At 38.7% G+C, this 72,089-nt stretch overlaps 2 protein-coding genes and 1 long non-coding RNA gene across 3 annotated transcripts; 2 read left to right on the plus strand and 1 right to left on the minus strand.

The window, feature by feature from the left end:
- The first annotated feature begins 980 nt into the window (after positions 1 to 980).
- LOC138929406 (uncharacterized) lies at positions 981 to 4,891 on the plus strand. Its single transcript, XM_070288838.1, has 3 exons — positions 981 to 2,577; positions 3,320 to 3,968; positions 4,330 to 4,891. Exons 1-3 carry the CDS (start codon positions 981 to 983, stop codon positions 4,889 to 4,891), a joined length of 2,808 nt encoding a protein of 935 aa, XP_070144939.1.
- A 12,536-nt stretch (positions 4,892 to 17,427) lies between these two features.
- LOC138929402 (uncharacterized) lies at positions 17,428 to 28,042 on the plus strand. The gene is made up of 2 exons (XM_070288836.1): positions 17,428 to 17,495; positions 27,484 to 28,042. Exons 1-2 carry the CDS (start codon positions 17,428 to 17,430, stop codon positions 28,040 to 28,042), a joined length of 627 nt encoding a protein of 208 aa, XP_070144937.1.
- A 9,875-nt stretch (positions 28,043 to 37,917) lies between these two features.
- Positions 37,918 to 38,974, minus strand: LOC138929405 (uncharacterized). Its single transcript, XR_011445773.1, has 3 exons — positions 38,793 to 38,974; positions 38,616 to 38,733; positions 37,918 to 38,556 (listed from the first exon to the last, which is right to left on the minus strand). It is a non-coding gene; the product is annotated as an uncharacterized lncRNA (long non-coding RNA).
- Positions 38,975 to 72,089: the final 33,115 nt, after the last annotated feature.

Raw genomic sequence — 72,089 nt, forward strand, 5'->3', positions numbered from 1 at the left:
AACGACATCGAGCAGCAAGATGTGGAAGAGCAGCAACGAGATGTTCGTAGAGAGTTGGAAGACATGTTTGTGACCATCAAAGTTAGCATCAAGGATCAACTCGGCCCTGATGTTCACAATACATCTGGCAATGATACGACGCTCAGCGTATTCAACACGTCATCTATCAAACTACCCAGACTCGCATTACCTACATTTGATGGCAAGTACTCGGAATATCAAAACTTTATTACGTCATTTAAACAAGTTGTAGATGCTCAAGCTTTATTATCCCAATCGAGAAATTTAATCAGTTGCTAAATTGTCTACGTGGATCAGCTCTTGAAAACGGTTAAGGCATTCCAAGTTACACCTGAAAACTACGCAAAGGCTCTTGAGCGTCTAAAGAGTCGTTATGACAACCCAACCCTAGTTTTTCTGGACAATATATCGTCGCTATTCAATTTGCCAAAGGTTGCGAAATCCAATAGCCAAACGTTGCGCAGCCTTATTGACAATGCAACGGCATTGTTTAACTCGTTGTTATCTCTCGGAAGCGAAACCCAAATTGTTCAGGCGATGCTCATCTCAATTGTTATGAATAAAGTTGATCAGGAGACGAAGAGAAAGTGGAATGAATCTTTAGATTACGGAACTCTGCCGTCCTGGCCCAAATGCGTTGAGGTCGTAGAGCGTCACTGCCAATATCTAGAAGCTCTTAGCAATGCCAACGGTGATGTTAATGCGACTCAACAGATTGCCACTAAACAACGTACTCCACAGCAGCATCCTGGGTTTACCTTTTCTTGCTCCACACCAATATGCCATGTTTGTTCCAGTAGCGAACACAAAACATTTAGATGTTCCCAACTTAGTAACATCATCGATTTCATATCATAAAGAGCTAGGGTCTCTGTATTAATTGTTTCGGCAAGGGTCACCACGTGGCCAAATGCCCGTCGACACAGAAGTGCCGAATCTGTTCCCAATCCCATCACACTATGTTGCATCGAGAAGTCGTTCGAGCCACTCCTTCGCCACCGTTGCCTTCTCAACCTCAGTCAAATGCTCCTCAGATATCGAATGCAGTTGTTCACACTCACAGGGAATCGCAAGTAGATCGTGTAATATTGGCCACGGCATTGGTTCTGGTCAAGGATGCCTCAGGTTGTTACAAGATAGGTCGCGCTCTGCTAGACTCGTGCTCACAAGTTAACTTTATGTCTGATGAGTTTGCTCAAGCGCTTCGCATACCACGTATCAAGCGCCACATGGAAATACGCAGCATTGGAGAATCTCAAACGCAGATAAAGCATCGCGCATCTACCACAATCAAATCACGCTTTAACGCATTAGAATTGTCGCTAGATTTTTGCATTACATCACATATCGCATACAACCCAGATTCAGATATAGACATATCATCATGGCAGTTACCTCAAAACACGCCCCTCGCTGACGATAAATTCAATAAGTCTCGTCGAATTGATTTGCTACTTGGAACAGAAACATTCTTCGAAATCTTATCGGTTGGTCAAATTAAGCTCGGTCCCCACCTGCCAATTCTCCAAAAAACGTTGTTAGGATGGATAATCTCTGGTCGTTGCCAAACCAAGCCCACTATAGTTCACAGCTACTCATTAACTCTGGAGGATGCTATTAACCGAAACGTCGAGCGATTGTGGAAGATTGAAGATGTTAGCAAGTCGGCTGACATATACACACCAGAGCAGCGGAAATGTGAGGAGAAATTCGTCGACTCTGTTCGCCGTGACGATGATGGCCGCATAGTGGTTCGGCTGCCATTTAAAACGGATCCCAGCTTGCTTGGCAATTCGTATGAAACTGCACGAAGAAGATTTCAAGCGCTTGAACGCCGACTCAGTCGCTCAGCGGATATGAGGTCGAAATACATAGACTTCATGCAGGAATTTGAAGCTCTGGGACATATGAGTTTAGTAGAGATGCCACGACTCAATGTACCACATTTTTATATACCCCATCATTGTGCGCTCAAGCCAACGAGTACGTCAACCAAACTAAGAGTTGTCTTCGACGCATCCTGTCAGACAACGAGTCAGAAATCGCTAAATGATTTGCTCATGGTCGGACCAACAATTCAACCCGATCTATATACACTGCTTTTACGCTTCCGCACATATCGCTACGTGATCACGGCTGACGTGGTTAAGATGTTTAGACAAGTCCTCGTTGACGCGGATGACCGTAAGTTTCAGTACATTCTCTGGAGGAGCAACCCCGTAGAACCAGTACGCACCTTCGAACTCAACACTGTAACTTATGGGACCGCAACGGCACCATACCTAGCCATACGAAGCATGATATATCTGGCGGATCAATATTCGAACCAGTTCAAGGTCGGTGCTGATGCCATTAAAACCTCGTTTTATGTTGATGATTTCCTTTGCGGAGCGGACACAGTGGACGGCCTCGCTCGAATCAAGGCAGAGGTTTCCGAAATTCTTAGTACTGGCGGATTTGAGCTTGCAAAATGGCACTCAAATTACACTAAGTTCGTCGACGATCGCACTATTAAGGATTTGAATTTAGAAGAAGATTCAGTGACCAGCACGTTAGGTTTGAAATGGGATCAACGATACGATATATTTAAATTCGCATTTGTACCAAAACACACATCGGAAACAGTCTCAAAAACGGGCAATACTATCGATAGCCTCATCATTATTTGACCCATTGGGCTTAGTCACGCCAATAATAATAGTTGCTAAAATCATTCTGCAGGAACTATGGCTGCTCAAGTTAGACTGGGATGAATCGGTGCCGCAAAATCTTCATGCAGCATGGACATCGTTTCTCTCATCACTTTCGTCGTTGGAATCGCTGTCAATACCACGCCTTTGCTTACAGCCGAGTCTCCGGAGTCTACAGTTACATGGATTCTGCGACGCCTCGATCAGAGCCTATGGTTGCTGTATATATGCACGTACAGTTGGGACAGATGGCAGCATTAAGATACGACTCATAACATCGAAATCCAGAGTCGCTCCCACTAGGAAATTGTCGCTACCAAGGTTGGAGTTATGTGGAGCGCACTTGTTATCAAACCTATTGCGCAAGATACAGAAGATATTTGCAGACTACCAACCAACGGTATTCTTATGGAGTGATTCTCAGATTGTTCTTCACTGGATTCAACAACATTCGGCTACACTTTCTACGTTTGTCGGAAACCGTATTTTCGAAATCCAGAATCCAGCAGATCTACTCTCCAGGGGGTGCAACGCAGCTGAATTACAGCAGTCGATATGGTTCGACGGTCCTGCATATTTACTACGAGATCAGCTACACTGGCCAGCAGATTATTCTGGCAATATTGATCCGGATGTGGTCCTGCTGGAAAAACGCAAATCGGCCTTTACTATAGTCACCATCAACAATCGTCTTCTGGAAGCTGTATATACTATTAGTTCTCACAATCGTTGCATACTAGTTGTCGCCTGGGTACTTCGTTTTGTTCACTTCGCCAGAAAGCTGCAGCCGTTCGCAACATTATCGCCATCACCACAAGAATTGTCTCGCGCATTGCACTGCATTTGTTGGAACTTGCAGGCCAAGCATTTCTCTGAGGATATAGGACTGCTGCAAAAGGGCAAGCCGACTCGCACTAACTTACGAAATCTGAATCCCTTCCTACAGGTTACTGATGGGTTTGAGTTGCTCAAGGTCGGAGGTCGTCTGGAACTAGCTAATTTTCCTGACAGCCATAGGCATCCCATTCTTCTCCCAAGCAAGGATTTCTTTGTGCACCAATACGTACAGCACATCCATTTGAAGAACTTCCACGCCGGCCCAAAGGCTCTAGTCGCACTCTTACGCCTACGATTTTGGATCGTCAATGCACGGGACTTGGCACGCCGCGTCGTAAGGTCCTGCGTACACTGCGTACGCTATCGACCAACTCTGGAGAAACAAGTCATGGGTCAACTGCCCGTCGAACGCCTGAAGCAGTCAAGGACCATTCTCTAGATGCGGTGTTGACTTTTGCGGTCCGATTAACATATACGCGCGTATTCGAGGCAAGGCACCTTCCAAGGGATACATTGCAGTCTTCATATGCTTCGCTACCAAGGCAGTACACGTCGAAGTAGTGTCAGACCTGTCAACTGACGCATTCATTGCCGCACTGAAACGCCTAATAGCAAGGCGCGGATTGCCCTCTGACATATTTTGCGACAACGCTACAAACTTCGTCGGAGCCAACAACAAGTTAGAAGCACTAAAGGTGTTTCTGTTTAAAGATGAAACAACTCGCATTATCTCGAATTTTTGTCGAAATGAATTTATAAGTTTTCATTTTATACCTCCCAGGGCACCCCACTTTGGTGGCTTATGGGAAGCAGCCGTCAAGAGCGTCAAGGGACTGCTGAACCGCACGCTGGCCAACACTCGTCTGACGTTCGAAGAGCTTACCACCGTCACTGCTGAAGTGGAGGCTATACTCAACTCTCGGCCTCTTTCACCACTATCGACGGACCCGAACGATCTGGCTGCCCTCACACCAGGTCACTTCCTTGTGGGTGATTCCCTGCGATCACTCCCTGAGCCTTCAGTCGAGGATTCAAAGGTGGACCACCTGGAGCGCTGGCAAAGAGTCAGCGCGATCAAGCAATATCTTTGGCGTCGCTGGTCGCACGAGTACATCAACGAGCTTCAAATGCGGACCAACTGGACCCAGGCATCCCCGAATCTCTCCGTGGGAGACATGGTTCTCATACACGAAGATAACCTGCCGCCGCAACGCTGGCTGTTGGGGCGCATCGAAGCAGCCATACCAGACAAGGATCAACGCGTGCGCATCGCTGACGTGCGCACCGCTAAGGGAGTCTACCGACGCCCCACACATAAACTCGCTCTGCTGCCTGTCTCTTGAAAGTTGGCTTCAGACTTTCAATGGGGCCGGGATATTGGGTCAAGCCCAATTGGATTAAACAGCCAAGACACAACCCAGCTTATCTTACGTTTAGGCACATTTGCGAGCGAATGCAGCTGATCTCTCTGGCTCCGCTGGAGAGGCTTTTTTTATGATTAGATGTTTATCTTGGCTCTGGCCACTCTTGTAATTGCACTCTTGTAATTGCACTTTTGTAATTAACTCTTGTAAAAATAGCTGAACTGAACTGAACTGATTAATGAAGTATAAATTAATGTCACCTCCTAATAAGAATGAATAAATGTTCAAGAACAAGCTTTTTGAATCAAACATAGATATTGGGGAAGCTAAAGCTGTAAAACAACGATATTATCCCGTAAGCCCCGCGGTAGAAAAGTTAATGTCGATGAAGTAGATCGTATGTTAAGTTTAGGAGTTATGAACCCGCAGAAAGTGACTGGAGTTCGCCCATGAGATTGGTTGTGAAGCCCAACAAAGTTCGACTCTGTCCTGGACGCACGCAGATTAAACTGTGTCACTAAAAAGGATGCTTATCCTTTACAGAGTATTGAAAGGAATTTTTGCTCGACTCCCCAAAGCGAATATAATATCCAAATTAGACCTAAAGGACGCTTATTGGCAAATCGCGTTACCACAAGAACTAAACCGTTAACTGCCTTTACCGTTCCTGGCAGACCACTATACCAGTTTACGGTTATGCCATTTGGTCTTTGCAATGCCCCGTCGACAATGTGTAGGCTAATGGATTCTCTTATTCCTGCAGATTTACGAAATTGTGTTTTTGGTTATTTGGACGACATGTGTATAGTCTCCGAAAACTTTTCTGAGCATTTAGCCATCCTCGTTCGTATTGCGGAACAGTTCAGGAAAGCAAATTTAACTCTGAATATCGACAAAAGCAATTTCTGCGTAACTCGAATTAATTACTTAGGATATATTATTGGAATCGGAGGTATTTCAACCGATCCGTCGAAAATATCGTGTATCTTAAACTGGCCCAGTCCCAAAAACCTAAAGCAAGTTCGAGGTTTCTTAGGAGTCTGTGGATGGTATCGTAGGTTTATAATAGCTGAATTATAAAAAAAAAATAGCTATATTAAAATCTGGCATCGCTGACAAAAAAATGGCTTATCTTAAGCTTGCTCTCTTAATGCAGGTGCATTGATAAGCGCAGCCAACTTTGGTCCAGATAAAGCTTTCTGAGCTTATCTATATAAACCACCCACGCGGCTTTATTCGATCTTTTCCGGCCAATATAATAAAACTTCGCAGACATCGATCATGTGTTTTGTGTAGTGAAAAAATAAAAATTCAGTTTAAATCCGTTTGCGCACATTTTTTTTAAACAATTATTATTGCACCCAAGCGCGTAATAAATTGCACCCAAGCGCTTTATTTAATAAATTGTGCCAACGGTTGGAAAAAAAAAAAAAAGTGATTTAAGTTTTCGGGAGAAATATTTTCTTCTTGGCTTCAACTTCGAGTTGGCCAAAGAAAACTCCCTGGACCGTTCGCCAGGAAAACTGCAAATAATCTTTGCAGCCTTTTTTTGAAAGGTATGTGTTTTTTTTAAACGGCAGAATTAAATTGCGTTTTCTAACGCCAAATTTATTTCATATTAGTGTTGCCTTTGGAAGCTGAAAAACCTCCCGACTACGGGAAATAGAGAGAACTACATTGGAAAAATGTAAAGTGAGGAAAACCGTCCATTTGGATCCCGGCTTGAGGAAAATTCAACCCGAAATCCGCACCTGGCCAGCCCTAAATCCGCACCTGTACCAGCAGCAAAAAGCACAGGCAGCGGGGTAGCGCTTGTCCAGCGACGTCGGCAGAGGCAGAGCAGAGGAATGATAAGGCGGAGGCAGCGATCGCACACACGCGTTTTAGGAAAAGGGTTTTGTTGTAAAAAGTGGTTGTTGTTTTTCTAAGCTTGTTTTGCATTTGATTTTCTTTTGTTCTCTTTGCTCGGCAAATGCATAAAGTAAAGAGAGTGTTGCGACGTAGAAATGACCTACAATTAAATTAAATTAAAATGCCAAATTAAATTCGATAGAAATTTTTTTCCATTCTTACGCTAACTTAAAGTTTTAGTAATTAAAAAAAAAATATTACATCTGAGAAGTTAGTATGTAGATATCCTCAGAAGCGGGCCAGCTTTGATCTTTAATCGTTAATTAGGGTCATTAATTAAATAGATAGGGGTGATCTGACCCCTGTCACCTTAAAAGGGTAGGGCAATAAAAATTGATTAGGGCGTGATTGAATGGATTGAGGACACGTGAGAAACGTGTGCGGAAGCGGTACCGCCCCGAAGACGCAGTCGATACGGGAGCGAGGGGCGAGGAGCGATAACGCACACGATACGCCTTCGAGTGCNTATGCGAGGGAGCGATATCGTTCGACCCGCGCGCGAGCGGGTGCGTTACCGCCTCGAAGACGCACTCGAAACGGCTTCGAGAGGGAGCGATAACGTTCGATCCGCGCGGGAGCGGGAACGTTACCGCCTCGAAGGCGCACACGAAACGGCTTCGAGAGGGAGCGATAACGTTCGATCCGCGCGGGAGCGGGAACGTTACCGCCCCGAAGGCGCACTCGAAACGGCTTCGACTCGAAACGGCTTCGTGTGCGTATGCGATGGAGCGATATCGCTCGACCCGCGCGCGTTGGAGGGTGAAAAGGTCACATACCACTGCACCTGTGTTAAAGAAATTGGAAGGACGAACGAGTGCGATCCTTAAGGGATGAAGATGTTACGAAAAGCCGGTGTACACCTGCGAATGCACAATGCAATTAAGAGAGATGAGAAGGTCACAGTCACCCGAGATCTTTAGGAGTGATAGAGAACTTGTGTGTGCTACCTTTCCACCAAAGGACGGTCACTGAAGATGCAAACGAAAAAGGGATGGAGGGTGAAAAGGTGATAAACTGCATTCATCCATTCAATTCCCCCATATCATTCGCAACGTGCTGTGATATGCATGTAGGCTCATGTCTTCATCTTAGAAGAGCCGACTTTAGCATAAGGGTGGGGCGGTATGGGAAAAGGTTCAGTCTCATACCCATTTCTCTGATAAAAAAGTCTGAACATCGAAAAAGGAAAGTAACTCCTCCATACATTCTAACTCGCAATGGTATGAGGCGCCACACAAGAAAAAGGATCTTTTTTTTCCAGTCAATCGTGACGAATGCAAAACTGGATCAATATGTTGGAAACTCAGGTGAATGAGACCATAGAGCATTAACGCAGAGCTCTAGACTTTCACTTTTAGTTAGTGTTCCAAGCGACTTCATCACGCCGGTCTTCCCTTCAACTTGAAGAAAATCAAAANTGCTAGTGAAAATTGAACGAAAATTAAATTTAAACATTTTAAACAAAACAAAAAATATAAACATTGAAAATCAAAAGCAAAAACTTTTTGTTATCCTTCCAGTGATTTCAACACGCCGGTCTTCCCTTGTCTTAAAGAAAAGACAAAAGTGCAAAAAACAAAAAACAAAACAAAATAAAAAAAAAAAAAAAAAAAAAAAAAATAATAATAAATAAAATAATAAATAAATAAATTTATTTTATTTCAACAAACAAAATCAAAATAACAGCAAGATGAATTCGACAAACAACAACAACAGCAACATCATCAGCACCAGCTCCACCTCCACTAGTAATGCTGGTTCCATTCCCCCTCTTGCGACAACCAGTGGAATTTACTGCAAATATTGCAAAATATATTTGCCGATGGGAGTGCAATGGAAAAATCATATCCGCACTGAAGCCCATAAAGTCTTCGCCACACAACATATAACTGAAGTGTGAAGCAGATTCTGGATGGATTCAAGGGACGAATTCTGCAATACATGTTTGTCAATGAGGGGCCTGCAATCAGGAATCCCATTGAATTCTTCAATGAAGCGGGTGTAGCATTTCTCCCCCATTTACAAAAAGCGCTGACCACCCACCTTTGCTCCAAATTAATTTTGAGTTCTTTGGAGAGTATATGCTAGTAAAGGAGCATGATACTCGTGTTGAGATAAAGTCATTCCAAACTAAAATGACATTTATTACTTCAGCATCAAATTTACCAGCCTACATGAATTTTCATAAAGAGGAACTGGAAATAAAAATGGGAGAATTCCAAGAAAGGGACAGTGGTTGGACCCTAATTCGAATCATCAGAATGGAAATGAATATGATGAAATGTGATCCAATGAAAGGATCAGCTCATTTCAAGCTCCCTGAAATACTACAACGCAAAAACGCCGTAATAAATGTGAATAACAACGATGAATTTTGTTTTAAGTGGGCAATTCTTTCGAGCTTTTCAACAAATGATAAGCCACAGCGATGCTCTACATATAGGGTGAACATATTATCAGATGTAATATACGCTGAAGGAGGCGTAAAACTAGATTTTACTGGATTAAATTTCCCAGTGGTGGTGGATGATGTGAAAAAGTTCACTGCACAAAATCCACACATAAGCATAAATGTGCTTGGATGGGATACGGATATAAATAAAGTTATTGGACCACTTTATTCAGATGGAGTGGAAAAAAATACGCACATAAATTTGATGTTTGTCAAAGGACCAACGGCCAACGTTCCCGGACATTTCGTCTACATAAAAAATATGTCACGGTAAGTAAGAATAAAGTTAAAAATAAAAATAAAAAAAAAAAAAAATAAAATAAAAAGAAAATATATAAATAATAAAAAAAAATAAATAAATAAAATTATAAATAATATAATTAATATGCTAATTAAACTCAAAAAATTACTTTTGCAGACTACTCTCAGCCCAAATGGGTAAGCAACAGAAGGCGCGACTTTTCTGCAACAAATGTTTATCTTATTCAACGAATGACGCAAGAGCTGCAAAACATGCGGAAATATGCAGCAATGTCGTCACTGAAGTACCACATCCCAATAAATCAGAGCTGAAATATTCGAATTATCATCGACAACTGGAGGTGCCTTTTGTGGTTTATGCGGACTTTGAATGCATACTGGAACCGATGTCAGTAGCAGTAAGTGAGAAAACAAAGTTAATTAATAAGCATGTTCCAATATCATTTGCATACTACATAAAGTGTGTATATAATTCTAATTTAGATAAGTTAGTTTTAAAAACAGGTGGAAATGTTAGTCGCACTTTCATTGAAAATTTAACGTCCGATTAGTCCGAGATATATCAAAATCATATGTCAAAAATAATTCCACTTCAAATGTCTCAACAAGACAATCTAAATTTTAATACAGCTCTTAATTGTCATATTTGTGAGGGAAAATTAGGGAATGACAGAGTGAGAGATCACTGTCACTTTACAGGCAGATTTCGAGGTGCAGCTCATAATGATTGCAATCTCAAATTTAAAACAGGTAATTTTATTCCCGTTTTCTTCCACAACTTTTCCAAATATGACGCCCATTTATTTGTGAAAGATCTCGGTGAAACAGAAGGAGAAATTCGTGTAATTCCTACGAACAAGGAATTATATATAGCCATTTCAAAATATGTTCCAGTAGGAAAAAATACATTGGAAATTAGATTCTTAGACTCATTCAGATTCATGTCCTCTAGTCTAGAAACTCTTGCGAATAATTTAAATGATGAAGATTTAAATGTTTTAAGCCATCAATATCCAAATAGGAAGATTTTTCCCTTCTTCGTAGGAAAGGTGTTTTCCCATACGAATATTTAGATTCGTCTCAAAAACTTGAAGATATTTCTCTTCCACCAAGGGAAAAGTTTTATAGCAATTTGACAGAGACAGAATGTTCTGAGGATGATTACGCACACGCATGTAAAGTATGGAGTCATTTCAAGTGTCAATCACTTAAAGACTACTTAGAATTATATTTAAAAACTGATGTTTTGTTGTTGACCGACATTTTTCAAAATTTTAGAGGAATTTGTTTACAAGTTCATGAGCTTGATCCTGCTCATTATTTTACAATCCCGAGTTTGTCTTGGGATGCTATGCTGAAAACTACTCAAATTACCCTCGAATTACTCACGGATATCGACATGATTCGATTTATACAGTGTGGGATTCGAGGGGGCTTAGTACAATGTAGTCATAGGTATACCAAGGCAAACCATAAATATCTTAAAGATTTTGATCCTACCAAGGAGTCAGAATACTTAATGTATGTGGATGCTAATAATTTGTATGGTTGGGCCATGTCTGAGCCCCTACCTTATGGAAAGTTTAAGTGGTTAGAAGTAGAAGAAGTAGAAAAATTTAATGTAGAAAATATTAGTGATGACGCCGAGTATGGATATATATTAGAGGTTGACTTAGAATATCCATACTCGCTTCACGATTCACATAATGATCTCCCTTTCTGTCCAGCCAACAAGCTCCCCACAGTAAATTCAAAAACAAAAAAGTTAATAGCAGATCTCCAAGACAAGGAGAGTTATATTATTCATATCAAAACCCTAAAGCAGTGTATGAAGAATGGATTGAAGCTTAAAAAGATTCACTCTATCCTTGAATTTAAACAGAAGCCCTGGTTAAAAATTTATATTGATATAAATACTGAGCATAGAACCCGGGCAGACACTGCTTTTAAAAAAGCCTTTTACAAGCTCTTAAATAATTCAATTTATGGAAAATGTCTTGAGTCAAGTGAAAAGCATGTAGATGTCCGTCTAGTCACTGAATGGGAAGCTCCACCCAGTGGTCCACAAGGAGGACGTCCACGACTATGCGCCAGGGAGTTAATAAGTCGACCCAATTTCCATAGCGCAACAAGGTTTACAGACAAACTGTATGCGATTCAGTTAAAGAAATTACGAAACGTTTGTGATAAACCACTTTATTTAGGTTTCATAATTTTAGAATTATCAAAATGGAAAATGTATGATTTTCATTATTCGTATATGAAACCAAAATTTGAAAATAAATTACAACTTAATTATATGGATACCGATTCATTCGTTTACTCAATAAAAACTGATGATTTATATGCTGACATCAGAAATGATATCGAGTATAAATTTGATACATCCGAGTATTCAGATGAACTGGCTAAGCAATATAATTTTAAACAATGTAATAAAAAGCGCTTAGGTTTCTTTAAGGATGAATTGAACGGTAGGGCAATGACAGAGTTTGTAGGCTTGAGGTCAAAGATGTATGCCTATAAATCAGAAAGTGTCGGTAATCAGCCTGAAAAGTGTGTGAAAAAGAACAAGGGTATAAAATATAGCAGCTTAAAAAAATAACATTTGATGGATATAAAACATGTCTATTTACTGGTCAGCAAGAATATGATTCTATGTGTATGTTTAGATCTAGAGGACATGAAATAAGCACGATAAAAATAACGAAAATAACATTAGACAATAAAGATGACAAGCGAATTATTTGTGATGATAGAGTTTCAACTTTAGCAATAGGACACTATTCAACAGTGGAAAATAGAATTAGGGGTGAAATGGCGATTTTAGAAGCTCAGTCACAGGATTTGGAGTCTCAAATTCAGAGACAAACTGATAGTCTTGTTCGTACAGAAAGACTAAAAAGAAAGTTGAAGGAAAATGAAAGTGCGACTATCAACCAAATGACACATTTAATAAAGCATTTCGCTTCCGATTATTATGCTAAGAAATTAAAAGAATGTTAAGAAAGACTAAAAAAAAAAAAAAAAATAAAAAAAAAAGAAAAGAAAGAAAAAAAATTTGTAAAATATATTAATAAATAAATACAACTATTAATTTAAGTTTGAAACAATATACTTTATTTAAAAATGTTTAAATATAAGATATTAAAATAAATCTAATGTATATAATATAATCAACACATAATTATAATCAATACAAAACAAAAAACAATTATAATAAAAATAGAATAAAATATTTCTCCATGTGTTTGAATTATTACAAAATTTCAGATGTTTCAATCCAACTATCAGCACTTTTTGGAAAATTGAGCCAGCGGACAAGCGCTCTGTTACCCTTTCTTTTCAAGACTTTTTCAACTAGGTATTCATCTGGGAAACTAGTTTTTTTCAGTTCTTCTTTATAAAAACCGCCCTTAATTGGATTAGAATTTAAATCCTCCAGTAAGTATGTCACAGGATTAGTATTTTGTACTTTAATAATTTTAAAGATTTCAGTGCTCCAATTTTGCGTATAGGCCTTTTCAAAAACTCCTTTATATTTAGAAATTCGAACATTATCACCAATTTTTAGTTTGCTACCTGTAAACATTTTTATGTTATTGTATACAGTTTTTAAAAATATGATTTTCATTCTCGCTGTTTACATCTATGGGAGCCATTTTTATTGTTCTATGTGTTGTATTATTATAATTATTTATTAACTCTTTGTACATGTCAATCCACTTATATGTACCATTGAAAGAAAACTCTTTCCACATGAGTTCTTTTAATGTTCTATTAAAACGTTCAACAATTGAAGCCTTTAGTGTACTAAAAGTTGAATAATGATTAATTTTATATCGTTTCATTAATGCTTTAAAGTGTGAGTTAAAGAACTCTTTCCCATCATCCGATTGAAGATTCTTAGGTACTCTTCCACCAGTTTTAAATACTTTTTCCATGGCCTCAGTTACATCTTTACCAGTTTTTGATTTAATTGCTTCACCCCATGCAAATTTTGAGAATGCATCTACAACAGTAAGAAGGTAGCGATACCCTTTATTAGTGGATGAATACTTCCCCATCTCGACTAAGTCCACTTGAAATAAATCATCAATCCCCTTCATAATAACCCTACGACGTAAAAAATGTTTACGTGATGGAGCGTGTAATTCATTAATAATACCCCGCCTACTCATTTTCACACAAGTTACTTAGAATATCCTTTTTTTTCAATAATACTTGAAATAATAACCTCAAGTCTGTCTAAACGATCCTCAATATCGGTGGCCCTCACATCAGGAATACTAATAATTAACTCCTCTTGATGTGACATTAGCGATGTCCTTATATCGTTCACAGCTTTATCAACGTACTCCTTGATAACTATGTCACCATTCTCTTTTGGAAAGCCTCCATTTTTTATACGTCTGCGTTGAATATTAAAGTTTCCATCTGTGTCTATGAAAAATCTTGTTGGTGTTTTCTCATATCGTTTTAAATGGTTAGAGCTCTGCTTATCATGAATATAGCGTCCAAACTTGTCAACAGACATTATGCAAATAACCTTATTTGAATACTGTTGTATTAATATATATACTTCATTAGTATATTATTTGAGCCTCTCTCAGTTCTTCAATTATGGATGTAATTTCATTCTCATGACTTGAATTTCCTGCAGATTTCGATGCTATTAATAGCTGTAATCGCTCAACTAATTCGTTTGGATTATCCCAAAATACATACTTTGGTTTATTCATGTCAAGTCTCATGAAACCAGTCCCAGTCATTAGTGGATTAGCATGTTTCGGGTAGATTCAGCAATAGGAGATTTAGCTAAAAGTGGTTTAATAATGCGAGAATATTTAAATGCTCTCGTTCCTTTCACCTGTCCATTTGGAAGAAAATTTCTTCGATAGACATTGGTTTGTAATAAAATTGATCTATAAATTTCCAATTCATCTGCATTATAATTTTCTGGATGATTATGAAAAATTAGGGAATATAATCCATTAGTAAGTCGCCACTTTTGATTATCATCAAATAAAATGTAATTGTGGGAAACAGTAATGCGACTGCTTCCAAGCATTAATTGACCATTTTCATTTTTTCTTGGGCCATATGTTTTATCCAAAATTCGGTCTCGTGCCAGTTCACTAATGTTTAAATTTTTTGAACTGTCTTCGTCTTCCAATGCACATTGGGATGAAATGCCTTTATTTTGGCCACAACCGTAATTTTAAAGCTAGAAAGTTGAAACTTGGAGAATTTGCTGCTTATATTATTTGTGAATTTCGGTTTTTTTTTTTTTAAACTGCCACCTTTCCTTCCCTGCCGCCCACATAATAGAACTGCAGTATATTAATATAAAATTCATATTAATGTTGTTATATTTTTTTTTTGTTGAATTTTTTTATCCATAATTGTTAGAAAATTTTTTATTTTAATATTTTTGCATATTATAACTTAAAACTTAAAAATAAGTACATAAACTTGTATTAATATAAACGTTCTTCTTCTAAATCAAAATCTAAATATGGTATACTTGTAAGGTTGTCTTTAATATTATATACTTGGGATGCATCTTCTGGATTTGGAGAAGCTAAAAGTGCAATAACTTCACTGGCAATGAGTGTGATTTTGAACTCTTTTTTTAAGCGATGCTTGATAAGTAAGGATCAGAAGAATCCAAAGCTCGATGAAATACGTCAGTTAAATTGTTCACTCGGCTATTTTTCCTCGCATGCAAATCAAAAAGTCGCGATGACATTGCGATTATTATACAGCCAAACTTCCTGTAAGTCACCTCGACGAATTCCACCCTGGCTCGCATCTGTTGAAATATCAAACCCCCCCGCAAGTTCCCGCAAATTATTTAATTGCTATCTGAATATACACATACTAACACATACTACCACATAAGCTGTTATTTGAATCCTGTTGTATCTTGCTAGATATGCTCCACGAAACACAAATATTTTAAGGTTAGAATCAACAAAACTAGTGTTTACGTATTTCATTAAAAGCATGACAAAACAAAAGCACAAATAATTAAACACTTATACAGATATTTTCTACATACAATGTGAAACATTTTCCATTTTAAGGTATTTTAATTGGTCAAACTGTTTAAGAATACGAGAACGTCAAAGTTAAGGAACTTGTCTAATCATCAAACTTGCACGCACTACGTGGCAAGAACAGTTGACTTTCAAGGGCTGGTGGAAGACAACGGCTGGACAATAAAATACCAATTAAATATTTTTGATGTCTAGGGACATTTCTTAGCTTAAAATAATTGTAACAATATTGATATATTAACACGAATTTTTTAGGTTTTGGCCAAAATAAAGGCATTTCATCTCAATGTGCAATGCTTGTTCCAATATCGAAGACGATACGTCATTAGGTAGTTGACTTGTTAACGCAGGTGATGTGGTAGGAGAGATAACATCATCCTCCTCTATAGCTGGTTGAGAAAAGAAATGGTCATCATCATCATCATCTTCACCATCAGCATCAGCATCATTATTGCCTTTTATTTTCCAATCACTTGAGTTGAAATCATCATTATGTTTAGGTGGTGATTTTTGTTTATTTGCAGTGTAAAATATGAGTTTTCTCTTTTTATGTGGGGGGGTATCAATGTCTAATGTTGAATTGTTTTGTTTAGTTTTTATTTCTGTATTATCATTTGAAAAATCCTTTGGAAATATATGTTGTAATTTTTTATTATTATTATTATTAACAAGTTCATGTAATGGGTCAGTTATAGGTTTAAATGCTTCTTCCAAACCCATAGTATTTAGAGATTGATATTGTTTTAATTCTGAAAATTTTTTCTTAAGAGCATTTCGACTTTTTGTCAATTGACTTAAAATATTTTCATTTATCATCATAAATAATGAAAATTAAAAGTTTATGAAGTGAAGTGGATATTACGTCTTCGCAGTTGAAATATGAACTGATGTATAAATCATGTTTCGATATCATTTATAGCGAAATCATAAAACCTTATTAGACCTATCAGCTGATCAGATAATCAGACCTGGTAGCTGATCAGATAAACAGACCTGGTACCTGATCAGATAATCAGACCTGGTAGCTGATCAGATAATCAGACCTGGTAGCTGATCAGATAAACAGACCTGGTAGCTGATCAGATAATCAGACCTGGTAGCTGATCAGATAAACAGACCTGGTACCTGATCAGATAATTAGACCTGCTAATATGTTTTTTTGCATTCTGAAAAAAGAAAGCTGAAATTGAAAACCAAATTCCCAATATCAAATTTATAAAAATTTATTTTATTTTATTTAATGAAATATTTATTTATTTTTATTATTATTATCATTTATTTAACAATATTTATTTTTATTTTCTTCTCATAATATTTATTTATTTATTTAATAATATTTATTTTTTATTTTTTAACTTTTTAAGCTGAAAAGAAAATGCTGGAAAAAATGATTCCCATACCCCAAATAAAAATGTTTTAATTTATTTAATAATATTTATTTTTTATTTTTTAACTTTTTAAGCTGAAAAGAAATTGCTGAAAAAAAAAAAATGATTCCCATACCGCAAATAAAAAAAGATTTAATTTACTTCTCAATATTTTTTTTTTATTTATTTTTTTTTTTTTTAACTTTTTAAGCTGAAAAGAAAATGCTGGAAAAAAAATGATTCCCCTTCCCCAAATAAAAAATGATTTTATTTACTTCTAATATTTTTTTATTCTTTTATTTATTTAATGTTTACAATTTTGGAAACACATCTGCGTTCCCATCCTCATATTTCATTAACAAATACGTTCTATTTTTAAACTTTTCAATCTCTATGTCCTTAATTATATTAAACCAACCGATTTGGTTGTTGATGATATCATTGTTCTCATTGTTATTCATCATGCTTGTGGTGGAGCTGGTGGTGGTGGTGCTGGTGGTGCTGGTGGTGGTGATGGTGGTGGTGGTGGTGTTGGAGCTGGTGGTGGTGGTGCTGGTGGTGGTGCTGGAGCTGGTGGTGCTGGAGCTGGTGGTGCTGGAGCTGGTGGTGCTGGAGCTGATGGTGCTGGAGCTGGTGGTGCTGGTGGTGCTGGAGCTGATGGTGCTGAAGCTGGTGGTGCTGGTGGTGTTGGAGCTGGTGGTGCTGATGCTGTGCCGATGTCGATGCTGATGCCGTTGTCGATGCTGATGCTGTTGCTGGTAGTCACTGAATGATATTTTCCTTCAGGATCTGGCCGAATTTATACCCAACCAAGGACCACAGTTTTGTGTGTGTGTGTGTGTGTGTGATTGGTTAAAAAGGGATAGATTTGCCAGTACCTGTTCAGCGTAGGGCAATAAAAAATGGAGGTAGCGATACACCAAAGCATCATTAGCGAGACGAAGAGCAGTCTAGCAAGAATTTTAGAGATAAGTGTCCACAGTTGACGGTTCCAAATTTTTGTACCCGCTGATAATTAAACATGAGATTTTTCCCAAATATAAAACTACTTCCAAAGGTGGTTGTAAATTTCCAAAACTGTCGAAATAATATGAATCTTTTCCTTTTTTAAAATAAGCCACCCAATGCGTTCCAATTGATGAAGAGTCTGCTAAATTAATTACTCCACACTCATGAAGATTTGGGAATTTCGGTAATTCATCCTTCATGTATACTCCACGAAAATGTGGAATATATTTAAAGCCGAACCTCATTATATCAAAGTTGGATAATGCCCTTTTGGGTAGCTCACTTAGTAGTTTTTTTGAATACGTTTTCGTTTTTGTTTATTTTTTGTAAATGAAATCCCATATCCTTTCCTATATGGCTGTAAATATAGGCCCTCACCCAACGCAACTGATTCCATCTTTCTATTATGCCTCTCGTTTTCTTGCAGCTGTGCTTTTGCTAGTCTTGCATTATTAATAGTCTTTGCAATTGCTGCACTTCCTGAAGCCAAACTTCCTACAGCACTTAGAGCTGTTAAAATTGGAACAAGTGGTAAGAAGCCACCCATTTTGGGTACATTGATTACCCTTGGTACAATTACATTTTTCCTACATCCAATTGTGCTTGATACTGCTTTGCGTGCTACTTTAATAGCATTCAATATGTCTAGCGGCTTTTTCTTTTTCAATTCCTTGGTAGCATGGTTTATTATTGAAGCAAGTGATTTTTTTACGACCCTTTTTTTACTGGCTTTGTTCCCATCCCAAACTTTTTCTTAGCCTTTATCATGTTTGTCACAAAATACGCAGCAGCTTTCTCACCAAGACTACTATCTTTCGCTTTTACACGTTCCCAAGCCCTATCAATTAAAACAGAGTCTGCTTTATGTCTATCACCCAGGTCTTTACTATTTGAATATTCTATATCGTGAATTCTGCAGGCTTCGTCTAATCCATTGATACCTCGATCCCCACGAGCTAATCTTTTATCTAGCTTTGTACCAGGACCACAGAAATTATAACCAGGTAGATGGGCCTCAAAGGGAAGAGCATTAATTATATTATTTACGAGACCTGCACCCTGTTTGACATTTGTTTTATGACTGTTTATATTATAAAAATGTTTACCCATTTTATAACAACCTTAATTATATATAAAGTTTGTCATTGAATGAAGTACATATCTCAATAACATGCGTTTATTAAGACAAAATAAAAGCATCATAGTTAGAAACATTGAATGTGGAGGACATGGAGAGAACAGAGCTCCACGCCATAGTACTTTGTTGCCGAATTCGATTAGAGCTTTGGTTATCGGTCCATCCAATTGTGGAAAAACTAACGTGATGATAAGCTTACTCGAGGATCCAAACGGTCTTAAATTCCAAAATATTTATGTGTTTTCAAAAAGCTTATACCAACCGAAATATCAATACTTGGAAAAACTAATAAAACCAATACAAGGAATGGGATATTACACATTTTCGGATAATGAAATAGTTTTGTCGCCACAGGAAGCTAAAAGTAATTCAATATTTATCTTTGATGACGTCGCTTGTGAAAAGCAAGAAAACATTCGGAACTATTTTTGCATGGGACGTCATAGAAATATTGATTCATTCTACTTATCACAAACTTATACACATATACCAAAACATTTGATACGTGATAATGCAAATTTTATTATAATGTTTAAGCAGGATGAATTGAACTTACGAAACATTTATCGAGACCATGTTGTTACTGACATGAATTATGAGACTTTTATGAAAATTGCACGAGAGTGTTGGATGGATAAATATGGCTTTCTCATAATTTCAAAGGATGATGAAATAAATACTGGTCGATATAGAAAAGGCTTTGATCAATTTATTATTCTATAATATTTAAAAATCATATATCTCTATCAAAATGATGATAAATAAGACAGTTCAGAAACAAGCGTCATAATGTCTACATCGCTAACAATTGCCTTAACTGGAAATACATCAATTATAAGCGAAAACTTTTTTCCACAAATTGAATTAAAACGTAATTATGAATGTGCTCTCATTGATTTTTATACATTCAATTCTATTCCGAATGTTGATAAGAGGAATAATCTATTTCATATTGGTGATAAAGTAATAGAAATACCGGAGGGTTCATATGAATTTGATGACATTATAAAATATATTTTTAATAATCTTAAAGAACATCAACTTCATGAGAGCGTTAAAATTGAATGTAATAATAATACATTTCAAGTTCAAGTTCTAACAAAAAATGAAACTATATATTTTAATCATGAACGATCGATTGGTCAGCTATTTGGATTCAATAAACGGAAATTAAGGCCTCATAATGATGAAATTCACAACTCGGATAATCCAATAAATATTTTAAAAGTAAATTCCATTAGATTGCAATGTAATATTATTAGCGGATCGTATGTTGGAAATAAACCAAATCATGTGCTTCACGAATTTGGGATTAATGTACCCCCTGGCTATAAAATGAACATTACCCCACGAAACTTAATTTATTTACCTGTCAACTGTAGAGAAATAAGCACGCTTGAAGTACGGGTAACTGATCAGAACGGAGATTTAATTAATCTGCGAGGAGAAACTGTATCAATTCGTTTACACTTGCGAGCAGCAGAATGATCATCTATAATAAAAAGCCCATTCCTCGCGCCCCTATCAACATTACTAAGTCGAAAGCTGAAGTGAAAACATCAACATCATCTCAAGGAGCTTCACATAAACGAGCTGCTCTATCATTAAAAAATAAATTGATTTTAAAATCACTTGGATTTAATATTAAATAAAGTTTTATAACTAGTTTTCAAATGAATGAAATTTTTCATGTTCAAGAAAAGCCTATCAATGATCAAAGTATCATTAAAAAGGAGTACCATACGCATCATCCATATCAACAAAACTTCAAAACAAATGATGAAGTCCGGATCTGTGTACAGAACTCTGACATCAATCTGTTGCCATGTGAAAGCTTTCTCCACTTTGAAGGCACACTTAGCAAAATTATTGATGCAAATACAGGAACAAGCAGTACAAATGGTGTTGATGGTCTACTTAAAAATAATTGCATGGCTTATTTTTTGGATGAAATAAGATACGAACTAAATGGAACTGAGCTTGATAGGACACGGTTCACTGGTATTACATCAACCCTCAAGAACTTTCTATCCATCAGTCATGAGGAAAAACATCTTTATCGCAATGCTGGATGGAGCGGAGGAGATGATATCAGATCTGGGGGTCATTTCTCCTTTTCTGTTCCGCTTCGGATGCTGTTGGGTTTTACAGAGGATTTTAGGAGAGTCATGTTAAATTGTAAACATGAAATAATCCTCCTACTAGCTAAAAATACAGATGAAATGTATCATAAAACTGTGGATGGGAAAACACATAATATTGCTATACACAGTATTAGTTGGAAAGTACCCCATATTGTTCCAAGCGATAGTACAAAAATTAAAATGTATAATATAGTGAAAAGTGGAGCTAGTCTTCCACTTTCATTTCGCAGCTGGGATTGTTATATAAATCCAACATTGGTACAGGGAACGCATCATGTATGGAATGTTAAGCTGGCTGCAAATAGAGAGAGACCACGATTTGCTATTATTGCATTCACCTTAAATGGAGAACTAATTTCAAACAATTTGAGAAATGCAAAGGTATATCTTAATTCCGATGTGTACCCTTATGAGGATTTGAATATTAAATACAATGAAAATCGTTTCGCTGTCTTGTATGATATGTATGCCAGATTTCAAGAGAGCTATTACAATAGAGAGTCCCATCCACTTCTATCTCCAACGGAATTTATGAGCAGGGCTCCCATTGTAGTTGTCGATCTCTCATATCAAAATGAGAGTGTAACATCAGGACCCATTGATATAAAAATTTCAACAGAACTAACTAAAGCGAGTGAGATGAATACGAAGGTATATTGCCTTCTCATTCATGATCGGTTAGTCGAATACACACCACTAACTGGATTGGTTCAACGTATTGTATAAAAATTGAATAACATTTCTTCAATCAATTTCTGGAAATCGTTGGAAGTGGACGTCTACGGAACAAAACATAAAAAAATAAATTCAACAAAATAATTAAATAAAAAATACTATAAAATGTTTATAAACAAAAGTGAAATGAAAAATGTATCCAAAATGGGGATCTATGAACTTATATGCAGAATAAACAATTTCTTGAAATATTGGAACAAAGACAATAAAATTTTCGGCGAGCACAAGAAATATCTGGAAGATTCAATAAAATATTTCAATAGAAGGATGGCCGATACTCCACTGGTTTCTAATGAACACGGACAACACTTCTCATCATGTTGCTGGGCTAAAAATGATGTCAACCATGGGGTTGATACATGCGCATGTCATTTCTTTACTGTACGCTCAACCAAATGTTTAAAAATTATAAATTCGTATTGTAATTTAGAACATCGATTTAGTTATTGAGAAAATAAAATTATACAATATTCAGAAAAAATAAACTATATTCAATACTTTTCATTGGGAAATGGGAAAATGGTTATTCTTTTCAGTTTTTTCATTTTCAGGTATGGGAAATTTACCTATAATAAAGGGGTGAGAGGACGAATCCTTTTCACCCTTAATTGAAAATAAATGAGAGACGTCTCGCCAGTTAATTGCAGAAAATATGTTGGTCTCGGTGACTTTTTATCAATTTGAAATGACTTTTGAGAACTGGTGGTATACGAAGCCATGGTCCTTTGTTTATCACATTAAGCAAATGAGATTGCCTCTAAAGTGGACGGCGTTCGGCGCCAGCCTTCGTTGACTTTTCCCTTCCTTTTCTTTGTTTTGAAATTAGTTTTTTAAACGGGTTGTATATCAATGCATGTTCCCTTCACCCACCCATTAATAAATGAGCTATAACCTTCTTGAGAAGTCTTCAATTAGTCAACATCGTAAACAACCTTTTTTTTTATGACTCTTTGACTCCGAAAGGGTATGTGGCATGGGTTTAAACCTCATCCCTTGAGTCCCGGTCGCATACATTATTTTACCTGTCTATGAGCGCCCTCCCCTCTCTTTATGAAATGGTTGATCGCTGACCAGCTTGTCCTTTCGTGTACACACAAGTCTCCATATGTATCACGAGCAAAAATCTCGACTGACCTTTTCATCCCTCCCTCTTCATTGCATTGTGCGTTTGCAGGTGTACCCGGTGTCATCTTCATCCCTTTAAGGATCGCACTGACCTTTTCACCCTCCATCCCCTTTTGGTGTGGGATTTGATTGTGGGAAACGAATGCGTGCGGGTCGAACGCTATCGCTCCCTCTCGAAGCCGTTTCGAGTGCGCCATCGGGGCGGTAACGTACCCGCTCCCGCGCGGATCGAACGTTATCGCTCCCTCTCGAAGCCGTTTCGTGTGCGCCTTCGAGGCGGTATCGTTCCCGCTCCCGCGCGGATCGAACGTTATCGCTCCCTCTCGAAGCCGTTTCGAGTGCGTCTTCGAGGCGGTAACGCACCCGCTCGCGCGCGGGTTGAACGATATCGCTCCCTCGCATACGCACTCGAAGGCGTATCGTGTGCGTTATCGCTCCCTCGCCCCCTCGCTCCCGTATCGACTGCGTCTTCGGGGCGGTACCGCTTCCGCACACGTTTCTCACGTGTCCTCAATCCATTCAATCACACCCTAATCAATTTTTATTACCCTACCCTTTTAAGGTGACAGGGGTCAGATCACCCCTATCTATTTAATTAATGACCCTAATTAACGATTAAAGATCAAAGCTGGCCCGCTTCTGAGGATATCCTACTACTGAAGTTAAATTCAATTTTTAAAAGCTTTTGCCCCCCTTAAGCCTTATGATCATCCCCCGCTGGAAGGCCTTTCAACGATGGAAAAGTAAACGTGTGAGTAATGCCTTAAACAAAAAAAATGGATATCTATTATATAGCAAGAAAGGAAGCTAACTTCGGCACACCGAAGTTTGTATACCCTTGCAGATTGGTTTTGATGTGTATATATTTTAAATTTAAATGCTGAACACACTCACAAAACAGAGTTTCATTACATTTTACCTATACTTATTATGTTTACAGTTTGACAGTTACAGTTTTACATTCCCAGCTTTACATTTTCTCCACATTTACCGATCGTTTATATGGCAGCTATATGATGTAGTTCTCCGATTTTCATAAAATTTTTAACAAAATTCTGAAATATTAAAAGAAGCTCATTTCTAAAAGTAGATAAGAATATGTTGAAAAACAACGAAGTTATAATTTTTTTCCTATTCATTTTCCGATCGTTCCTATGGCAGCTATAAGATATAGTCGTCCGATTTTCATAAAATTTTTACCAAAATTCTGGAATAATATAAAATGGCTATATCTCAAAAAGCCAAGTTATAATTTTTTTTCTAAAAATTTATCGAACATTTGTATGGGAGCTATATGATACAGTCGTCCGATCCGGCCCGTTCCGACATATATAGCAGTGAGAGTATATAGAAGACTTTATGCAAAGTTTCATTCAGATAGCTTTAAAACTGAGGGACTAGTTTGCGTAGAAACGGACAGACGGACGGACGGACGGACGGGCGGACGGACGGACAGACGGACAGACGGACAGACGGACAGACGGACAGACGGACAGACGGACATGGCTAGATCGACTCGGCTGTTGATGCTGATCAAGAATATATATACTTTATAGGGTCGGAAACGTCTTCTTCACTGCGTTGCAAACTTCTGACTGAAATTATAATACCCTGCAAGGGTATAAAAATAAGTCGAGTTTTCTGCGGGGATCAATTAACTCCAGAACGCACGAACCGATTTCGACGGTTTTGCATTCGTTGGAAAGGTCTCGGAATTTGTGATTTTATGCAGTAAAGAAAATTCAGGAAAAATTGCAACAGAAAGCGGGAAAATCATTTTTGCATAAAGCGCCAACACTCCCACATAGCATGCCATAATTCGTTACTCAGTTGATTTTATGACAAATCGAAATTGTGTTTCATTTGGAGTAAAATAAGTTATTCGTTTCATATCAGCATTTGTATTTAGGGTGGTAAGTTGAACTGTGTAAATTATGTGGATTAGAGGTTAAATTAACCGCTCTGCCTATGTTCCAAAATGCCTAGAGCACGACGTGTGAACATCGTTCTCCGCAGAAGGCATGCAATCCAGCAACAAGGGTATTCACAGAACTTAAGCGAGGAAAGACGAAATGCAAGAAGAGAATATGACCGATTAAGACGACGCGTGAGCACATGAATATCATTGGCATTATACAATCGCTTGGCATTTCAATATGATCCCTCTAAGAACTACAGAGATGATAGAAAATTAGATANTGGACCTATGACGATTATATGCCGATATTGCAATGCGTTAAAGTTTAAAAGAGAAACTGCTGGATTGTGCTGCGCAAGTGGAAAAGTCAAACTGGATCCATTACTTACACCACCACAGCCAATAAAAGCATTGTTTGATGGAAGTGATCCAGATTCCAGCCATTTTCTTCAACACATCCTTGAATACAATAACTGCTTTCGCATGACTTCCTTTGCAGCTAATATCATCCGAGAAGGCGGCTTCATGCCGACTTGCAAGGTAAAAGTTACAATCACTTACACAAAACACAAAGAATTGTAACATAATAACAACATATACTCTACGGACTACACCATCACACGATTCTTCAACAAATGATTGTTTGCAATTACAGATACAGGGACAAATATATCATTTGCATGGTTCATTGGTGCCAACAACAGAGGAACCGCATCAATTTCTGCAAATATATTTCATTTCGTCGATGGTGGATCAGCTGAATGTGCGGTGCAACATTCAGGGAACACGACGTATGAACCGATTTCCACGGTTTTGCATTCGTTGGAAAGGTCTTGGAATTCGTTATATAAGCAGTAAAGAAAATTCAGGAAAAATTGCAACAGAAAATCGGGAAAGTCATTTTTGCATAAAGGCCATCACTGATACATAGCATGCCGTAATTCTCTACTCAGTTTATTTTATGAAACAAAACAAAACTAATTTTGTGAAATTGTGAAGAATCAGTAAAAAAATAAGTTATTCATTCTCAGCTATTGCCGGACTGTCTTCGTCCCCGATTTTAATAAATTTAATATTGGGCACTTTCGAATGGCTTACTAATACAAATTGTGCATCTGAGCCTTGGGAATTTGGTGCTTTTCAGGGAAGCTTAGTGTCCACTTCTTCTTCCTCATATATTTCAGCGTCTTTTTCAAGAATAATTGCAACAGAAAAGGTGGTGAGTGTAATGTATAAATTATGTGGATTAGAGGTTAAATTAACCGCTCTGCCTATAGTCCTTGATCAAGACCAGCGGTGGAAATATTCTCAGCTATTGCCGGCCTGTCTTTGTCCCCGATTTTAATTAACTTATTGGGCACTTTCGAATGGTTTAGTAAAACAAATGGTGCATCTGAGCCTTGGGAATTTGTAGCATTTGAGGCAAGCTTAGTGTCCTCTTCTTCGGAATTTTTCAAGAATAATTGCAACAGAAAAGGTGGTGAGTTGAACTATGTAAATTATGCGGATTTGAGGTTAAATTAACCACTCTGCCTATAGGCCCATATCATATACATAACTCCAGAACCCACCAACCGATTTCCATGGTTTTGCAAAAAAAAAAAAGTTATTCGTTTCCTAACATTTCAATTGGAAACCAGCATTTGTCTTTAAGCTGGTAAGTTGACCTGTGAAAATTTTGTGGATTTGAGGTTAAATTAACCACTTTGCATATAGTTCAAAATGCCTAGAGCACGACGTTTGAACATCGGTCTCCTCACAAGGCATGCATGCCAGCAACAAGTGTGTTCACAGAACTTAAGCGAGGAGAGACGAAATGTAGTAAGGGAAAATGCCCGATTCAGACAACGCGTGAGCACACGAAGATCAACTGGTGTGCAGCATCTAAGAGGATCCCAACCAGCGTGGCAGGCTCCTAACACTTCCTCGACATAGCCATCGACCTCAGGACAAATTTCAAGAATCCTGAGATAGAGTGCTAGAAAATATTCGTTATCCGAAGGTGTCGCGGGTGAGACCGTGCCCCCGGTGTTGCCCATATCCGTTTTGTCCACTGGAGGGTCTCAACAGTTGTCCTCTCAGAGCCCCAGCTCCCTACCAGGGTGTCAGGCCCGGACTACCGTCCGAAATTGGTAAGGCGGATAATCAGCTTACCTTGAAAAAACCCCTTATGGCAATACCACCAACGAGACAGTTTCATCTTTCCTCCAGGCAGTACACGTCGAAGTAGTGTCAGACCTGTCAACTGACGCATTCATTGCCGCACTGAAACGCCTAATAGCAAGGCGCGGATTGCCCTCTGACATATTTTGCGACAACGCTACAAACTTCGTCGGAGCCAACAACAAGTTAGAAGCACTAAAGGTGTTTCTGTTTAAAGATGAAACAACTCGCATTATCTCGAATTTTTGTCGAAATGAATTTATAAGTTTTCATTTTATACCTCCCAGGGCACCCCACTTTGGTGGCTTATGGGAAGCAGCCGTCAAGAGCGTCAAGGGACTGCTGAACCGCACGCTGGCCAACACTCGTCTGACGTTCGAAGAGCTTACCACCGTCACTGAAGTGGAGTCTATACTCAACTCTCGGCCTCTTTCACCACTATCGACGGACCCGAACGATCTGGCTGCCCTCACACCAGGTCACTTCCTTGTGGGTGATTCCCTGCGATCACTCCCTGAGCCTTCAGTCGAGGATTCAAAGGTGGACCACCTGGAGCGCTGGCAAAGAGTCAGCGCGATCAAGCAATATCTTTGGCGTCGCTGGTCGCACGAGTACATCAACGAGCTTCAAATGCGGACCAACTGGACCCAGGCATCCCCGAATCTCTCCGTGGGAGACATGGTTCTCATACACGAAGACAACCTGCCGCCGCAACGCTGGCTGTTGGGGCGCATCGAAGCAGCCATACCAGGCAAGGATCAACGCGTGCGCGTCGCTGACGTGCGCACCGCTAAGGGAGTCTACCGACGCCCCACACATAAACTCGCTCTGCTGCCTGTCTCTTGAAAGTTGGCTTCAGACTTTCAATGGGGCCGGGATATTGGGTCAAGCCCAATTGGATTAAACAGCCAAGACACAACCCAGCTTATCTTACGTTTAGGCACATTTGCGAGCGAATGCAGCTGATCTCTCTGGCTCCGCTGGAGAGGCTTTTTTTATGATTAGATGTTTATCTTGGCTCTGGCCACTCTTGTAATTGCACTCTTGTAATTGCACTTTTGTAATTAACTCTTGTAAAAATAGCTGAACTGAACTGAACTGATTAATGAAGTATAAATTAATGTCACCTCCTAATAATAATAAATAAATGTTCAAGAACAAGCTTTTGAATCAAACATAGATATTGGGGAAGCTAAAGCTGTAAAACAACGATATTATCCCGTAAGCCCCGCGGTAGAAAAGTTAATGTTCGATGAAGTAGATCGTATGTTAAGTTTAGGAGTTATAGAACCCGCAGAAAGTGACTGGAGTTCGCCCATGAGATTGGTTGTGAAGCCCAACAAAGTTCGACTCTGTCTGGACGCACGCAGATTAAACTGTGTCACTAAAAAGGATGCTTATCCTTTACAGAGTATTGAAGGAATTTTTGCTCGACTCCCAAAAGCGAATATAATATCCAAATTAGACCTAAAGGACGCTTATTGGCAAATCGCGTTAACACAAGAAGCTAAACCGTTAACTGCCTTTACCGTTCCTGGCAGACCACTATACCAGTTTACGGTTATGCCATTTGGTCTTTGCAATGCCCCGTCGACAATGTGTAGGCTAATGGATTCTCTTATTCCTGCAGATTTACGAAATTGTGTTTTTGGTTATTTGGACGACATGTGTATAGTCTCCGAAAACTTTTCTGAGCATTTAGCCATCCTCGTTCGTATTGCGGAACAGTTCAGGAAAGCAAATTTAACTCTGAATATCGACAAAAGCAATTTCTGCGTAACTCGAATTAATTACTTAGGATATATTATTGGAATCGGAGGTATTTCAACCGATCCGTCGAAAATATCGTGTATCATAAACTGGCCCAGTCCCAATAACCTAAAGCAACTTCGAGGTTTCTTAGGAGTCTGTGGATGGTATCGTAGGTTTATACATTGTAACGGCCAGGAGTTCGAATTTTTAAAAACGAATATTTAAAAGCTTCAAAAGTTTTTTTATAATAGCTGAATTATAAAAAAAAAAAAAATAGCTATATTAAAATCTGGCATCGCTGACAAAAAAATGGCTTATCTTAAGCTTGCTCTCTTAATGCAGGTGCATTGATAAGCGCAGCCAACTTTGGTCCAGATAAAGCTTTCTGAGCTTATCTATATAAACCACCCACGCGGCTTTATTCGATCTTTTCCGGCCAATATAATAAAACTTCGCAGACATCGATCTTGTGTTTTGTGCAGTGAAAAAATAAAAATTCAGGTTAAATCCGTTTGCGCACATTTTTTTTAAACAATTATTATTGCACCCAAGCGCGTAAATAAATTGCGCCCAAGCGCTTTATTTAATAAATTGTGCCAACGGTTGGAAAAAAAAAGTGATTTAAGTTTTCGGGAGAAAAATTTTCTTCTTGGCTTCAACTTCGAGTTGGCCAAAGAAAACTCCCTGGACCGTTCGCCAGGAAAACTGCAAATAATCTTTGCAGCCTTTTTTGAAAGGTATGTGTTTTTTTTAAACGGCAGAATTAAATTGCGTTTTCTAACGCCAAATTTATTTCATATTAGTGTTGCCTTTGGAAGCTGAAAAACCCTCCCGACTACGGGAAATAGAGAGAACTACATTGGAAAAATCTAAAGTGAGGAAAACCGTCCATTTGGATCCCGGCTTGAGGAAAATTCAACCCGAAATCCGCACCTGGCCAGCCCCTAAATCCGCACCTGTACCCAGCAGCAAAAAGCACAGGGCAGCGGTAGCGCTTGGTCCAGCGACGTCGGCAGAGGCAGAGCAGAGGAATGATAAGGCGGAGGCAGCGATCGCACCACGCGTTTTAGGAAAAGGGTTTTGTTGTAAAAAAATGGTTGTTGTTTTTCTAAGCTTGTTTTGCATTTGATTTTCTTTTGTTCTCTTTTGCTCGGCAAATGCATAAAAAGTAAAGAGAGTGTTGCGACGTAGAAATGACCTACAATTAAATTAAATTAAAATGCCGAATTAAATTCGATAGAAATTTTTTTCCATTCTTACGCTAACTTAAAGTTTTAGTAATTAAAAAAAAAATATTACATATGAGAAGTTAAGTTCAATTTTTAAAAGCTTTTGCCCCCCTTAAGCCTTATGATCATCCCCCGCTGGAAGGCCTTTCAACGATGGAAAAGTAAACGTGTGAGTAATGCCTTAAACAAAAAAATATATATCTATTATATAAAAATAAGTCGAGTTTTCTGCGGGGATCAATTACCTCCAGAACGCACGAACCGATTTCCACGGTTTTGCATTCGTTGGAAAGGTCTCGGAATTTGTGATTTTATGCAGTAAAGAAAATTCAGGAAAAATTGCAACAGAAAGCGGGAAAATCATTTTTGCATAAAGCGCCAACACTCCCACATAGCATGCCATAATTCGTTACTCAGTTGATTTTATGACAAATCGAAATTGTGTTTCATTTGGAGTAAAATAAGTTATTCGTTTCATATCAGCATTTGTATTTAGGGTGGTAAGTTGAACTGTGTAAATTATGTGGATTAGAGGTTAAATTAACCGCTCTGCCTATGTTCCAAAATGCCTAGAGCACGACGTGTGAACATCGTTCTCCGCAGAAGGCATGCAATCCAGCAACAAGGGTATTCACAGAACTTAAGCGAGGAAAGACGAAATGCAAGAAGAGAATATGACCGATTAAGACGACGCGTGAGCACACGAAGATCATTGGCATTATACAATCGCTTGGCATTTCAATATGATCCCTCTAAGAACTACAGAGATAGAAAATTAGATATTGGACCTATGACGATTATATGCCGATATTGCAATGCGTTAAAGTTTAAAAGAGAAACTGCTGGATTGTGCTGCGCAAGTGGAAAAGTCAAACTGGATCCATTACTTACACCACCACAGCCAATAAAAGCATTGTTTGATGGAAGTGATCCAGATTCCAGCCATTTTCTTCAACACATCCTTGAATACAATAACTGCTTTCGCATGACTTCCTTTGCAGCTAATATCATCCGAGAAGGCGGCTTCATGCCGACTTGCAAGGTAAAAGTTACAATCACTTACACAAAACACAAAGAATTGTAACATAATAACAACATATACTCTACGGACTACACCATCACACGATTCTTCAACAAATGATTGTTTGCAATTACAGATACAAGGACAAATATATCATTTGCATGGTTCATTGGTGCCAACAACAGAGGAACCGCATCAATTTCTGCAAATATATTTCATTTCGTCGATGGTGGATCAGCTGAATGTGCGGTGCAACATTCAGGGAACACGACGCATGAACCGATTTCCACGGTTTTGCATTCGTTGGAAAGGTCTTGGAATTCGTTATATAAGCAGTAAAGAAAATTCAGGAAAAATTGCAACAGAAAATCGGGAAAGTCATTTTTGCATAAAGGCCATCACTGATACATAGCATGCCGTAATTCTCTACTCAGTTTATTTTATGAAACAAAACAAAACTAATTTTGTGAAATTGTGAAGAATCAGTAAAAAAATAAGTTATTCATTCTCAGCTATTGCCGGACTGTCTTCGTCCCCGATTTTAATAAATTTAATATTGGGCACTTTCGAATGGCTTACTAATACAAATTGTGCATCTGAGCCTTGGGAATTTGGTGCTTTTCAGGGAAGCTTAGTGTCCACTTCTTCTTCCTCATATATTTCAGCGTCTTTTTCAAGAATAATTGCAACAGAAAAGGTGGTGAGTGTAATGTATAAATTATGTGGATTAGAGGTTAAATTAACCGCTCTGCCTATAGTCCTTGATCAAGACCAGCGGTGGAAATATTCTCAGCTATTGCCGGCCTGTCTTTGTCCCCGATTTTAATTAACTTATTGGGCACTTTCGAATGGTTTAGTAAAACAAATGGTGCATCTGAGCCTTGGGAATTTGTAGCATTTGAGGCAAGCTTAGTGTCCTCTTCTTCGGAATTTTTCAAGAATAATTGCAACAGAAAAGGTGGTGAGTTGAACTATGTAAATTATGCGGATTTGAGGTTAAATTAACCACTCTGCCTATAGGCCCATATCATATACATAACTCCCGAACCCCCCCACCGATTACCCTGGTTTTGCAAAAAAAAAAAAGTTATTCGTTTCCTAACATTTCAATTGGAAACCAGCATTTGTCTTTAAGCTGGTAAGTTGAACTGTGAAAATTTTGTGGATTTGAGGTTAAATTAACCACTTTGCATATAGTTCAAAATGCCTAGAGCACGACGTTTGAACATCGGTCTCTCCACAAGGCATGCATGCCAGCAACAAGTGTGTTCACAGAACTTAAGCGAGGAGAGACGAAATGTAGTAAGGGAAAATGCCCGATTCAGACAACGCGTGAGCACACGAAGATCAACTGGTGTGCAGCATCTAAGAGGATCCCAACCAGCGTGGCAGGCTCCTAACACTTCCTCGACATAGCCATCGACCTCAGGACAAATTTCAAGAATCCTGAGATAGAGTGCTAGAAAATATTCGTTATCCGAAGGTGTCGCGGGTGAGACCGTGCCCCCGGTGTTGCCCATATCCGTTTTGTCCACTGGAGGGTCTCAACAGTTGTCCTCTCAGAGCCCCAGCTCCCTACCAGGGTGTCAGGCCCGGACTACCGTCCGAAATTGGTAAGGCGGATAATCAGCTTACCTTGAAAAAACCCCTTATGGCAATACCACCAACGAGACAGTTTCATCTTTCCTCCATTGTCGGAACTTCCTATTTATTGAAACCATCTTTCCGCTATTCAGTTAATCTATAAAAGACTTTCGGATAGGGACCACTTAGTTAGTAGTTCTTGGTGATTTTAACATCCCAGAGGCTATTTGGTCCCTAGATAATTCCATTAACCACAATACATCACAAAAAATGTTGTTTACCAAAGAACACTTCAATTAAACGGATAATTTGCCGAAAGTGGCGTAACGGAGTTCGCCTGGCTTACTAGTACATATATATATATGCTAGCTTTAAGTTGAAATTATCTTCTCCAAAATATTGCGTGAATTAAGTATTAATAATAAATAATGAAATAATTGTTTTGATACACAGAAAAAAAAAGAACCGCAATGAATTTATGCAATTAAATTTATAATTGATAATTGATCTACACTGGAAAAAAAAAATTTAAATTAATTAATTAAAATGTAGTCTATAAAAAAAATATATATAAATATATATATAACAAAATTATTAGAGATACATATTGAAGCAATTAAAGTAAGGAAATAAAATAATAGTAATATAGTAAACCAATTTAAAATGCCATAGATAATTTTTTTTAATTAAAATTATTATTAATTTTTTTAAATGTAGCCTTTAAAATTGTTCTACTTTATCTCGCACCTTTCGCTTATACCCAGCTGTCTTTTTATAAACAATAATGAGCCTACAATGAAGAAAAATAGACAGAAGAAAACACCTATATATATAAATTAAACAAATAACAAAATAAAATCCCAATCAATATGCAAAGCTAAAGCAACAATTATTATAGGTAAATAAATAATTTAACAACAACCTTTAAAAATGTAAAATACGCTAAAAGAAAAAGAATTTTCGTAAATTAAAAATTCCCTTTAATTTCAATAATCTTATACAACAAAACAACATGAATTAAAATTTATAATGTATTAACAATTTTTCGTTTAGGTTTAATTTAGTAGCTTTAGGGACTACACTGTAAGAATAAAAGGGATAAAACTTTAGAACTCTATCATTTTTGTAATTATTTCCGGATAATGGATTTGTTCATTTATTCAGAGTTGAGTTTTGTTGTGTTTAGGAAATGGAATATATTGTTAACGATTACGAATTAAAGTATTGAGAATTGAAATCATGACGTGCTAATTTTTATTATTTTCTGGATTGACATGGCAACTTAAAACTCGTCGGAGGAATGTTTTGGGATCTTCCGTAATTTTTTTTTCGCTTTGAAGATCATGGTTGGGTAGGATACAGACAGCGAGAGTCAAATATCACAGCAGTCCGATTCTAGTTTTTTTTCAATGTGTTTGCTTTTAGTATTGGTTGATTTGGTTTAATTCATGGAGTTGAGCTCCTGTTTATAGTATCAGTAGGAATCCTAAAAATTAAAGGTTATGTGAATGTGGAATGGAAATGGCAAAAACCCACCCCAAACGCCCAAGAGCTAAGGCACAAGAGGATTCCGCCCGTCATTCTTCCGGACCCGAAGAGAGTGAGAAAGAGAGAGAAGCCGCGAAGAACAGTAATATATTTTCTTCCTTTGTCACACCTCACCCGCACGTTACATATACTTTTTGGCGCCCGAACGTGGGGCGGGAAAGAACGTTATAAAGATTTTTTTTTTGCCCCGAATGTGAGGCAGGAAAAACGGTACATATACTTTTTGGCCCCCCCCAAAAATATTTTTGTTGAGTATATTTTGTTCGAGTTTCTAGTAGTACTACAGCTGAAGTAAGTTAGATCTGATAGGTCTTAATACCGCTAAATAGTATTCTAGGAGAGAAGTCTGTTCACTGGCCTACGAATATGTTTATTCAGATGGGATAACGTACGAGAACCAGGGAAAGAGCGTATCGTTGAAGAAAATGTAGAATTCCAATGGGTCTTATACAGTTAAGAATTTGGGTTCATGCTCATCAAGAAAAATTGCTCGTGTTACTTCGTGATTTGGAGTTCAGTTAGTTAATTTCGGAAGATGTGAAGTCGTTATTTGACGAAGATAGTTTTGGAGAATATTGCGCATTCGGCTGAGATCAGATGCCAGTACTCGATTATCGCGTTACGTTGAACCAAAGACAATAGAGCTATAAGATAAGTAACGCCATACGATTTTTTTGCACACGATTTTTTCGTGCTGGCTTTTGAACTGGCTCCAGGCTCTCTTAAATTTTGTTCAAAAGCCAGCGAAGAGAGCGCTCTAGAGCCAGCCGTTCTCTTGTACGCATTCAGCGACGCCGCCGGGTGTTTGTGTGCAAACGGGCCTCAGAAGGCCAATTTCGCTAATAAATTTATTTTTTATTTAAACATCTCTTTAATGTTATATACTTATTGATTTATAAATGAATTCTTTATATTGTATGAATCATTATAATATATTGTTAATTTATTAGTCAATTGAATTAGATAATTGTAAATACATATGTAATTATATATGTATTTAAATCAATTATTTGTATTATTTTGCATATTTATTTAATAATAAAATTATAAAATATACATACAGATGAAAATAAAATTTAGTTTACTGATTTTCTGGATTGAACTTGTATACAATTACAATCCATATTCGAGATCAGCTGTTTTTGCTGCCGCTACTATCGCACAGTGGCGCCTTTTCTCATTTAGCGTAGCAAAAATGATATATTTTGAACCAAATACGATAACCTAATAATTTGAACGGACAGATAATTGTTGTAAAATATATATATGTACTGCATAATAATAAAAAAAATATGCTAACTGTAGCGCTCACGGTTTTGTGGCGGTTACACTTAGAATTTAAAAAAAACTTTAATTGATTTTATTACAGATTCTCAATCCTTGAGAAATGTTCTGTCGAATAAGTATGGTTAAAATCGTTTTTGCGAAAACGACTTTTTCGATTTTTGCAACGCTAATTGTTCGAGAGGCGCTACTGTGCATCGCCCTTAACAAGCGGTCGCTAGCACAAAACACATTTTTACATTTTTTGGTGCTTGCGCGCTGGCGCACACATATTCTCGCACACATACGCGCTTGCGTGTTCTTGTGTTTACTCATACAAGCAAACGCATTCTATTTTTAGAACGCGATTGTCGTTGCTATCAAAAATGAAGCCCCATATTGCAAAACGAATGTATGGGCGTGAGGCATCTTGTTAATTGTATTGTCTTTGGTTGAACCCTTTCTTCATGATGAAAATTTAACGATCCTGAGACCCCAAAGACACCTCTGAGATGGATTTCGAGATACAATTTGTTTATTTTTGCACTTAGGTAACTGTTGTCTGGAACTCGTTTAAATGCTACATCGCTTTACGTGCCGAATGGAAACCGCTAGTAAGATTGTAAATCAAGTATTTAGTCCCATTTCAGTTTAGTTTCAATAGCCCAGAAAAACGTAAATTCCTTATCGGATACTGCAAGCTAGGTTATTCACTCCGAGTTTTTTTTGTTGCCAAATTAAGTCAAATCCAGAAGTTAGAAAATTGAAAATGCCAGTTGTAAATACTCCGCCACGCGCCTCATCAGCGTTGAGGGAAAATAACTGTTTATTATGCGCCACAATAATGGATAACACCAATCCGTGTTATTTACTCACGTGTGGACATGTGTTTCATAAAAATTGTGTAGAAGCTTGGTTGACAGAAAATACAGTATGCAGTATTTGTAGTGTCGCCATTATTCGAGAAGAACTTAGGGTCGTGGTAGGCAATTGTTCGCCACCCAGACCTCAGCAACCTGCACCTTCCGCGGTACGAGATACGCGAGGTGTTATGACGCGAAGCGCTAGAGCTCTAGCTTTAGCAGAAAATCCGAATGTCAATTCAATTCAAAACCCTCCAGTTGAAAACGTAGGAGAGGTTAGTCCTCAAGCCTTAGATGGTAGTAACAGCACCAATCAGGGAGAGGTCATTGCTGAAAGACCTTCTAGAGGTAGGCCTCGTAGCAATAGGCAAAACCGTCCCCCTAATAATCGTCGCAGTCAACCTGTAGACTACAATACCATTCAAGAGATGATAGAACAGACGATCAGTAGAGTTATGGCTTCTTTGAATGTTAATTTTCCTTCCTGCATAGGAAAGGAAAGGACCACGTCGTCCCTGATGCTTTATCCAGACTCTGTGAACAAGATATTGCAGAAGTAGAGATGAGCCCAGTAATCGACCTTCAAGCAAACGCGTTTAGAGGATTTTTACGTAGCCTTGAAAAACAATTACAGTGAAAACCAATCTACCAAATCGAGAATTTACAAGGAAGAGAAATAGGAACCTTCCATGCGAAGGACATCCGAAACTAATTCCCGCTAATATTACATCTAAAAGAAGGAATATTATCGGGTGGTGTAACGGCCAGGAGTTCGAATTTTTAAAAACGAATATTTAAAAGCTTCAAAAGTTTTTTTATAGCTGAATTAAAAAAAAAATTAGCTATATTAAAATCTGGCATCGCTGAAAAAAAATGGCTTATCTTAAGCTTGCTCTCTTAATGCAGGTGCATTGATAAGCGCAGCCAACTTTGGTCCAGATAAAGCTTTCTGAGCTTATCTATATAAACCACCCACGCGGCTTTATTCGATCTTTTCCGATCAATATAATAAAACTTCGCAGACATCGATCTTGTGTTTTGTGCAGTGAAAAAATAAAAATTCAGGTTAAATCCGTTTGCGCACATTTTTTTTAAACAATTATTATTGCACCCAAGCGCGTAAATAAATTGCGCCCAAGCGCTTTATTTAATAAATTGTGCCAACGGTTGGAAAAAAAAAAGTGATTTAAGTTTTCGGGAGAAAAATTTTCTTCTTGGCTTCATTTTCGAGTTGGCCAAAGAAAACTCCCTGGACCGTTCGCCAGGAAAACTGCAAATAATCTTTGCAGCCTTTTTTGAAAGGTATGTGTTTTTTTTAAACGGCAGAATTAAATTGCGTTTTCTAACGCCAAATTTATTTCATACTAGTAAGCCAGGCGAACTCCGTTACGCCACTTTCGGCAAATTATCCGTTTAATTGAAGTGTTCTTTGGTAAACAACATTTTTTGTGATGTATTGTGGTTAATGGAATTATCTAGGGACCAAATAGCCTCTGGGATGTTAAAATCACCAAGAACTACTAACTAAGTGGTCCCTATCCGAAAGTCTTTTATAGATTAACTGAATAGCGGAAAGATGGTTTCAATAAATAGGAAGTTCCGACAATGGAGGAAAGATGAAACTGTCTCGTTGGTGGTATTGCCATAAGGGGTTTTTTCAAGGTAAGCTGATTATCCGCCTTACCAATTTCGGACGGTAGTCCGGGCCTGACACCCTGGTAGGGAGCTGGGGCTCTGAGAGGACAACTGTTGAGACCCTCCAGTGGACAAAACGGATATGGGCAACACCGGGGGCACGGTCTCACCCGCGACACCTTCGGATAACGAATATTTTCTAGCACTCTATCTCAGGATTCTTGAAATTTGTCCTGAGGTCGATGGCTATGTCGAGGAAGTGTTAGGAGCCTGCCACGCTGGTTGGGATCCTCTTAGATGCTGCACACCAGTTGATCTTCGTGTGCTCACGCGTTGTCTGAATCGGGCATTTTCCCTTACTACATTTCGTCTCTCCTCGCTTAAGTTCTGTGAACACACTTGTTGCTGGCATGCATGCCTTGTGAGGAGACCGATGTTCAAACGTCGTGCTCTAGGCATTTTGAACTATATGCAAAGTGGTTAATTTAACCTCAAATCCACAAAATTTTCACAGTTCAACTTACCAGCTTAAAGACAAATGCTGGTTTCCAATTGAAATGTTAGGAAACGAATAACTTTTTTTTTTTTGCAAAACCATGGAAATCGGTTGGTGGGTTCTGGAGTTATGTATATGATATGGGCCTATAGGCAGAGTGGTTAATTTAACCTCAAATCCGCATAATTTACATAGTTCAACTCACCACCTTTTCTGTTGCAATTATTCTTGAAAAATTCCGAAGAAGAGGACACTAAGCTTGCCTCAAATGCTACAAATTCCCAAGGCTCAGATGCACCATTTGTTTTACTAAACCATTCGAAAGTGCCCAATAAGTTAATTAAAATCGGGGACAAAGACAGGCCGGCAATAGCTGAGAATATTTCCACCGCTGGTCTTGATCAAGGACTATAGGCAGAGCGGTTAATTTAACCTCTAATCCACATAATTTATACATTACACTCACCACCTTTTCTGTTGCAATTATTCTTGAAAAAGACGCTGAAATATATGAGGAAGAAGAAGTGGACACTAAGCTTCCCTGAAAAGCACCAAATTCCCAAGGCTCAGATGCACAATTTGTATTAGTAAGCCATTCGAAAGTGCCCAATATTAAATTTATTAAAATCGGGGACGAAGACAGTCCGGCAATAGCTGAGAATGAATAACTTATTTTTTTACTGATTCTTCACAATTTCACAAAATTAGTTTTGTTTTGTTTCATAAAATAAACTGAGTAGAGAATTACGGCATGCTATGTATCAGTGATGGCCTTTATGCAAAAATGACTTTCCCGATTTTCTGTTGCAATTTTTCCTGAATTTTCTTTACTGCTTATATAACGAATTCCAAGACCTTTCCAACGAATGCAAAACCGTGGAAATCGGTTCATGCGTCGTGTTCCCTGAATGTTGCACCGCACATTCAGCTGATCCACCATCGACGAAATGAAATATATTTGCAGAAATTGATGCGGTTCCTCTGTTGTTGGCACCAATGAACCATGCAAATGATATATTTGTCCTTGTATCTGTAATTGCAAACAATCATTTGTTGAAGAATCGTGTGATGGTGTAGTCCGTAGAGTATATGTTGTTATTATGTTACAATTCTTTGTGTTTTGTGTAAGTGATGGTAACTTTTACCTTGCAAGTCGGCATGAAGCCGCCTTCTCGGATGATATTAGCTGCAAAGGAAGTCATGCGAAAGCAGTTATTGTATTCAAGGATGTGTTGAAGAAAATGGCTGGAATCTGGATCACTTCCATCAAACAATGCTTTTATTGGCTGTGGTGGTGTAAGTAATGGATCCAGTTTGACTTTTCCACTTGCGCAGCACAATCCAGCAGTTTCTCTTTTAAACTTTAACGCATTGCAATATCGGCATATAATCGTCATAGGTCCAATATCTAATTTTCTATCTCTGTAGTTCTTAGAGGGATCATATTGAAATGCCAAGCGATTGTATAATGCCAATGATCTTCGTGTGCTCACGCGTCGTCTTAATCGGTCATATTCTCTTCTTGCATTTCGTCTTTCCTCGCTTAAGTTCTGTGAATACCCTTGTTGCTGGATTGCATGCCTTCTGCGGAGAACGATGTTCACACGTCGTGCTCTAGGCATTTTGGAACATAGGCAGAGCGGTTAATTTAACCTCTAATCCACATAATTTACACAGTTCAACTTACCACCCTAAATACAAATGCTGATATGAAACGAATAACTTATTTTACTCCAAATGAAACACAATTTCGATTTGTCATAAAATCAACTGAGTAACGAATTATGGCATGCTATGTGGGAGTGTTGGCGCTTTATGCAAAAATGATTTTCCCGCTTTCTGTTGCAATTTTTCCTGAATTTTCTTTACTGCATAAAATCACAAATTCCGAGACCTTTCCAACGAATGCAAAACCGTGGAAATCGGTTCGTGCGTTCTGGAGTTAATTGATCCCCGCAGAAAACTCGACTTATTTTTATATAATAGATTAGTGTTGCCTTTGGAAGCTGAAAAACCCTCCCGACTACGGGAAATAGAGAGAACTACATTGGAAAAATCTAAAGTGAGGAAAACCGTCCATTTGGATCCCGGCTTGAGGAAAATTCAACCCGAAATCCGCACCTGGCCAGCCCCTAAATCCGCACCTGTACCCAGCAGCAAAAAGCACAGCGGTAGCGCTTGGTCCAGCGACGTCGGCAGAGGCAGAGCAGAGGAATGATAAGGCGGAGGCAGCGATCGCACCACGCGTTTTAGGAAAAGGGTTTTGTTGTAAAAAAGTGGTTGTTGTTTTTCTAAGCTTGTTTTGCATTTGATTTTCTTTTGTTCTCTTTTGCTCGGCAAATGCATAAAAAGTAAAGAGAGTGTTGCGACGTAGAAATGACCTACAATTAAATTAAATTAAAATGCCAAATTAAATTCGATAGAAATTTTTTTCCATTCTTACGCTAACTTAAAGTTTTAGTAATTAAAAAAAAAATATTACATATGAGAAGTTAAATTCAATTTTTAAAAGCTTTTGCCCCCCTTAAGCCTTATGATCATCCCCCGCTGGAAGGCCTTTCAACGATGGAAAAGTAAACGTGTGAGTAATGCCTTAAACAAAAAAATATATATCTATATATATAAAAATGGAGACAAAAAATGTTTGCGATTAAATCACAAGAGAACGGCTGGGCCGATTTGGCTCAAATTTTTTTCAGTTGTTTGTAATTGCCAGAAGAAGGTTATTAAATAAGAAAATTTTGGGAAGTCCTTCCGGAAAGGTCGCTAGCGGCTCAACAGATGGACACACTGTTGTATGTAAAATTCTGAAACACCCTACAAAGATCATAGCTGCGTTGAAATTGTGTATCAATGAACTCGGTAAAAAAATATTTAAACAAAAAAATGGAGCTAACGAAGCATTACCAATTGGAAGTAATGCCTGCTGTTAGACGATCAAGACTTGGACGGCGTTCACGCAATGCAATAAGTATTCAGAATTCCCGTAATAGTCGGACGCAAGAGGAACGTACAGAAATTAATGCATCGATACGTGCCCAAATGGCACAGCTTCGCGATCCACAAAGACCACCTCAAGCCCGACAAAATAATAGAGGGAGACGAGCCGACTAAATACCTCCCTCCTACTTTCCTATCAGAATACTAGAGGCTTACACAGCAAGCTCTCTAAATTGTATTCTGATAGTCTTTCGTTTGCATCCTAGGTGATTGTGTTTACCGAAACCTGGTTAAAGCCGGAGATTTTCAGCTCCGAAATTTTCCCAGGTAAGTACACAACTTATAGAGTAGACCGTCTTTCCCAGCGAGGAGGTGGAGTTTTGATCGCCGTTGACTCCACCCTTAGTTCCGAACTGGTTCAAATAGATGATCTCACAGGTATTGAATTTATCTGTGTAAAACTATCATTTCCAGGTAGTTTTATCTATATAACCTGTTCTTACGTTCCTCCATCTGCTGAAGAGCCCATTTATTGGAAACACCTTTCGGCAATTCAGGCTGTTGCCAACAGGCTTTCAGATAGAGACCAACTAATAACTCTAGGAGACTTCAATATACCTGGAGCTCGTTGGTCATCAGATGGTACGTCAAATGTCCTCCAAACTGCGGTACAGCATGACCTCATAGATGGTTTGCTTGACATTTCGTTGTCCCAAGTTAACCATGTCGTAAATTCTTTAAATCGCCTACTAGATCTGTGTTTCGTCTCTGATCCTGTAGGTGTAAACTTAACAAGAGTCGATCCATTGACGCTTCCCGAAGACCCTTACCATCCTACTTTCGAAGTGACCATCGATTTGGGGACTGTCGTAAAGACTAAACCTGATTTGAGTTGCTCAGCAACTAAAGTTCGCTGCTTCCGTAAAGCAAATTTTCAAAGGCTAGATATCTTGATTTCCCAATTTAATTGGTCTGAACTTTACAGATGTACTGACATGGCGTCCGCCGTGGATATTTTTTACAGTGCCATGAATTCGTTCTTTGCATTGTGTGTTCCTTTAGCCTATCCGTCGGTTTCTAGTAAACCACCTTGGTTCACCAAAGAGCTGACACGCCTAAAAAACGTTAAGTCTAGGCTTTATAATCGCTATAAACGCACCGGATCTCCCACTGTTCATTCAAGATATCTTAGTGCTCGGTCGAATTTCACCGTGCTAAATGCGCAATGTTATAAAAGTTATTTAACTCGCTGTAGGGTTCAGTTCACGCAGGACCCGAAACAGTTTTATAACTTTGTTAACACTAAGCGAAAACCCAATTTACATCCTTCATCGCTTTCGTTCAGAAACGCTACAGCAAACTCTGATCAGGCCATCGCCGATCTCTTTGCCGAGTTTTTCAAAACTACGTATTGTTCCTCGAATAGCTCAGATCAGACTTACTCTTTTGATTTGCCCAAGTCGAACCTAATTTTCAGTCCCATTTTAACCGAAAGCTCCCTTAGTTCGGATCTTCATCGTGTAAAACCAGTTTACTCACCGGGTCCCGATGGAATACCAGGCTGCGTGCTCAAGTATTGTGCCGGAGCTCTGTGCAATCCCCTTTTGAAATTGTTTACCTTATCTTTAGAAACCTCAGAATTTCCCCTTATTTGGAAGGAATCATTTATCATTCCTCTCCACAAAAAAGGTAGCAAATCGGACGCCAGCAACTATAGAGGAATCTCTAAGTTGTCGGCAATTCCAAAACTTTTCGAGAATGTAATTACTCCCCACTTGCAGCATTTATGCAGATCCGTAATTTCACCATGTCAGCATGGTTTTATGAGGCGAAGATCGACCACTACAAATCTTCTGGAACTCACCTCTTTCGTTATTAGAGGTTTCCAACGTAACTTTCAAACCGACGTGATTTACACAGACTTCAGTAAAGCCTTTGACTCGGTTAATCACTCTCTTCTTGTAAGGAAGCTTGACTTAATCGGGTTTCCTGTCGATCTACTTAAATGGATTTTGAGCTATTTGAGTGACAGAACTCAAAAGGTTCTGTTTAAAAATGCTCTATCCAAATTCCTCAGAGTCACTTCTGGCGTCCCGCAGGGTAGCCACCTCGGCCCGCTGCTATTTACATTGTTTATCAATGACCTCCCGCTGGTTCTAACGAATTCTAGAGTACTTATGTACGCTGATGACGTTAAGCTATGCTTGCAGTATAAGGACAGCTCTTGCCAGTCAGACCTGCAATCGGATCTTAATAACTTTCAAGCATGGTGTCGTGCTAATATATTACATCTCAACAGCTCTAAATGCAAGCTGATGACATTTTCACGTGTCACTCCCCAGTTTGCCACTTATATGCTAAATGATTGTGCTCTTGAAAGAATATCTCTTGTTGATGATTTAGGCGTTCGCTTAGACCCTAAACTTTCGTTCTCTGAACATATTTCGTGCACGGTTAATAAGGCCAGAGGCATGCTAGGTTTTATCGAAGGAATTCGATTCCCCTTATATAACGAAGACCCTTTTTACTTCATCAGTTCGCCCTATATTGGAGTATGGTTCATGCGTCTGGAGTCCTCAATTCGGAATCCATATTAACCGTATTGAATCTGTACAAAAGAACTTTTTACTTTTCGCCCTCCGTGGCCTACCTTGGGATGCTGATGAGAGGCTACCGTCCTATACAAGTAGACTCCTATTAATTAACTTACCCTCCCTAGCTAACCGTAGAACAATGCTTGGTGTCGTATTCCTTCATAACCTTATAAATGGTGTGGTTGAGAGCCCCTTTCTTTTAGGGCAGCTTAACTTCCACGTTCCCCGACTAACATCTAGAACCCTTATCCCTTTAGTAGTAAATCACTGTAGGCGGGAGTTTGAAGTACATGAACCCTTTAGGGTTTTATGTACGGATTACAACCGCCTCTCTGATATTATAAATCGTAGCGATAACCCTTCTATATTAAAAACCTTAATACTTGTAGAGTTAGCTCGTAGTGTAGCACCGTAGTCTAATTTTGCATGCGTTTCTTTTTATTTTACCTATTTATTTATTCTTGCATGACTTGTAGTAGTTATCTCGTAGAGTACCACTTATTTTGCATGCGTTTTTCTTTTTTATTTTTTTTTTTTTTATTTTTTATATTTTGTTTATTTATCAAATTATGGTTATGGTTATCTATTTTTATTATTAGATCATTATTTTGCATGTGTTTTTATTTATTTATATATTTATAGTTTATTATATTATCTCCTAATGTTTCGTCCTCCTCGTACATTTCGTCTGTCCTTCTAACGCGTCTATCTAGTTCGCGATTCGTGCCGTACGTCACACGGCTGCGCCCCTCGGTCGGTTGGGCGGGAGGTGGAAGCGGGACCCCGCGCGAGAAAAAAAAAAAAATGAAAACTTGAATCGCGCTGCATTCGCATACAATCCTGAAACATCCTACAAGGATCTTACGTGCGTTGTTATTGGTTCATTATCTGTTGTATGTCAGCATTGTAATGCATTGAAGTTTCGGTTGGAAACCCCGGCTTATGCTGTGCAGGTGGCAAAATTAAATTGCCCGTTTTGGCTCATCCACCAGAGCCTTTGTACTCGCTACTATATGGAAACTCAGCCCAATCAAACAGTTTCCTGAAGCTTGCACAAAAATATAACGAATGCTTTCAAATGACGTCTTTTGGAGCCGAGGTTGTTCAACAATCAGGCTACAATCCAAGTTATAAGGTAATGGCGTCTCTTTATTATCACATTTTTTCAAAATTGCATCCCAACATTCAGATTCAAGGGCAAATTCACCACCGAGCGGGCGCTTTGTTACGACCACAAAACAAAGATCATAAATTCCTTCAGATCTATTTCATTGGTGATTCGGAAGTTGAACTAAATCACCGCTGTGCAATTTTTACTGCAACTAAACGTGAAATTATTCAACAATTGCAAAACCTTCTCCATGAGCATAATGAATTGGTCAGATTGTTTAAAACCGCATTAGATATAATGCATTATGACGAACATAAAATCATTATCAGCGCTGACAAAAGACCCACTGGTAGCCATGCAAGACAATTTAATGCTCCCACTATCAATGAAGTCGCAGTGGTGATTGTTGGCGAGAATGTTGAATCACGCGATATTGTTCTTAAGCGTCGGGATAATGGCCAATTGCAGCGAGTTTATGAGACTCATCGGTCTTATGATGCTCTTCAATACCCGTTGATGTTCTGTCGTGGAGAAGATGGGTATCACTTCAACATAAAGATGGTCAATCCAACTTCAGGTTTGTTTACAAGTCATAACTTCTTTTTGATTCTACAACTAAGTTTGAATTCAAATTCTATGAGAAGAAACGAATAAGAAGGTCAACTCTATGAATTTTTATGCGTATCGATTGATGATTCGACTAGATGTTGACAATCATCTGTTAAGATACCGCCGTTTGTTTCAACAGTACTGTGTCGACATGTACGTCAAAGTAAAAACGGAACGTCTCAATTTCATTCGTTTTAATCAGTCAAAGTTGCGGTCAGACGAGTACATTCACTTGCGTGACGCCATCGCTACTGAAGGACACGCGGCCAACATCGGTTGTTTGACCAATCTCCCAGAAACTTCTGTTGGAAGTCCGCGCCATATGCAAGGGCAAATTTAAAGGAGAGGTAGTTCTTATCCCACGAATTCCTATTATTCCAACAGATCTTCAATTCCAATTCAAGACGATTCCGTTCCCAGTTCGATTGGCATTTGCGATGACCATCAATAAATCGCAAGGCCAATCGTTGGAAGTCTGCGGGATAAATCTAGAATATCCATGTTTTTCACATGGCCAGCTATACGTAGCCTGTTCGCGTGTGGGAAAGCCGTCATCATTATTTATTTTTACACCGGATAACAAAACAAAAAATATTGTTCGCTCTCCACAGATTTCAAGTCAAAAAAATTTGTCAATCCAACGACAGGTTTGTTTAAAAGTCAACATTTCTTCTCCCAACTAATTTTGAATTCAAATTTTAGCCTAAACTTTTTAGGAGAAGATAGGAATAAGGTCAGCTCTATGAATTTTTATGCGTATCGATTGATGATGTTTCAACAGTACTGTTTCGACATGTACGTCAAAGTAGAAACGGAACGTCTCAATTTAATTTGTTTTAATCAGTCGAAGTTGGGGCGAGATAAAGTTCGCCGGGTCCGCTAGTACATATATATATATTGCTAGCTTTAAGTTGAAATTATCTTCTCCAAAATATTGCGTGAATTAAGTATTAATAATAAATAATGAAATAATTGTTTTGATACACAGAAAAAAAAAGAACCGCAATGAATTTGTTCAGGTCAGGAGCTTTAGCTTCCCCCCCGCGCGCCTCCGAAGCGCTCCCGCTTCTGAAAAGCTCCTCAGCGCGCTCTCGCTCTCAGCTTGCGCTCTTGCGCAGCTTGCTCTCTCGCTCTTCTAGCGGAGGCTCTCGCCTCTGGGCGATCGGCGGTTCGGATATCTCACTCCAACTTGTAAGTTAGTTTCTTTTACGACATCAAATAAAGAAGACCACGTCCACGGTCGTTTAACACTGAGAATAACCACGCCCCCGGGCCTCCTACTTTTTCGTATTTCTCTTCATTTTGGTGGTGATTTCTTTGGTGTTTCCGACTGCGGCGCGGGAGTGATTTGTTTGACTAATAATTCTTGTGCTTATCTGGAAACTGAAAGAAGTTTTCCCCCCTCCAGCCGAACATTTTGGTCCTACAGAGCCGGATCTTGGATTTTTGGATTTCCGGATTTTTTGGATTTTGGATTTTCCAACTCCGCTTCACCAGCAGTTCTCGGCATTTCATATTTCCAAAGATAAATACGAATTATTCCGTCGCCCCCTCACTGCCGGTCTTCAGCAGAGTCCGAACAATTAATTTCGGTCCCTCTGCTGCAAGATTAATTTCCGTCGACTCCAAGAGCGAGTTTTCCTGACAACGGCAGTTGAGGAATTTTCCATTGCTTTTTTCCATTTCCTACATTTTGCAATTTTCAATCCGTCTCCGTTTTAAACGTCGCCATATTCTTTTTCGTCCGCTTTCCCCTACATATTGGCATTTATCCGTACATCAATGTACAAAACGGTTCCGACACAAAATTGAAATTCATACATACATATGTCCATACATCTGTCTACATGAAGACATTGATTTTATTTCACACAATATAAAAAGAAAAAATTATTAAGATTCCGATAATAAAAAATTACAAATAATAAAGAATACAGTCCGCTGCTAACATCCACATCCATATATACACATATATTATTATATTATTCCATATTATATTTTCTCCAGGTCAATAATATATATATTACACATTATATTTTCATCCCCATACACATATGTACATACATTCCACATACATTTACATACAACATTTAAAAAAAAAAGAGAAAAAAAACCAAGAAAATAAATTAAAATAAATAAAGAATAAAATATTAAAACAAATTTTCTAAGCAGTGTCCGTCTTTTTTCTGCATTTTATTGGCGCGCCTTACATACATAGTTCCGCTGCCGTCGCGACATCTGCATACTTACATGCATACATAACTAAGAGCTTTACATTCTTTACAACGAACATTGAATTGAGAAAAAAAAGTGCCAGGTGTTCCGATCCCACCATTCCGATCGAATTACGTTTTTTCATACAATTAATAATTTTTGTTAATAATTAACGAATTAATTGCTCATTTAATACTTTTTAAAGTTTTTTTTTGCACGCGATTAAATATCCACAATTGTCATGGGTACTCCATATCTATTTTCTTTGCATTTATTTGGTTATTATTAAGTACGAAAATAATAAACAACTCGGCAATTCCATTCCGCAATTATTTATACATATAAATAAAATTTCGATTCTCGTCGCATTTGCTCCAATTAATATTGGCTCCATTATAAATAAATTTCGATTCTCGTCGCATTTGCTCCAATTAATATTGGCTCCACTACACATATTTACGATTATCGTCGCTTCTACGTCAAGTAAATTTTTTCCAGTTTTATTCTTGCAATTCTGAGATTGGTTAATTCCACCATCCAACATCTACCATCCGAGGTCTACGGCATATTCTTGCCATCCATATTCGTTTCGTTTTGACCGTCTCACATTTCTACTTCTTCGATTTTGTTGACGGTATTGGGAGCAAATAATTCTACGATTTGAATTTTATTGGTTAATTCTGAGATTGATTAATTCTACCATCTACCATCCTAGTTCTGCGGCATATTCTTGCCATCCATATTCGCTTCGTCTTTACCGTCTCACATTTCTACTTCGGCGATTTTTAGTTGACGGTAGTGACCACAACTAAGTCTAACATTCGAATTCTACGGCATATTCTTGCCAATCCAATCCATAGAGTCCGAAGCAACCATGGAAACACTTCTCACAAAATTTTGGGAGGTGGAGGACCTTCCATGTAGACTGGTAAAGGAGACGGACAAGTTGTGTGAAGACTTTTTCGTCCGGCCAGTACTGCAGTCCGATCTCACTCTTCAAATCCTGAAGTGGCGGACGTTTTAAATTCATTTTCAATGCCGACATCACCAAGATGTATCGGCAAATTCTCCTAAACCAAGAGCACACTCCGTTGCAGAGGATTCTCTTTCGAAATGGCCAAGGGGATATATCCGACTTCGAGCTTCAGACGGTCACGTTTGGAGTGAATTGTGCCCCTTTCCTGGCCCTACGAACACTGCAACAATTGTCTGACGATGTCAACGCCCAATATCCACGGGCGTCGCATATAATCTCAAATTATATGTATGTCGACGATGTGCTAGCAGGAGCCCATACAGAAGCTGAAGCTATTTTAGCCATTCGGGAGCTGCAAGCAGCTCTGGACTCAGCTGGATTCCCTCTCCGCAAGTGGACATCGAATGAACGTGCACTCCTTAAAGCACTTCCTAAAGAGCATCTACTTTCGACTGATTTTCTTGATCTCGAAGAGGTCAGCACCACCAAGACATTGGGAGTACGGTGGAACGCTACGACGGATGAGTTCTATTTTGTTCCAACAGAGGTCACCATTCAGGCCAACTATTCGAAACGCGACGTCTTATCCCAGATCGCGAAATTGTTCGACCCAGCTGGGTGGCTCTCCCCATTTGTGGTTCAGGCCAAAATCCTGATGCAGGATATCTGGTTAGCCAGCGTCGAATGGGATGAGTTTCTTCCTGCAGAACTACTACATCGCTGGCATGATTTCCTTCGGAGCTACAGTTTCCTCCACCAAGTTCGCATCCCGCGTTGGGTACATTTTCAACCAGGTGTACAAGTCCAAATCCATGGTTTCTGCGATGCCTCCCAAAAGGCTTATGGCGCAGCGATTTACGTGCGCATCCAGCGTGATGGAATCATTTCATCAAATCTTCTAACGTCAAATACCAAATTCGCTCCGGCAAAAACCTTCTCGCTCCCGCGTCTAGAACTGTGTGGAGCCGTCCTTCTGTCAGACTTGTGGACTGCAATTCTGCCTCAGATTCCTTTCGGTCGTATAGAATCTTTTCTATGGACTGATTTCACTATTGTGACATCGGGAAGCGACCCATACGTTGCCATTTAGCATGCCCGGAGCAGGACATGCTTGAGCGGTTCTCCAAGCTCGATAAGGCACTACGAGTTTTCGCCTATGGTCAGCGCTTCATCCAGCGCTCGCAAAAACGACCTATTCCAGGCGAGCTGCAGCTATCCAACACAGAGATTTCCACAGCTGAGCGACTCCTAATTTTCATAACACAGCGCAGATACTTTGCGCTTGAATATGCCTGCCTGAGCCAAAAGCGGCCAATTCCAGCATCCAGTTCTATTAAGAACATGAATCCTTTCCTTGATCCTCACGGCCTCATCAGGGCGTGTGGTCGGGTGACGACCTCCGAAAAATCTCAATAACTAGCCGTATCCTCACTCCGTAGTTTGCTGCTGTCGCTAGTTCTAAGTCATATTTTCGACTCCATACTAATTCGTTTTTTTTGTATCCTACTCCAGATTATAAACAATGTTCCCACGTCTACGTAGCGCCGTCGAAATGGAGAGCAGACGTACACGAGGTACAAATTCCTACCGTTGCCGAGTCTGCCACGGAGTCCACCGCAACGGAGAGCACCACACACTGCTGCATATGCAGGAGCAGCCGCTGTATTTACGCCGTTCGCGTCAGTTGACGCCGCCCTCTCGTCGCGCTCGAGCTTCTGCTCACCAAGCTTCGACCTCTCCTCAACTCTCTTCGGCCTCTCCACGGCATTCGTCAGCCTCTCCACGGCATTCGTCGGCCTCTCCACGAACCGCGGCATTCGCCACGCAGAGAGTTCCGACAGGGCCTTCACTGGCCACTTTGCTTCAGCGACACAGCGTGAACCTCCTCCCGACCGCTCTGGTGCGGATTGCCACCGGGACGCGAGTGTTCGACACAGCAGCGCTCATCGACCCATGCACGCCTATGAGCTGCATTGACGCGTCGCTGGCAACTTCTTTGCGACTTGCGACGACAGCTGTGGTTGCTGAACAGATCTGTTCAGCCACCGTCGGCTCGAAAACGAACGCCCATGTCCGGCTCGATCTCGTTTTCAAAGTGGAGCCTCACGTGCGCGTCCGCACTCCGATCCGACAGTTGGATGAGACTGTGCGGTCCTATTTCAAGGACATCACCTTGGCTGATGAACGATTCTACCTTCCGGCTACGATCTCCGTCATCCTGGGCGCGGATGTGTACCCCAAAGTTATGCAGCCTGGGTTCCTGAAAGTGCAGGATGGATTGCCGGTGGCCCAAAGCACCGTATTTGGATGGGTCCGGTCCGGGGCCTGTCACACGCCGTAATGAGGAGCAGACTTTATTGCAACCCATAGTGATTGCAAGGGGGGCGGAATGTTCAGGTCAGGAGCTTTCGCTTCCCCCCCGCGCGCCTCCGAAGCGCTCCCGCTTCTGCAAAGCTCCTCAGCGCGCTCTCGCTCTCAGCTTGCGCTCTTGCGCAGCTTGCTCTCCTCGCTCTTCTAGCGGAGGCTCTCGACTCTGGGCGATCGGCGGTTCGGATATCTCACTCCAACTTGTAAATTAGTTCCTTTTACGACATCAAATAAAGAAGACCACGTCCACGGTCGTTTAACAATGAGAATAACCACGCCCCCGGGCCTCCTACTTTTTCGTATTTTTCTTCATTTTGGTGGTGATTTCTTTGGTGTTTCCGACTGCGGCGCGGGAGTGATTTGTTTGACTAATAATTCTTGTGCTTATCTGGAAACTGAAAGAAGTTTTCCCCCCTCCAGCCGAACATTTTGGTCCTTCGAGCCGGATCTTGGATTTTTGGATTTCCGGATTTTTTTGGATTTTGGATTTTCCAACTCCGCTTCACCAGCAGTTCTCGGCATTTCATATTTCCAAAGATAAGTACGAATTATTCCGTGGCCCCCTCACTGCCGGTCTTCAGCAGAGTCCGAACAATTAATTTCGGTCCCTCTGCTGCAAGATTAATTTCCGTCGACTCCAAGAGCGAGTTTTCCTGACAACGGCAGTTGAGGAATTTTCCATTGCTTTTTTCCATTTCCTACATTTTGCAATTTTCAATCCGTCTCCGTTTTAAACGTCGCCATATTCTTTTTCGTCCGCTTTCCCCTACATATTGGCATTTATCCGTACATCAATGTACAAAACGGTTCCGACACAAAATTGAAATTCATACATACATATGTCCATACATCTGTCTACATGAAGACATTGATTTTATTTCACACAATATAAAAAGAAAAAATTATTAAGATTCCGATAATAAAAAATTACAGATAATAAAGTATACAGTCCGCTGCTAACATCCACATCCATATATACACATATATTATTATATTATTCCATATTATATTTTCTCCAGGTCAATAATATATATATTACACATTATATTTTCATCCCCATACACATATGTACATACATTCCACATACATTTACATACAACATTTAAAAAAAAAAGAGAAAAAAAACCAAGAAAATAAATTAAAATAAATAAAGAATAAAATATTAAAACAAATTTTCTAAGCAGTGTCCGTCTTTTTTCTGCATTTTATTGGCGCGCCTTACATACATAGTTCCGCTGCCGTCGCGACATCTGCATACTTACATACATACATAACTAAGAGCTTTACATTCTTTACAACGAACATTGAATTGAGAAAAAAAAGTGCCAGGTGTTACGATCCCACCATTCCGATCGAATTACTTTTTTTCATACAATTAATAATTTTTGTTAATAATTAACGAATTAATTGCTCATTTAATACTTTTTAAAGTTTTTTTTTGCACGCGATTAAATATCCACAATTGTCAAGGGTACTCCATATCTATTTTCTTTGCATTTATTGGGTTATTATTAAGTACGAAAATAATAAACAACTCGGCAATTCCATTCCGCAATTATTTATACATATAAATAAAATTTCGATTCTCGTCGCATTTGCTCCAATTAATATTGGCTCCATTATAAATAAATTTCGATTATCGTAGCATTTGCTCCAAGTAATATTGGCTCCATTACAAATAAATTTTCCATTCTCGTAGCATTTGCTCCAATTAATATTGGCTCCACTACAATTGAATTTTTTCCATTCTCGTCGCATTTGCTCCAGCTAATATTGGCTCCACTACAAATAAATTTTCCATTCTCGTCGCATTTGCACCAGCTAATATTGGCTCCACTACAAATAAATTGTCCATTCTCGTCGCATTTGCTCCAATTAATATTGGCTCCACTACACATATTTACGATTATCGTCGCTTCTACGTCAAGTAAATTTTTTCCAGTTTTATTCTTGCAATTCTGAGATTGGTTAATTCCACCATCCAACATCTACCATCCGAGGTCTACGGCATATTCTTGCCATCCATATTCGTTTCGTTTTGACCGTCTCACATTTCTACTTCTTCGATTTTGTTGACGGTATTGGGAGCAAATAATTCTACGATTTGAATTTTATTGGTTAATTCTGAGATTGATTAATTCTACCATCTACCATCCTAGTTCTGCGGCATATTCTTGCCATCCATATTCGCTTCGTCTTTACCGTCTCACATTTCTACTTCGGCGATTTTTAGTTGACGCTAGTGACCACAACTAAGTCTAACATTCGAATTCTACGGCATATTCTTGCCAATCCAATCCATAGAGTCCGAAGCAACCATGGAAACACTTCTCACAAAATTTTGGGAGGTGGAGGACCTTCCATGTAGACTGGTAAAGGAGACGGACAAGTTGTGTGAAGACTTTTTCGTCCGGCCAGTACTGCAGTCCGATCTCACTCTTCAAATCCTGAAGTGGCGGACGTTTAAATTCGTTTTCAATGCCGACATCACCAAGATGTATCGGCAAATTCTCCTAAACCAAGAGCACACTCCGTTGCAGAGGATTCTCTTTCGAAATGGCCAAGGGGATATATCCGACTTCGAGCTTCAGACGGTCACGTTTGGAGTGAATTGTGCCCCTTTCCTGGCCCTACGAACACTGCAACAATTGTCTGACGATGTCAACGCCCAATATCCACGGGCGTCGCATATAATCTCAAATTATATGTATGTCGACGATGTGCTAGCAGGAGCCCATACAGAAGCTGAAGCTATTTTAGCCATTCGGGAGCTGCAAGCAGCTCTGGACTCAGCTGGATTCCCTCTCCGCAAGTGGACATCGAATGAACGTGCACTCCTTAAAGCACTTCCTAAAGAGCATCTACTTTCGACTGATTTTCTTGATCTCGAAGAGGTCAGCACCACCAAGACATTGGGAGTACGGTGGAACGCTACGACGGATGAGTTCTATTTTGTTCCAACAGAGGTCACCATTCAGGCCAACTATTCGAAACGCGACGTCTTATCCCAGATCGCGAAATTGTTCGACCCAGCTGGGTGGCTCTCCCCATTTGTGGTTCAGGCCAAAATCCTGATGCAGGATATCTGGTTAGCCAGCGTCGAATGGGATGAGTTTCTTCCTGCAGAACTACTACATCGCTGGCATGATTTCCTTCGGAGCTACAGTTTCCTCCACCAAGTTCGCATCCCGCGTTGGGTACATTTTCAACCAGGTGTACAAGTCAAAATCCATGGTTTCTGCGATGCCTCCCAAAAGGCTTATGGCGCAGCGATTTACGTGCGCATCCAGCGTGATGGAATCATTTCATCAAATCTTCTAACGTCAAATACCAAAGTCGCTCCGGTAAAAACCGTCTCGCTCCCGCGTCTAGAACTGTGTGGAGCCGTCCTTCTGTCAGACTTGTGGACTGCAATTCTGCCTCAAATTCCTTTCGGTCGTATAGAATCTTTTCTATGGACTGATTTCACTATTGTGACATCGGGAAGCGACCCATACGTTGCCATTTAGCATGCCCGGAGCAGGACATGCTTGAGCGGTTCTCCAAGCTCGATAAGGCACTACGAGTTTTCGCCTATGGTCAGCGCTTCATCCAGCGCTCGCAAAAACGACCTATTCCAGGCGAGCTGCAGCTATCCAACACAGAGATTTCCACAGCTGAGCGACTCCTAATTTTCATAACACAGCGCAGATACTTTGCGCTTGAATATGCCTGCCTGAGCCAAAAGCGGCCAATTCCAGCATCCAGTTCTATTAAGAACATGAATCCTTTCCTTGATCCTCACGGCCTCATCAGGGCGTGTGGTCGGGTGACGACCTCCGAAAAATCTCAATAACTAGCCGTATCCTCACTCCGTAGTTTGCTGCTGTCGCTAGTTCTAAGTCATATTTTCGACTCCATACTAATTCGTTTTTTTTGTATCCTACTCCAGATTATAAACAATGTTCCCACGTCTACGTAGCGCCGTCGAAATGGAGAGCAGACGTACACGAGGTACAAATTCCTACCGTTGCCGAGTCTGCCACGGAGTCCACCGCAACGGAGAGCACCACACACTGCTGCATATGCAGGAGCAGCCGCTGTATTTACGCCGTTCGCGTCAGTTGACGCCGCCCTCTCGTCGCGCTCGAGCTTCTGCTCACCACGCTTCGACCTCTCCTCAACTCTCTTCGGCCTCTCCACGGCATTCGTCAGCCTCTCCACGGCATTCGTCGGCCTCTTCACGAACCGCGGCATTCGCCACGCAGGGAGTTCCGACAGGGCCTTCACTGGCCACTTTGCTTCAGCGACACAGCGTGAACCTCCTCCCGACCGCTCTGGTGCGGATTGCCACCGGGACGCGAGTGTTCGACACAGCAGCGCTCATCGACCCATGCACGCCTATGAGCTGCATTGACGCGTCGCTGGCAACTTCTTTGCGACTTGCGACGACAGCTGTGGTTGCTGAACAGATCTGTTCAGCCACCGTCGGCTCGAAAACGAACGCCCATGTCCGGCTCGATCTCGTTTTCAAAGTGGAGCCTCACGTGCGCGTCCGCACTCCGATCCGACAGTTGGATGAGACTGTGCGGTCCTATTTCAAGGACATCACCTTGGCTGATGAACGATTCTACCTTCCGGCTACGATCTCCGTCATCCTGGGCGCGGATGTGTACCCCAGAGTTATGCAGCCTGGGTTCCTGAAAGTGCAGGATGGATTGCCGGTGGCCCAAAGCACCGTATTTGGATGGGTCCGGTCCGGGGCCTGTCACACGCCGTAATGAGGAGCAGACTTTATTGCAACCCATAGTGATTGCAAGGGGGGCGGAATGTTCAGGTCAGGAGCTTTCGCTTCCCCCCCGCGCGCCTCCGAAGCGCTCCCGCTTCTGCAAAGCTCCTCAGCGCGCTCTCGCTCTCAGCTTGCGCTCTTGCGCAGCTTGCTCTCTCGCTCTTCTAGCGGAGGCTCTCGACTCTGGGCGATCGGCGGTTCGGATATCTCACTCCAACTTGTAAATTAGTTCCTTTTACGACATCAAATAAAGAAGACCCTATCCACGGTCGATTGCCACTGAGAATAACCACGCCCCCGGGCCTCCTACTTTTTCGTATTTCTCTTCATTTTGGTGGTGATTTCATTGGTGTTTGACTAATAATTCTTGTGCTTATCTGGAAACTGAAAGAAGTTTTCCCCCCTCCAGCCGAACAGAATTTATGCAATTAAATTTAAAATTGATAATTGATCTACACTGGAAAAAAAATTTAAATTAATTAATTAAAATGTAGTCTATATAAACAAAAGAAATATAGATAACAAAATTATTAGAAATACATATTGAAGCAATTAAAGTAAGGAAATAAAATACTAATAATATAGTCCACCAATTTAAAATGCCATAGATAATTTTTTTAAATTAAAATTATTATTAATTTTTTTAAATGTAGCCTTTAAAATTGTTCCACTTTATNTCGCACCTTTCGCTTATACCCAGCTGTCTTTTTATAAACAATAATGAGCCTACAATGAAGAAAAATAGACAGAAGAAAACACCTATATATATAAATTAAATAAATAACAAAATAAAATCCCAATCAATATGCAAAGCTAAAGCAACAATTATTATAGGTAAATAAATAATTTAACAACAACCTTTAAAAATGTAAAATACGCTAAAAGAAAAAGAATTTTCGTAAATTAAAAATTCCCTTTAATTTCAATAATCTTATACAACAAAACAACATGAATTAAAATTTATTATGTATTAACAATTTTTCGTTTAGGTTTAATTGGCATAGCGACATAAGTCCGACGACATATCTCCGCCCGGTACATTTTTCGGGCGGACTTATGTCGCTTTTTTTCGGCGGAGCTATGTCGTTTTATAACGACATATCTCCGCCCAGAGTTATGTCGCTTTAAAACGACATAGCTCCGCCGGAAAAAAAGCGACATATCTCCGAGCGGAGTTATGTCGTTTTCATGCGACATATCTCCGCCAGAAAAAAAGCGTCATATCTCCGCGCGGAGTTATGTCGTTTGTAAGCGACATATCTCCGCCAAACTACTAACGTTATACAGTGGCGAACTTAATTTTTGCCACCGTTTTTCTTCATTTAACATAGAAATATTTACTTGAATCAAATTTGATTTAAATATTTTGATCAATTTCCAACTAAATGAACTTAATTTTATTTTTGTATATCATTCCATTAATTTATAAAAATTTAAAATTTAAAAAAACCGCTACATTTCCCTGAACAAAATTATTGGCACACATGGTGCCAATAGTGAATAGTGAATTATTTTCTAAAAATTTTATCGACCTGTTAACTTTTTACTTCTGGAAAGTTTTGTTATCTTTATTTAGAATATGTTTGTTGATAAAATTTTAACTTAAAGTCGTCGAAGTGTCTATTTTTTAAGCCAAAGTAGCTCATTTTACCAAAATGATTTATACTAAAAACCGTTCCATTTTGAATTTAAAAAAAAATGTTTGGTTCGGTTGCAAGTTCGACAAAAAACATCGATGTCGATGTTTTCAAAATAGACCATCGATGTATAACTTAACATCGGTATCAAAAAAATCATCGAAAAACATCGGAAAATAGCGCTAAAAATAACATCGATGTTCGATGCACCGATGAACTTTGTAATAAATTACAAAGGGCTTATTTCTATTATCTTTTTTGTGAGTAAAAACTACAAACAAGCTACCGTAGTAATTATATATTTTGTTCTTATTTTTATACCCTTGCAGGGTATTATAATTTCAGTCAGAAGTTTGCAACGCAGTGAAGGAGACGTTTCCGACCCTATAAAGTATATATATTCTTGATCAGCATCAACAGCCGAGTCGATCTAGCCATGTCCGTCTGTCCGTCTGTCCATCTGTCCGTCTGTCCGTCTGTCTGTTTCTACGCAAACTAGTCCCTCAGTTTTAAAGCTATCTGAATGAAACTTAGCATATAGTCTTCTATATGCTCTCACTGCTATATATGTCGGAACGGGCCGGATCGGACGACTATATCATATAGCTGCCATACAAATGTTCGATATATTTGTAGAAAAAAAATTATAACTTTGCTGTTTTTCAACATTTTTGCACAATTTTTTAGATATGGCCATTTTATATTATTTCAGAATTTTAGTAAAAATTTTATGAAAATCGGTCGACTATATGATATAGCTGCCATAGGAACGGTCGAGAAATGAATAGGAAAAAAAATTATGGTTTCGTTGTTTTTCAACGTATGTTTATCTACTCTGCGATATAAGCTTTTTTTATTATTCTAGAATTTTGGTATAAATTTCATAAAAATCGGACAACTATATCATATAGCTGCCATAGAAGCGATCGGTAGATGTAGAGAAAATGTAAAACTGGGAATGTAAAACTGTAACTTTCAAACTGTAAACATAATAAGTATAGGTAAAATGTAATGAAACTCTGTTTTGTGAGTGTTTTCAGCATTTAAATCTATAATATAAACATCGAAACCAATCTGCAAGGGTATACAAACTTCGGCGTGCCGAAGTTAGCTTCCTTTCTTGTTTAGATATGAAATGACATAATTAAAAATGATATCAATATTGATGCTTTCATAGGACTCTTTCATTTTATTTGAAATTATGAAATAGGCTAAAATTTGTATGATGTTATCCATAGGCCCATTTATCCATAGACTCATAAATAAATATTAAATATTGTTGAATCAGAGACCGATGTTTCGTCAAACATCGATGCATCGGTTAACATCGATATCAACAAAAATATCGAAAACATCGGAAACATCGCTATAAAAAACCTTGATGCTCGATGCATCGATGTTTTCAGCATCACTAGTTCGGTGTGCCAATAATTTTGTTCAGGGAAATGTGACAGTTTTTTTAGTTTTTTAATTTTTATAAAGGTAGTCTAGGTCCATAGGAATATGTACCATATTACAAAAGCTCTTAAACGCCAGGTAAAGTTTAGATGGCCCTGAACGTTTCCGGCGAAAATATATCAAAAAAAAAAAAATAAAAAAAAAAAAATAAAAATTTATAAATTATTGGAATGATATACAAGGATAAAATTAAGTTCATTTAGTTGGAAATTGGTCAATATATTTAAATAAAAATTGTTTAATGTAAATATTGCTATGTTTAATTGAAAAAAGGTTTCCAAAGTCAGACATGCTAACTGTGCCAAAAATTAAGTTCGTCACCGTCGCGCGGAGTTATGTCGCTTTAAAACGACATATCTCCGCCGAACTAGAAACGACATATCTCCGCGCGGAGTTATGTCGCTTTAAAGCGACATATCTCCGCCGAAAACGACATAACTCCGCGCGGAGATATGTCGTTTCTAGTTCGGCGGAGATATGTCGCGCGGACTTATGTCGATATGCCGGTTTAATTTAGTAGCTTTAGGGACTACACTGTAAGAATAAAAGGGATAAAACTTTAGAACTCGATCATTTTTGTAATTATTTCCGGATAATGGATTTGTTCATTTATTCAGAGTTGAGTTTTGTTGTGTTTAGGAAATGGAATATATTGTTAACGATTACGAATTAAAGTATTGAGAATTGAAATCATGACGTGCTAATTTTTATTATTTTCTGGATTGACATGGCAACTTAAAACTCGTCGGAGGAATGTTTTGGGATCTTCCGTAATTTTTTTTTCGCTTTGAAGATCATGGTTGGGTAGGGTACAGACAGCGAGAGTCAAATATCACCTAAGACCTTGCTAACCGTTTATAGTGTAGTATGCACACATAACGAATACGCACTGTACCCAGAGTACTTAAAGAGTGCGCACTGTAATACTTTATTGCAGTGTTTACATATTTCAATGTCACGGTCACAAATCTTAAATGGCCGAAATATGAACCGATCGCTATGGTTTAGCCCGCACACAGAAAGTGCTAGCGTCGGCATATTCGTAACGAACGGACTGCACACGCATACCCCCTCGCGCCTCCACCTGAGAGTGCATAGCCAAGGTACATAAGTACTTTCCTTTACATATAAGAATATATATATGCAGCCGTCTCTCTGCCGCCGCCTGCGAGCAGCGCAGCTACGAGACTTAGTTTAAATTATAACTTAAGGAATATTGTAATAATCAGAAACCTTTTGAGAGTCGGCGCGGCACCTTAGCTGCTCCAACCCATCTAAAGAATAAATAAAATATCTACTACAAATTAAATAAAAATCTTATACATTTTGGGCACTGTCGGGACCATCATATTTCATGGCGACCGTCTGAGAAGAAACCTGCATATAAAAAACATAAAACTCCAAAACTTAAACTCCAAACTTCAGATAAAAATAACAAAAAAGTGAAAAAATATAAATGTCACGGCCAAAAATAGGAGTACGGCATTGCAGTGTGTCCCTGATAATGCAATATGAAGCCATCGAAATAGCAAGCGACATAATCGAGGAGCTCAGTGCAGACGACACTAACAAGGACATCGCAAGGGAGCTAAAGAATCATTTTAACGAAAATTATGGTCCGTATTGGCAGTGCATCGTGGGAGGCGCATTCGAATCGTCGGTAAAGGCCCAGCCAGATACGCTCATCCATTTTTTCATAGGAGAGCGGGACATATTGCTGTTCAAAGCAATAGAAAATAGCGTGGCGGACACGCAAAATCAACACCAATAAAAATAAAACAAGTGAATAAAAGTGATGGGAAGAGCTGGTGCGAAAAATCGCATGAAGAAGAGAATAGCCCATTTAAAGTGACTTTTGTACGCTAAAGAACCACCGCCAACGTGGGCCACGGCCCAGAAACTCCAAGCAGAACTGGATTTCCTGAAAATAGAAGTGACTAAACCAACACAAAAAAGCGCAATCACAACTGACCCAGCCATCAAGCAGATAAAATCAATATATAACGAAAAAACAAAACCACCACATTCAGAGCCAATTCCCGAAAAACCGCAAACCTGCCCGGCCGACTGCCCCGGACCCCTCTTCTCTGCGGCATGCAAATATACATGCGCGAAGCTGAATAAGTAACCTGTGCGAAGACCAGCACCGGTACCGCCTGAGCCCATAGGCCCAGGACATCAGCAGCTGAAACACCAACCTGTGCGAAGACCAGCACCGGTGCCGCCTGAGCCCATAGGCCCAGGACATCAGCAGCTGATAACACACGTGTGAGTGGCAGGCCGCCTCTTACACCTACGAGGGAGCGTCAGCGAAGCCAGGCCGGCGACGACCAGCTGACGCGACGACACGGGATCCCGGAGCAGCAGTAATAGAATATCATTTGCACTGCGTTGCATAATTTTTTGCGAGTGCACTACGATGCACCTTTTTTTTACCACCTATTGTAAAATTGAGCGGAATCTTTTCTGCCCGATTAGAAGTGTAGCCTGTAAAGCTATGCGAAAAATTAGGCAGGAAAATTGTTAATTTAGATGCGCAGTAATGCGATAAGTAAATTTTCAATAGAAAACCATAACAATTTTAATGAAATCAGTAAACTTTCAATAGAAGATCTGAATAATTTCAATAAAACACTTCATACACATGCAACAGAATTTTACACAAAACCCAGAAAAATGACTTTGGATATAAAAACAGTGGACTCCACTGCCAATGTCATCAACAAAGTAGAGTCTAGTAACATAGATTTATACTGGGTCCATATTCTTTTAATAATCATTGTTGTTGTCATGTGCGCTAATTTCTTTTATAAAATTTACAAACTGCACAGCAGGTGCCTAAAAAAGAAATACATAAGCCGGGGAAATGACCTGGATAAGATTTAGGCAGTACAATAACAACAATGATTAAAAACTAACATATTCAATAATTAAAATCCACATTTTCAATAAAACAACACAACAACACAAACACTACACCTTCTTTTTTCAATGGCTAAATGGATTGGAACACAATCTTTAAAGAATTGGGTTCGAAGTCCGATTCTAGTTTTTTTTCAATGTGTTTGCTTTTAGTATTGGTTGATTTGGTTTAATTCATGGAGTTGAGCTCCTGTTTATAGTATCAGTAGGAATCCTAAAAATTAAAGGTTATGTGAATGTGGAATGGAAATGGCAAAAACCCACCCCAAACGCCCAAGAGCTAAGGCACAAGAGGATTCCGCCCGTCATTCTTCCGGACCCGAAGAGAGTGAGAAAGAGAGAAAAGCCGCGAAGAACAGTAATATATTTTCTTCCTTTGTCACACCTCACCCGCACGTTACAACATAACTTTGCAGAGATCAGTTACCCTATAACTGAAACCTTGAAATCTAAAAAGACCTTCAAGTGGACTGAAGAGGCTCAACAAGCCATGGAGTCTTTGAAAAAACTTTTGACTTCTGCACCAGTTTTGCAAAATCCCGACTTTAGTCAAAAATTTTTCTTACACTGCGATGCAAGCGATTATGGTGTAGGAGCAGTTCTCGTGCAATTATCGGAATCTAAGGAAGAAAGGCCAATAGCTTATTTTTCCAAGAAACTCAGTAAAAGCCAACAAAATTATAGCGTAACCGAGCGAGAATGTTTAGCAGTAATATTGGCAGTAGAAAAATTTTGATGTTATTTAGAGATGCAGGAATTCGAAGTCATCACTGATCATTCTAGCCTGTTATGGCTAATGCGGCAACAAAATGTTTGTGGTCGTTTGGCAAGGTGGATTTTTCGTCTACAATCCTTTAAGTTCTCTATCTCGCACAGAAAGGGAAAAGATCATATAGTCCCTGACGCCCTTTCTCGTATTTGCGAAGGACATTTGGATGCAGTAACATCATGCGGTCCGGAAATTGATTTAGATTCGATGGAATTTTTAAGCGATGAATATGTAAGTCTCAAAATCAAAGTTTTGGGAAAGGCAGATTCATTTCCAGACTTACAAGTCGTCGATAAGTTTGTATATATTCGTACAGAACATTCGAAAGGAGATCCTGTAAATGATGAAAATAACTGGCGATTATGGATTCCGGAAAAGTTAAGACCCAACGTTATTAATCAGGCCCATGATAATGTTTTGTCAGCTCATGGAGGAATGCATAAAACCATTGAAGCAGTACGCAGACATTTCTTTGGCCAGGTCTCTCCAAAAAAGTGAATTCGGAACTCTAAACTACGTACTGTCAGCTAGGCCAAGCCCTACAGTGCGTATGACATACGGACACTAGTGCATGAGACGTGTTTTTGAGCTGCAAAGTTCATTTATATGGTGCCACGCGAGTTATGTACAGATCCACTTCACTCCCAGTCCATAATACACAAACAAAACCAATTAGCCAGACAGTTCAAGAGTTATTGGACTCTATAAATGTAAAGTAGGCAATTTCGCGACACGAGTTAATAAACTCATGTAAGCACTCCGGTTTCACAATCGTAACCTAATTTCATTGCCCTTTAGTAAACAATTTCGCGACATGAGTTATTAAACTCTTGTATGCTTCCGGGTTCATAAAGAAACCACCGACATGTAGAATAAGTCTGATCAGCATGTTTCGCAATCATATAGAATAAGCTAAATCATAATTCATGTTAAGTACACCAACACCAACCAATTGTAACCCAAATGTAAAACCTTTAAATACGACTTTCTGAATAAAGACAAAGCAGTTATAATTCACCACTGAAAAACTAAAAGTCGTGTTCGTATTTATTTATTATACCCTTGCAGGGTATTATAATTTCAGTCAGAAGTTTGCAACGCAGTGAAGGAGACGTTTCCGACCCTATAAAGTATATATATTCTTGATCAGCATCAACAGCCGAGTCGATCTAGCCATGTCCGTCTGTCCGTCTGTCCATCTGTCCGTCTGTCCGTCTGTCCGTCTGTCTGTTTCTACGCAAACTAGTCCCTCAGTTTTAAAGCTATCTGAATGAAACTTAGCATATAGTCTTCTATATGCTCTCACTGCTATATATGTCGGAACGGGCCGGATCGGACGACTATATCATATAGCTGCCATACAAATGTTCGATATATTTGTAGAAAAAAAATTATAACTTTGCTGTTTTTCAACATTTTTGCACAATTTTTTAGATATGGCCATTTTATATTATTTCAGAATTTTAGTAAAAATTTTATGAAAATCGGTCGACTATATGATATAGCTGCCATAGGAACGGTCGAGAAATGAATAGGAAAAAAAATTATGGTTTCGTTGTTTTTCAACGTATGTTTATCTACTCTGAGATATAAGCTTTTTTTATTATTCTAGAATTTTGGTATAAATTTCATAAAAATCGGGCAACTATATCATATAGCTGCCATAGAAGCGATCGGTAGATGTAGAGAAAATGTAAAACTGGGAATGTAAAACTGTAACTTTCAAACTGTAAACATAATAAGTATAGGTAAAATGTAATGAAACTCTGTTTTGTGAGTGTTTTCAGCATTTAAATCTATAATATAAACATCGAAACCAATCTGCAAGGGTATACAAACTTCGGCGTGCCGAAGTTAGCTTCCTTTCTTGTTTTTTTATTAAAACCCGTCCCGCAGTACAAAATTGGCGCAGCCGGTAGGATTCTTTTTTATTAAAAAGGATCCAGTGATCGAACCGAATAAATAAACAAATTTAAACAAACGGAGAAACGGAAAATAAAAAGTTTTTTAAACTTACAAACGGCCGACAAAAACCAGTGCAGTGAAATAACTCGCAAAGTGCAACTACAAATAAGTTGCCAAGGAATCCCAGGAAGATCAACTAAAAATCAGTTGACCAGGACTTAGAAGGAGTTTGACTAAAAATAAGTAGACTTCTAAGGCCAAGGAATTCCAGGAAGCTCAACTAAAAATAAGTTGACAAGGACGTCGAGTGAGTTCAGCTAAAAATAAGAGGACTTCTAAGTCAAGCTAACACTGACCCAACATCCAAGACGGCATCAAGAAGACGGAACCGAGCAAATAGATACGACGAGGCAAGAATGGCACAGGAAAACCCCCGTATGCCACAGGCAGACCTCCTGGAGCAACTGGCAATTAGGGAAAGGCAGTTGGAGCAACTCCAACTAGCCTATGTCCAACTACAAAATAACCCTGCCAACTACGCCCAACAAGGAAGGCTGTTCAAAACCATAAACCATCTGGCGACGTTCACAGGAACAGGGGACATCTCTATTAACTCCTTCTTCAGCAGCGTTGAGTATCTACTCCAATCCATCGAAGATCCGGAACTGAAACGAGAAGCCACCAGGACCATATTCTACAGGACGATTCAAGGACAGGCGAAGGATGTCGTAATAAACGTACCGGAACCCGACAACTGGGAGCTAATCAAGGCAACATTGAAACTACGATACCGACCCGATACAGAACCACACCAAATCTACCGAAGGATCTGCGACCTGAGAGTGAACACGGTGAGCGAACTAGCAGTGGAGCTGCAAAATATTAAATATAAAACTGATGAATTAATAGTCTACCATAAGCAAGACAACTTTATAGATTTAAGTAATGTAGAAAGCTTGCTAGTTAATGCAGCTAAAGAAATAACTCAGGGTACATTACTCGACAAAATATACGAAGAAAGAGGATTAGGAGAAATTTTAAAAATAATGATGCTACGTAGATACGAAAACAGTTGTATCAGATTCCAATATAGGAAAGGTAGGCCAAACCGAAACAATCTAGAGACAGGGACTTCCAACAAAAATCAGGGAAACAATAATCAACAGCAACATTTTAGAAATTTTAATACCCAACAAAATAATCAGATTAATCAACAACAAAATTATAGGAATTTTAATCAACAAAATCAACAAAATTCAAGAAATCAAGATGGGAATCAAAATCAAAGGAACTTACAACAGAATTACAGAAATAATAATTCAGGCCAATTTAGGCAAAACAATGCTCAACAAAATATAAGAAGTAATACCTCAGGACAGAGTAGGCTACAACAAAACTATCAGCAATCAGGTTCACAACAAACTAGGCAGTACAGGCCAGGAAATGTAGAACCGATGGAAATTGACAATTTAGAGACCGACCAAAATAGAACAAATGACGACTCTTACGATACCAACGACTCAAACTATCAGTGCGACCAACAGGCAGAGGTGAATAATACAGTTTTTTTTACGAAACAGCCTCGGAATACCTACCACTAATAGAATTAAACATAAATAATGAAAAGTATATTGCATTAATAGATACAGGAGCCACTTTAAGTCTGGTAAATGACCAACTCAATGACTACCCAAAAAGAAAATTAAACAGACCAATACCTTACAGTACCATAAATAGCAAAGACGTTATAGAACACGAAATTCATACAACAGCACCAAAAGAATTCAATTTACCAGGTAACGCGAGGGTTCGATGGAAAGTAGCCCCACTTACAGGAAGGAAATATAATTTCATTATAGGAATAGACCTATTAAATTTTTTAAACGCCTACATTAATTTGGAACAAAGAACTTTAACGCTAAATCATAAAGAAAATTCAATAATAAATAACCCTTATCAATACAAAGAAGTGTGTACTTTAGAAAGTAACGAAGGAAACCTTGATAGTTTAAAACTTGATCATTTAAATAAAGAAGAACGAAAAGAGATCGAAATTATTATACAAAGGTTTAGTAAATTATTTTTTAAAGAGGGAGACATATTGACAAGTACGACAGAAATAGAACATGAGATACGGACAACCACGGACGAACAATTAAATTCAAAACTATACAGGTATCCACCTCAACATGAAGAAGAAGTAAGGAGACAAATTAAAGAAATGACAGAACAGGGTATAATAAGGAAAAGTAATTCAAGATATTCAAGCCCCTTAATAGTGATACCGAAAAAAATTGACAATTCAGGTAAAAGGAAGTATCGAATAGTAATTGACTATAGAAAACTAAACGAAATCACGATAGATGACAAGTTTCCGATCCCAAATATCGAATCAATTTTGGACAAACTCGGAAGAGCTCAATATTTTACAACGTTAGATTTAGCCAAAGGCTACCATCAAATTTTAGTTAAAGAGGAAGATAGAAAGAAAACAGCCTTTGTAACGCCACACGGCTTATATGAGTTTATAAGAATGCCATTCGGGTTAAAAAATGCCCCAGCCACATTCCAGAGACTTATGAACGAAATTTTGAGAGACCACATAAATAAAAAATGTGTCGTTTATCTAGATGATATACTAATTTTCAGCACATCGCTGCAAGAACACATTCAGACAATCAAAGAAATTTTCAAAATTTTGGAAGAGAAAAATCTAAAGATCCAGATAGATAAATGCAATTTTATGAAAAGGGAAACAGAATTTCTTGGGCATATTTTGACAAAGGAAGGAATTAAACCCAATCCCAATAAAATAGCTATTATAGAAAAATTAGTACTACCACGGACAGAAAAACAGATAAAAAGTTTCCTAGGTATAACTGGATATTACAGAAAGTTTATTAAGGATTATGCTAAAGTAGCGCAACCTATAACAAAATATTTAAAGAAAAATGTGAAAATAAACCCAAAAGATCCAACTTATGTAGAAGCATTTGAAAAATTAAAACATATGATCAGTTCACACCCCATACTTAGATTTCCCAATTTTGAGAAAACATTTACACTTACGACTGATGCGTCGAATTATGCAATAGGTGCGGTACTATCACAAGAGGGCCACCCAATTTGTTTTGCATCCAGAACACTTAATACGCATGAAAGAAATTATTCAGCTACCGATAAAGAATTTCTGGCAATCCTTTGGAGCGTAAATTATCTTAGACCGTATTTGTATGGAAGGAAATTTAAGATACTGACAGATCATCAACCTATAAAATTTTTGCATTCGAAACATAAAGGGAAAGATATCTCACCTAGACATCAAAGATGGTTATTAAAACTAGGAGAATACCAATTCGAGATTGACTACTTAAAAGGAAAGGAAAATAGAGTAGCCGATTTCTTGAGCAGACTCGATGACAATGACTACCTGATTCAGAACAAAAATGACACACTGGACGAAAAAAAACGATAACATGTCAGAACTAAATATAATAGCAAACTTAGAAGACAAAGAAGATAATTCATCAAACGCGACAATACACTCAGCCGAAGAAAACCTTCACAATCATTTTTTCATAAAGGAGGAAATAGTTAATAAATACAGAACACAAATAATAATTACAAATTGTGAAACAGAAGAATTTAAAACCATAAAAGATAAAAGAATAATTTTTATAGCTAAACATGATTTTCCAACGATGGGAGAGATTTTTAAGAAATATATAGGCAAAGGAAGAATTGGAATTTACTCGTATCTACCATACCACGAATACAATATAGTACAGGAAAAATTAATAGAAATGTTTTCAAATGACAAACAAATAGAATTCATTAAATGCACGCTTAGAGCTCAGGACATGGAATCCGAAACAGAAGCAGTCAAACAAATATCGTTTTATCATGTAAAAGAAAGTATGCATTCAGGCATTCAGGATACGTACAACCAATTAAAAAGTAGAATATACTATCCAAAATTACTAGAATTGGTGCAAATGGTTATTAACCAATGTGATTTGTGCAAAGAAATAAAATACGACAGAAATCCTATAAAGAACAAATTCAAAAAAACCGAAACGCCATCAGATAAGAATCAAATTATTCATATAGACACATACGTAGTAAGGAATACACATTTCTTAACATGAAATATGATGGTCCCGACAGTGCCCAAAATGTATAAGATTTTTATTTAATTTGTAGTAGATATTTTATTTATTCTTTAGATGGGTTGGAGCAGCTAAGGTGCCGCGCCGACTCTCAAAAGGTTTCTGATTATTACAATATTCCTTAAGTTATAATTTAAACTAAGTCTCGTAGCTGCGCTGCTCGCAGGCGGCGGCAGAGAGACGGCTGCATATATATATTCTTATATGTAAAGGAAAGTACTTATGTACCTTGGCTATGCACTCTCAGGTGGAGGCGCGAGGGGGTATGCGTGTGCAGTCCGTTCGTTACGAATATGCCGACGCTAGCACTTTCTGTGTGCGGGCTAAACCATAGCGATCGGTTCATATTTCGGCCATTTAAGATTTGTGACCGTGACATTGAAATATGTAAACACTGCAATAAAGTATTACAGTGCGCACTCTTTAAGTACTCTGGGTACAGTGCGTATTCGTTATGTGTGCATACTACATCTCCCTCCTTTTGAAAAATAACGTAACATAGTGAAGTTATTTTATACTAAGGTTTATAATTAATACACTTTTAATTGTTTTATTTTTGCTATTTTTTTTTTGTTTTAGTTTTGTTCGGTTTTTTTTTTTTTTTGTATTTTGTAAGTGTATTAATGTGTAGATATGGGTGTGTATTTATGAATGTGTATGGCCATACTAAATGCAAATTATGAAATAAAGATTTTTAACCTATCCTTATGAACTGTTTGTGTCTTACGTTTATCATTGGCTATGACTATATTATCCCTATCACCTATTTCCGTTACTACGTAAGGACCGGTGTATTTAACATCTAACTTATGACCTGTTTCGTTTTTAACAATACCTGGTCGCCTACTGATATATCTATATCATTTACCCTATGGTCGTATAGTAATTTATTCCTATTCTTATTTGCTTCTAACATAACTCTAGCTCTTTTATAAGCTAGTTCCAATCTATACTTAGATTCCTTAGCATAGTCGTCTATATTATAAAGTGGTTCTATGCTATCTATGCTATTGAAGTGTTTCGGTAAATTACTTGTTTTACCGAACACTAACTCATATGGACAATATGTATGTGCCATAGAGGGGGTCGTGTTGAAACAAAAGACAAAATATTGAAGCCATACGTCCCAATCAGTTTTATCAACCGATATGTAGGATCGTATATACTCATTAAAGGTTCTGTGGCTTCTTTCTACTGTTCCAACTGTCTGGTGATGGTGTGCTGTTGATGTAATATTTTTGATTTTCAAATATTTGCACAGATCGTCTATGATTGAATTTTTATACTCTGTTCCCATGTCCGTAATGAACGTCTTCATTGGACCGTACTTTAGAATAAAAGATTCAAATATTGCTTTGGCTACAGTATTAGCATTTTATTTGGAATAGGTATTGCAACTAGATATTTCGTTAGATCACATATTAATGTGACTGCATACTCGTTACCATTTTCAGATTTTGGTAGTGGTCCGATGGTATCCACTATTACTCTGTCAAATGCATGTGCTGGTGTTTCTGTTATTGTAAAAGGGGTCTTCGTGTGCTTTGTTACTTTAGCTTTCTGGCATTTCGGACATTTTCTTATGTACTCTTTTATGTCTTTGGACATATTTTTCCAGTAATAGTGTCTCTGGACCTTGGCCAAGGTTTTTGTAATGCCTGTGTGACCTCCTTGTATTGGATCATCAAGTAGCGTAGACAAAATTGCTTCTTTCTCTGTATCTTTTGATACTTGGGTCACCGGGTTGAGTAGCGCTACTCTTAATGTTTTCAGTATCTTATTGCCCATTAATTTAAAATTATCTATTGATATTTTATCAAAGATATTTTCCCACGGTGCCACTTTGAGTTGGCTGATACTATGTATACCGGCTTGCATTTCAAGCCTTTGGAAAAATTGACCTAAGTCGATAACTCCATTAGTATATAGATCGCTAACTTCATATCTTGCAATAATTTTCTTGCCATGTTTGAATAAACACAACATATCTTTTATATGCAAGGTCACTACTTTACGTACTTCATCATTGTTTATGACGTCGTATACGTTGGGCTTAGAAGCTTTATTTAAAGATTGCGTTGGCAATTCTTTTTCTTGTTGTTCCGCGCAGAATTTTTGTCTACTTTGAAATCTTGTAGTGACTTTATTTATTGATCCGGTAATGTTTTGTAATTCTTTGATGGTTATTCTTGATAACGCATCAGCTACGTAATTATCTTTGCCCTTCAGGTATTCTACCGTAAAATCGAATTCCTCTAATTCAAGCCTCATACGTGTCAGTTTTGAACTTGGATTTACCATTGAGAACAAGTAAGTTAATGGTCTATGATCTTTTTTTATTGTAAAATGGTTGCCATAAATATATGGTCGAAAATGTTTTATAGCCCAATGAATAGCAGCTAATTCCTGCTCAGTAGTACTCTTGTTACTCTCTCCTTTAGTAAAGGATCTTGATGCGTAAGCAATTGGAAGTTGGAGTCCATTATGGTTTTGAGTTAAAACCGCTCCACACGCTTGTTTACTTGCATCAGTTATTATGCAGAATTCTTTAGAAAAATCTGGATATTGTAACAAGGTTGGATTTATGAGTGCCGTTTTAAGATGATCGAAGGAATTCTGGCATTCCGATGTCCATTCGAATTTTACATCTTTTTTGCATCTTCTTTGTGACGAGAATAATCGGCAAAATTTTTTATGAAGCGCCTATAGTAATTGCAAAATGCAACGAATCGTCTAGCGCTGTTCGCGTCATGCGGGACTGGATAATTTTTTATTACGTCATATTTTTTGTCATCAGGCAAGATTCCTTTATCAGTGCATTTATGTCCCAAAAATGTGACTTCATGCATGAAAAATGAACATTTTTCAGGATGTAACTTTAGGTTGTGTTTCCTACATGTCTCAAAAACATCAGTTAGGTTCTTGAGCATATGTTTTTCGGAACATCCTATGACTATTAAGTCATCCATATAAAGAAATGCTTGAGACGGTTTAATCCCGAGAAAGCAATAGTCATCATTCTCTGGAATGAATTTGGGGCTATTTTCAAGCCAAATGGTAATC

Source organism: Drosophila kikkawai, unplaced genomic scaffold (assembly GCF_030179895.1).
Source record: "Drosophila kikkawai strain 14028-0561.14 unplaced genomic scaffold, DkikHiC1v2 scaffold_185, whole genome shotgun sequence".
NCBI classification, from domain to species: Eukaryota; Metazoa; Arthropoda; class Insecta; order Diptera; family Drosophilidae; genus Drosophila; species Drosophila kikkawai.

What these genes read in the sequence shown, in the direction of transcription:
- LOC138929406 (XM_070288838.1), top strand. Translation starts at nt 981, where the DNA reads ATGTTGCATCGAGAAGTCGTTCGAGCCACTCCTTCGCCACCGTTGCCT. An exon ending in TTCAGTGACCAGCACGTTAG is followed by an intron (nt 2,578 to 3,319) that starts GTTTGAAATGGG and finishes ACTGGCCAGCAG; the next exon opens with ATTATTCTGGCAATATTGAT. An exon ending in CCCGTCGAACGCCTGAAGCA is followed by an intron (nt 3,969 to 4,329) that starts GTCAAGGACCAT and finishes TATACCTCCCAG; the next exon opens with GGCACCCCACTTTGGTGGCT.
- LOC138929402 (XM_070288836.1), top strand. Translation starts at nt 17,428, where the DNA reads ATGCTTGTGGTGGAGCTGGTGGTGGTGGTGCTGGTGGTGCTGGTGGTG. An exon ending in GTGATGGTGGTGGTGGTGGT is followed by an intron (nt 17,496 to 27,483) that starts GTTGGAGCTGGT and finishes TATACCTCCCAG; the next exon opens with GGCACCCCACTTTGGTGGCT.